General features: G+C 42.9%; 1 protein-coding gene across 3 annotated transcripts; it reads right to left on the bottom strand.

The window, feature by feature from the left end:
• Window positions 1-20,756: 20,756 nt before the first annotated feature.
• On the bottom strand, window positions 20,757-68,281 carry LOC118016732 (protocadherin alpha-C2). Of its 3 annotated transcripts, XM_035014317.1 has the most exons (5): window positions 65,465-68,281; window positions 55,565-55,623; window positions 52,445-52,533; window positions 22,511-22,612; window positions 20,757-22,071 (listed from the first exon to the last, which is right to left on the bottom strand). In XM_035014317.1, exons 1-5 carry the CDS (start codon window positions 68,018-68,020, stop codon window positions 22,001-22,003), a joined length of 2,877 nt encoding a protein of 958 aa, XP_034870208.1. In that variant the 5' UTR covers window positions 68,021-68,281; the 3' UTR covers window positions 20,757-22,000. The 3 variants fall into 3 exon arrangements, with proteins under 3 accessions (XP_034870208.1, XP_034870207.1, XP_034870209.1); XM_035014316.1 differs by having other exon boundaries at window positions 20,757-22,612; XM_035014318.1 differs by lacking the exons at window positions 20,757-22,071; window positions 22,511-22,612 and adding an exon at window positions 47,421-50,132.
• Between the last annotated feature and the right edge of the window lie 3,808 nt (window positions 68,282-72,089).

The following is a 72,089-nucleotide window of genomic DNA, read 5'->3' as shown; positions in this document are numbered from 1 at the left end:
ATATGTATAAATCTCACAAACATAATGTCCAGCAGAAAAAAATCAGAAACCAAAGAAAACATTTTACATGAGTCTATTTATATAATAACAGCTCAATAACTGAAAAAACTACTCTAAGATGATTAAAGTCAGAATAGAGGTTCCATTTGGTGGAGATAAAGACTAGCAAGGAGCTCAAGGGAGGCTTCAGGGGTATTGGTAATATTCTAGTTCTTGATCTGGATCATGGTTACAGGTGTGTTCACTCTGTAAAAATCGACTGAGCTATACACTATGATTTGTATGTGCTCATTATGTTACAAAAAAACCACAAGACAGATCATTTCATGTTTTACATTTAAAATCATTGTGTCTTCCCATTACACTAAGAGCATGATGTAAATTCCTTAATTTGCCTATGAATTAACTAATAAACTAATCTTACCTAATTTTTAATCTCTTATTAACCACTTTCTCCTTCCACTATCACACTTGAATTACTCTGACCTTTCATCAGTGTCTAGAACATACCAATCTCTTCCCAATCTTGGGGCCTTTGGGCTTGCTGTTTTCTGTCGGGAATGCATTATTGCCAGCTCTTTTTATAACATGCTCCTTCGAACCCTTCCACTCTCAGATTAATAACATCTTTTTAGAGAAGCTTTCTTTGAATCTCCTATCAAAAGTCCCTGTGGTAATTTTCTATGTGCTGCTGTAACTAATTACCACAAACTTAGTGGCTTTAAACAACACAAATCTATTATCTTAGGCTTCTGAGGGTCAGAAGTCCAAAACGGGTCTCACTGGGCTAAATTCGAGGTATCAGCAGGGGTGCTGGGTCCCCTTCCCTTTGCAGCTTTTAGAGGGTGCCTGCTTGTCTGGGCTTGTGGCCCCTTCTTCCATCCATCCTCAAAGTCAGCTGTGCAACAGCTTAAAATCTGACTTTGACACTCTCTCCTGCCTCTCTTCTCCACTCTTGTGATAATGCTGGGTCCACCCAGATACTCCAGGATGATCTCCTGACATCAAGATCAGCTGATTAGTAACACTAATTCCCACTTGTTCTGTGATATAACATATTTAAAATTCTGGGGATATCTTTTGGAGGGGCAATATTCTGCCTACCCTAGTTCCTCCCCTCTTTTTTTCTAGCACAGCATCACGTTTATTTCCTTAAAAGCACTCATCACAATTTTTAATTGTTTTATCTGTTTCCTTGTTCACTTGTCCACTCTAATGTAAATTCTATGCCAGCAGAGACCCCATCTATCTGTCTTGTTAGCTGCTGTTTCCCCAGGGCTTAGCCTAATGCCTGGAGCAACGTAGGAGTTCAAAAAGGATTAGTGGAAAGAATAAAGAAATGATTATGATTTTAGGTTTATGTTTTGACACTTAACAGCTCTGTTTGGTTTTTGTATTTCCTTCTCATATAAAAATATATATTGTATCTTGGCAGGAGGGGGATTTCTGGAGGAATTACAGCACAGATTTTTCAAACTCTCCATTATACTAATTCGCTGTAAAAAAACAATGCCCACAGATAGTGGCCCATATATGTCCCATACATATCTTCATCTCTTTATTGTACTTAAAAGGATAGTTTGTAAGCTACCTTCCCCTGGAAAATAGCATATCACAGGGGTCATCCTGCTGAAGAAAAGATCATCAAGGATGAAAAGTTGTAACTCTTTGTTATAATGTGAGGAAAATATGGTGCATAGGGCTCTAAGTCTGATCCTAGGATACAGCTATGAAGAGAGGTATCATGAGATAATCATCGTTTATCTGTTTTACCAGGTTATACTATCAGATACCAAAAGGTTTTTTTTTTTTAAAGATTTTATTTATTTATTTATTTGAGAGAGAGAGAGTGAGAGAGCACAAGAGGGGGGAGCGGGAGAGGGAGAAGCAGACTCCCCGCTGAGCAGGGAGCCCGATGTGGGACTCGATCCCGGGACTCCAGGATCATGACCTGAGCCGAAGGCAGTCGCTTAACCAACTGAGCCACCCTGGCGCCCCCCCAAAGGGTTTTTTTAATACTTGGTGATTAATTTATTTATTCAAGAAATATTTATTGATCATCTGTTAAGTGTCATGTTAATAGGCTTCTAGGCTCTGAGTACACAGTATGAATAATACAAAGTCCCTATGTTTAGGGAGCCTACAAATTGATACATAATATTATGTGAGGTATGGCAAGAGTTTTAAAGAAGAAAGGTTTTGAATGGATATTTGATTTATGTTATAAAAAAAGAAGTCTTGGGACATCTGGGTGGCTCAGTCGGTTAAGCATCTGCCTTTGGCTCAGGTCATGATCCCAGGGTCCTGGGATGGAGTCCCGCATTGGACTCCTTGCTCAGTGGGGAGTCTGTTTCTCCCTCTGCTTGCCGTTCCCCTCTGCTTGTGCACTCTCTCTCTCTCTGACAAATAAATAAAATATTTAAAAAGAGAGAGAGAAGTCTGGTTGTTGTCTGGGTGGAAGAAGGGAGACCTGTTAGAACACCACTGCAGTAAAATAGAAGATAATGGTAGTTCAAACTAGGATGATAGTACTGGAGTCAATAAAAATTGGTTGGACCTGAGACATATTTTCTTTTTTTTTTTTAAGATTTCTTTTACTTTTTTTAAAAAGATTTTTATTTATTTATTTATTTATTTGACAGAGAGAGACACAGTGAGAGAGGGAACACAAGCAGAGGGAGTGGGAGAGGGAGAAGCAGGCTCCCCACTGAGCAAGGAGCCAGATATTTTCAAGATAAAATTCACATGGTTTGATGATGGATTTGGATGTGGAATGTTAAATACTAAAGAATGGCCCTCAGGTTGTTTGGGACATCTTGGTGGTTGGTGGTACCATTTACTGATATGGGGAAAGTGGGGGTTAATTTGGGAATGTACAGAATTCTTGATTTTCCATGTTAAATTTGAGAGGTTTGTTAAAGTTATAAATTATATTGATTGGGCAACTGAATATTTGAGTCTGAGGAGTTAGGGGAGATATCACATCTAGAAATAGGAATTTTAGAGTAAAGATTAGGAAAACTGTAATTGAAGCAATGAAACTGGATAAGATCACCTAGGAAATTAGTGAGGATAGTGAAGATTGGCCAGTCCTAGGGCACTTCAACATTCAGAGGTCTAGAACATGAGGAGAAGCCAGCAAACAGGACTCAGGGGGAATAGCCAGTGTGGTAGGAGGAAATCCAGGAGAGAATGTGCCCTGAAAGTCATGTGGAGAAAGTGTTTAGAGAAGGAGGAAGGAAACACTGCTGAGAGTTTAGTAAGTTGAAACACAAGATGGAAAGATGGAGGTCCCCTGTGACCTTGGCAGAGCAGATTCAATGAAGTGATAAAATTAAAAAAAAAAAAAACAACAACCTGATCTAATGTGATAACCCATTATGAAAATATTATTCAGTTTGGATTCCTTTTAAATAACAGTACTTGAAGTAGAGATTATATGAACTGCCAAGATTGATGGTCTATATCCATGGAATAAATTAGCAAAACTTCTAAATTCACAATTTCTTGATATTAGATCAAAGTATATAGAGTGATTCACTGTAATGGTGGCTGCAGGGGGAAGACTGAGACTACTTCTTCATAGCTCTGAAGATACTACTTTATTCTCTGTCCGTAATGTACAATAATAGAAGTCATAGTTTTAAATTCTTCCCCTCTCTGAAGATGCCTACTCTGTACCTCGAAATAGAAAAATCAACTTCCTTGTGGAGAGCTTTTTGTTAAACTTCTATTTTAACTAAACCAATGCATTTTCCAAGCATTTCAAAGCATTTTCCAAGACCTCCATAGGATACACTGATGTTTGCAAACTAGTTCTTTGCATTACTTGTGTTTATACCGTGATAAGGCTGTTTCCAGTAATCACTGTCATGATCATTAGGCCTCCTAATCTCACAGGGTGTCCACTTTACAGAGCTCCCAAGTCCTTTGCATGGGCCCAGTCAAGAAGTTTAAGAATGCGATCTCTCAATAATCTCTGCCAGCTCTTTTTTTTTTTTTTAAGATTTTATTTATTTATTTGACAGAGAGAGAGAGAGAGCACAAGTAGGGGGAGTGGCAGGCAGAGGCAGAGGGAGAAGCAGACTTCCCGCTGAGCCGGGAGCCCAACACAGGGCCCCATCCCAGGACCCCGGGATCATGACCTGAGCCGAAGGCAGTTACTTAACCAACTGAGCCACCCAGGCGCCCCTCTGCCAGCTCTTTTCCACAGAAGTGTTACTTTGAGAAACTTCTAAAGATTGTTTCATTTTACCTAACAGCACTATAGTCATTCAGTTACTAAATATTATTAAGCACCTTCTATGTGTTTGGCCTCTTCTAGGATCAGAAAATATGGTATTGAATGAAATGGGTACCATTCCAGCTTCACAAAACTTGGATCCTAATAGGTAAGACAGGCAATTAAACTGTTACAGTAAACACGTTGCACACTATCAGAAGAAGACTATAGGATAGTAGAAGAACTCAAAACTGCAGGTGGGGGGTGGAAGGTTAGGAAAGAAGAAGAGTTATCCAGGAAGGAAAACAGTGACTAGTAATAGGGAAAAGTACCTACATAGGTTTAGAGTCAAGGAAAAACAGAAGGATAGTGCATTTGAAGAACTCTGCGAGCAAGGGAATAAACTGTATCATTATTTTTCTCTCCTTTAGGATGACCCGTCTTAATACTTCTTAGTGACTTTCAAACAACCTTGAAATTGATTATTCACTATTATAGATAAATGCCAAATTTTATTTTTTAACTTTAATAATTTGTCAACTTTTCAAGAGGTTTGATTTTTAAAAATAGAATAATAATTAAAATAAAATAAATCTGAGCCATTGTGACTTTCTCTTCAGGCCACAAATTTATTTGTAATATGAGTAACAATGGTTTCAAATGAAGCAATTTGAATTTATCTCCAAGTAGCTATGACTAATTCTTTTTTTTTTTTAAGATTTTATTTATTTATTTGAGAGAGAGAGGGAGACAGAGAGAGAGCAAGCGAGCATGAGCAGGAGAGCCCTAGGGAGAGGCAGTCTCCCCTGCTGAACAGGGAGCCCGATGCAGGACTGGATCCCAGGACCCTGGGATCATGACCTGAGCTGAAGGCAGACACTTAACCGACTGAGCCACCCAGGCGCCCCAATGAGTACTAATTCTTTAAATGTAACATTTATAATTTTGGGGGGGGGGAAAGATTAGGAGAGGAATTGGAGGTGGTAAGTAGAGGGAACTCTTCCGAGGAAATTTTTTTTTTTAAGATTTTATTTATTTGAGAGAGAGAGAGAATGAGAGACAGAGAGCACAAGAGGGAAGAGGGTCAGAGGGAGAAGCAGACCCCCTGCTGAGCAGGGAGCCCGATGTGGGACTCAATCCCGGGACTCCAGGACCATGACCTGAGCCGAAGGCAGTCGCTTAACCAACTGAGCCACCCAGGCGCCCAGGAAATTTTTTTTTTTTATAAAGAAGAGAGAAATGAACTGTAACTAGAAGGAAAAATGAGGTCAATAAATGATTATTTTAAGATGTGAGGAATAACATTATGCCTGTATGCTGATAGGAAAGATCCTGTAGAAAGGAGAAAATTGATAATACAGGGGTGGTAGAAAGCAATGTCTTTGAATATATAACATGGAAGGGGATCTGAATACTTGTGGAAGGGTAGCTTTAGCAAGGAGCATGGACAGTTTATCTAAGAGCCACAGAACATCAGATAGGGGAGAAGGGAACAAAGACAGGTCAGAAGGTCAATGTGGTGTGAGTTTGTGGACACAGTCTTCTGATTGCTTCATTTATCAATGAGTAAAGGAGATGCTCTACTGATACAGAAGTGGGGGCGTGCTGAAAGTTGAGAAGAGCAGAGAGTAGAAGTAGTCACAGCAAGTAGGTGTGGGTAGGAGGGCTTATGGATTAGGAAAACACAATATGATCACCAGGCAGCATTAAAGGCCATTTGAAATTTGTAATTACAAATAGAATGTGAGAACAGCCAGAAATATTGTGGTATTTTCTCCTATCACTGTTTTGGGGTTTTTTTTAGATTTTATTTTGGGGGCGCCTGGGTGGCTCAGTTGGTTAAGCATCCAACTCTTGATTTCAGCTCAGGTCATGATCTCAGGTTTGTGAGATCGAGCCCTGCTTCGGGCTCCACTGAGCATGGAGACTGTTTTAAGTTTCTCTCTCTCTCTCTCTCTCTGCCCAACTGCTCCCATCTAATATGAGAGTTTCCTTTCACTGCCTTGGATAGTATCCACAGCTGGAGGAATCAAAAGGTGCTGGCTTTCTGCCCATTTTGAGGACAAATCCATTCCTGAAACCCATGCTTCTCCGAAGACTGGAACATTGGGGGGATCATTGTGCCGCCAGTGTTGCCCGTTCTTCTCACATGGATCAATGGCCTGTGACAACCAAAGAGCAACAAGAATATCTTTTTTCTTTTTTTTAAGATTTATTTATTTATTTGATGGGGGGAGAGAGAGTACAAGCAGGGAGAGCAGCAGGTAGAGGGAGAGGGAGAATCAGGCTCCCCACTGAGCAGGGAGCCAGACGTGGGGCTCGATCCCAGGACCTTGGGATCATGACCTGAGCCAAAGGCGGACTCTTAACCGACTGAGCCACCCAGGCGTCCCAGGGCAACAAGAATACCTTAAAAGTAGCACTGAGCGGAAGAGTGCTCATGTTTTTGCTATGGCTAGAAAGGGTACTCTTGAAATAGGGGAGTTTACTTAGAGCCTCCCAGAGGAATTTTTTTTTTTTTTTTTTACTTTAAAAGTTGGCTACTTTCTATCACCAAGATCAGAAACACATTGGCCTAATCAGTAACTGTGGATATTGTGAAACATCCTAATATTTAAAAGGAAATTAAAAGTAAGTCTTGCTTGCTATCAATGCTAAAAATCACAAAGAGACACACACATTCTGAGTCACTGTAATAATTTTCTAGTCTTAGTTCCCTGAATCTCTGCAGATTCAATTTGGCATCAAATAACAGCCCATTCTTCTCTGCCACCATGGTCACTGGGAGCTGATGGGGAGACAGATAGCACCTTAGCTACAGGAAAGGAGAAAGAAGCGCTTTCAGGTGACATTTCGTTTTGGGAAAAGTCTAGAAACATACAAGTCTGTTTTTCTGAGCAACCCTAAACAATCCTGGAAAATTTCTTCATGTTACCCTTTCTTAAATCAACTTAAGTAGAAGTTAGGGTACCTTAGTTTGCCTCTGGTTCTGTCCCTGACACTTAAAAGTCACCAACTTACTCTTACAGCTTCTCCATGTATGCAAGTCAAAAATAAAACTGCCCAAAAGTGTCCAAGGGGATTTCTGAGACATGGCTGACTTGAGAGCAGGGTGTTTCAACCTCCAGGGTGGAAAGAATGTTCATATCTTCAGTTCCAGACCTTAGCTAATAGGCAAGAAATGAAAACTGCTCCTCCCAGAAGAGACCTCACTCAGGCCAGGAGGATAGCCAGAGGCAGATGCCAAATCCAAGGTGGGACCCTGTAAGTCGTGTCTACAAAATGAATCAGGTTCTTAGAAGGACATAGCACACCAAGAAAGGTAGACACCTTTTCAAAGTAGCATGCTAAGATGGCGATGAGGATTTAGTTCACCTGATACCAATTCACCTAAAGTCAATTCTCCTGATGTCAATTGACCTAATTGATTTCGCTAAAATTAGCATTTTCTAGAGCAGTGGTTCTTAATCTTGGATATGAAGTAGGTAATTCTGACCTAGGGAATTTTTTAAAAAGTAATGCCCAGGCCAAAACCCCAGAAATTCTGATTCATTCTGCCTATCGTAGAACCCAGGCATTATCAGATAAGCAAGTAATACAGATAAAAACAAATAATAGTATCTTAATATAAATATGTGCCAAATATTGCATGGGACATATTGTATGATATATATTCTTTTTTTTTTTTAAGATTTTTATTTATTTATTTATTTGACAGAGAGAGAGACACAGCGAGAGAGGGAACACAAGCAGGGGGAGTGGGAGAGGGAGAAACAGGCTCCCCGCCGAGCAGGGAGCCTGAAGCGGGGCTCAATCCTAGGACCCTGGGATCATGACCTGAGCCGAAGGCAGATGCTTAACGACTGAGCCACCCAGGCACCCCTGCACGATACATATTCTAAGAAATTATTATTTACCTAAAATTTAACTGGCTATCCTATATTTTTATTTGCTAAATCTGGCAATTCTACCTGTAACTCTAGTTTTATCCAGGATTGGCTCTAGTTATGTAGACCACACAGTTTGGACTGGGTTTATTTAATGTTTTCCGAATAAGTTTGCATCTTTTTAAAAGTATGTTTTTCCCATTTCTAGGCAGTTCAAGGTTTCATTTTTAGCCTGTTAGTTTCTAAGGAACTATTAAATATTATTTTCAAATTCTATTTTATATATTTATAATATATTAGGCTTCATTTGATTCATCCAATTTAACCCTTTTGAGTATTTGCTTTCTTTTTGCTATTGTTTTGTATTCCTTTGTGCATTTACTAGAATTTTAAAATATACCATGTCAGATCCAATTAGTGAAGCACTGAAGCTTTGAAAGTAACGGGTATTTACAGATGAAATGATAAATATTTGGCAATTGCTTTAACATTCCAGGGGGGAAAGTGAGGAGAAAAAACAGAATTGGCAAGATGATGGTAATTGTTCTAAGCTGGATGATGGGCACGTGAGGGTTTGTTGTACGATTTATCCTAATTCATGTCATTGAAACTTTTAAAAAAAAGTTTCAATTAAAAAAAGCCCCAGTGTGGGGCTCAAACTCATGACCCCGAGATCAAGAGTCACATGCTCCACTGACTGAGCCAGCCAGGTGCCCCTATATAATTGAAGCTTTTGATAGAGTTTAAAAAACGAACAAACAAAAAACAAAAGAAACAGTAAATAGATGTAATCGACATTTCAGACAGGCATCTGGACAGGGTTCAGTAGTCCAAATAGCAAAGTAATACTAAATTATGACATATTATTAGCCAAGAAAAATACAAACAAGTCTCTTTCACACTTCGTGTCTGCAGCCACAATCTCCTTAGAGACAGCCCACTAATGTCACATCTTTGTGTCTCCAGGAATATTTTAAACACACACCAGTATATACACACATGCACATATATATTACAAAATGGTAACTTATTCTATTTACTGCTCTCAGTTTTTAAAGACCTTTCCATATAAAGCTACCTCATTATCTTCCACCTGCTATTTTACCGCATGGCTACATTGGCATTTATTTAAGCAACCTCCTATTTGGGGATTCAGTGGGGTTTTTTTTTTCAGTGGGGTTTTTAAAAAAAATTCCTAGCTATTTTACAATATTGCAATGCATATTCTTTTATAACCATCACTTCACACATGCCAAAATATTAGTATCTATCTTTAAAATAAACTTCTAAAGTGGAATTTTTAGGTCAATATTTTTAAAAATTATAGTGAAAACTGTCAAATTTTTGTTTAAAAATTTTTTTTATTTATTTGAGAGAGAGAGAGCGATTGAGCACAAGGGGTGGGGAGGGGCAGAAGGACAAGCAGCCTCCCCGCTGAGCACAGAGCCCAATGTGGGGCTCAATCCCAGGACCCTGAGATCATGATCTGAGCTGAAGTCAGATGTTTAACGGACTGAGCCACCCAGGTGGCCCTGTGTTTTTGTTTTTTAAGTAGGCTCCATGCCCAGCATGGAGCCCAATGCGGGGCCTGCCCTAGAGATCAAGACCCCAGGTGATACCAAAAGTTGGAGGCTTAACCGACTAAGCTATCCAGGTGCCCCGAAACTATCAAATTACTCTTACCCATTTATATCCCATTAGCAATATGTCTGAGCTCAATTTACTCTCAAAAGCAAAGGCTGAGACAAGAGTTTGTGCACAGGTAATTGTTTGGGAGATGATCCAAAGGACCAGGAAAAGTGAGATAGAACAAAGCCAATCCAGGATGCGTTATCAAGATCGCCACTGTGAACAACTGAGGCTCCAGCCAGCCAGAACTTCAGAGTGGGGTGTAGGATGTCTCTTATAATTGTTCACCCAAGGATCAACTGGGAGAAACATTTGTTTCTCATCACTCATTGGTTGAAGGTTGACCCAGAGTTGGTAAGTCCCACACTTCTAGGTAAACCTGTACCTTCAAGCACCAGTGTCCCATAAGACTTCAGAAAAGCCCTAGGAAAGAAAGCAAAAGACATAAATGCATGCTTAAGGCAGGACTCTATCAGCCAGAAATGAGTCTAAGACCACAGAAGATTTTCTTTTAATTTTTTTATTGTTATGTTAATCCCCATACATTACATCATTAGTTTTAGATGTAGTGTTCCATGATTCATTGTTTGTGCATAACACCCAGTGCTCCATGCAGAACGTGCCCTCTTTAATACCCATTGCCAGGTTAACCCATCCTCCCCCCCTCCCCTCTAGAACCCTCAGTTTATTTTTCAGAGTCCATCATCTCTCATGGTTCGTCTACCCCTCCGATTTCCCCCCTTCATTCTTCCCCTCCTGCTATCTTCTTCTTTTTTTTTCTTAACATATATTGCATTATTTGTTTCAGAGGTACAGATCTGAGATTCAACAGTCTTTTTTTTTTTTTTTGAGATTCAACAGTCTTGCACAATTCACAGCGCTTACCAGAGCACATACCCTCCCCAATGTCTATCACCCAGCCACCCCATCCCTCCCACCCACCACCACTCCAGCAACCCTGTTTGTTTCCTGATTAAGAATTCCTCATATCAGTGAGGTCATATGATACATGTCTTTCTCTGATTGACTTATTTCGCTCAGCATAATACCCTCCAGTTCCATCCACATCGTTGCAAATGGCAAGATCTCATTCCTTTTGATGTAAGCCCACAGAAGATTTTATTTACTGCCACAACAGACAGAATCAGAGGTGAAGTTTAGAGGATACGAGAGAAGGCACAAGAAGTATCTGAAAGATGGCAAAAGAAGTACCTTGCTAACACACTGTGGCGTTAAACTGCATAACCATTTTAATCAATGGATGAAAAAGTTTATCTCAAAGGAGTTTTATTTTGAATTTGACCCACACCCAACAGGCTCCACGTCTGCTACTTGGGGAATTAGTCAAACTTCTATCAATGAGCTCAGAGAATCAGGAACAATGACATGAGGAAAATGGAAGACAAACTCTTGCATGTTCTGGTTTGGTCTCAGAGTCACTATGAAGACTGAAGGGTAGAAGTCTAGAAGAAAGGCAGGTGGCCCATTGTACTCCATAGTTTCTAAGCTCCTGATCCAGTAAGCCCCCTGGGACACAGGCCTAATGCATCCTTCTACTGAGATGTCAAGTCTGCATTTATTAGCGTAATTATCTATTGCACAAATATATGGACTGAATATTGATTCTGAGATCACACACTGTAATCTATCTCACATATCTACTGGGCCAAATAACACCATCAATTTTTCACACTGTTTTGAAGCCAAATTTGCTGTTTGGATTCTTAAAGGCATCTTGTATCCTGGTAAATATTTGACACCTGTTCTGTGCTGATTGATCTCAGCCTATCAATAACCACGGCTGTGGCTGGAGAGGCCCTTGTGGTTCTTACGATTGTAAGATGCCCCCAGCAAGAACCATAAGGAAACTCTGGGGGGGAAGCAAAAACAAAACTTTACTACTTACAGATACTGGAAATTATGTATGTGGTATAGCTGGGGCCAATGGCTAGGTCGCGGGGGTGGCGGGCAGGGGGGAAGGGAGAGGGGGAGAGAGAGGAGAGCAAACACCTGCGGTTCTGCTTTTATTGGAGGCGAGAGCCTCATGGCCTCACTCTTTATTGGTGAATTTAAAACGTAAGAATGGGAATTTAAAGTGCAGGGAGAAAAAAAAAACTAGCTACCTGAAAGGTCAGGTATGGAAATCCACCAAGATAGGGGTGGAGGGCGGTGGCTGTCTCGAGGCCTGCAGTTACTTGACATAACCATCTTTGCAGGGGGTGCCTTTCTTAAAGTGAATGCCTCAGCAATCACAACTTAATTCAGGGGGCGCCTGGGTGGCTCAGTCGTTAAGCGTCTGCCTTCGGCTCAGGTCATGATCCCAGGGTTCTGGGATCGAGCCCCACATCGGGCTCCTTGATCAGCGGTAAGCCTGCTTCTCCCTCTCCCACTCCCCCTGCTTGTGTTCCCTCTCTTGCTGTGTCTCTCTCTGTCAAATAAATAAATAAAATCTTTAAAAAAAAAACCTTAATTCAGGCAATTGCATAACAAAAAGAAAAGCCCGTTATCACTCAGCTTACACTTCAACCCTAAGTCAGATCAGTTAAATCATAATTTCTGGTAGAAAAAAATGTGCAACTCTATGGTAATCAAAGACATACAAATTAAACCACAATGCTTTGCTTATCTTCTTTTCAAAGATGAGAAGGAATGATAATATCCATTAGGCAAGAAATTCTCATAAAGGGCTGGTAGGAGTGTACTGCATTTGCAGGGGCCTAGTTTGTAATATGCATAAAAGGTTTAATGTGCATATTTTTTTGCTTCTTAGTAATTCCACTTTTTGGAACCTATCCTGCAGGAATATTGGATTAATGTGCCAAACATGGTAGAAGAGTGTTCATTGTAGCACTGTTTACAGTGGTAAAAATATGCAAAACCTTTAATATCAATTAACAGGGACTGGTTAAATAAATTGTAGTTTAACCATGTCAGGAAATATATGCAAGTAATTTAAACGATGTATATGTATGTGGGAAAAAGCAAGTTACAGAAATAAGACTAGTACACATATATACAGAAAAATGCATCTTCTCATTCCTGGTGCTCCCCTCATGCAAAGGGGACTCTGAGTCACACTCTTAGCTTTTCTGTGCCCCGTGTTCACTCTGCCTCATGGGATTGGAATGACTTATTTTGATTGGCAATGTGGGAAAGAATAAACTATTAATACTTGACTCTGCCCCTTTGCCTCTTGGAAGTAGGCTGCCTGCTGGGATTACTGGTTCCCTTCTGCTCCTCCACGCTGTCTTTCCTGCCTGATACTGGGATGGAAACCCTGACTAACGTGGGGTTCAGTTAGTCCCTAAATTTGACATTCACACTGATCTCTGTCCTATAACTAACTCATCTTTATCATTAATGAAAGTAGCACTTTTGCATTCTTATGCCATTCATTTGTTTTGTTTATCAATGTATTCATTACTCTGGACAAGGAAGAAGGCTGCTATTTATTGGGTCCCTTCAGCACCCACTTATATATGCATTGAAAAGTTCATGGAAGTGTAGCTTCCAAACTCTCAGTGGTACCTCTCTGTAGATACTGAACTTGATGCTTTCCAAATTCTAGTCTTCTGTATATTTTATTTTTAAGATATATATGTCTATATATAGAGAGAAAGATACATATATATAATTTTGTATTATTTTTACTTTCTCTTTAAAATTAATCAATATTGATATTTCCATTTAGAATAAAAAGAGAAATAACAATGATGTACTACTCTCTATATAAAATAAATATAGGGGCACCTGGGTGGCTCAGTCGGTTAAGCATCTGCCTTCGACTTAGGTCATGATCTCAGGATCATGGGATTGAGCCCCATGTCAGGCTCCCTGCTCAGTGGGGAGCCTGCTTCTCCCTCTCTGTCTGCCCCTCCCCCCTGCTCGTGTGCACACACACTCTCTCTCTCAAATAAATAAATAAAATCTTAAAAAATAAAATAAAATAAATATGGCCACCTTAAATTATACTACTTATGGCTGTGAAGGGTATCATGAAATGGGTATTGTCATTCACTGCTGGTGGCCTCTGGTCTTGCAGTCCCTGGTAATAGAAGAATGACTCTGCTTTGTCACTTACTAGCTGTGACCTTGAATGAGACATTTCCCTTCCTCGGTTTTCTTGTTAAATACGTTTCCTATAGGCCCTAACTTTCTAAGATTCTATACACTGATGTTTAGTTTACACTTGAGGAATATCAGTGGTCAGCAAGCTTTTAGAGTTGTCTCTAAATGTCTGATTTCCCCTTTTCTGGGAATTCTCTTTTTCATCTCCATCCCACTGGCCCATAGCTGATGGGACCACAGTTGACCACCAGACTCCAGGCAATCCAATCAGTTTTTCTCTCCATGAAGAATTTTAGAATGGGTATTTAGAAAAAGAAGGTAGGTTTTTGTGGACCACCAGAACTAAGGATAAATACATTTAGAAGCTGTGGAAAAGAAGAGAGAAACAATGGTCTGTAGAGATAGGGAAGAATGAAGCAGATTAAGAAAGATAATTAGAAAAGATGAAATTAAAAAAAACCAAAAAACAGTTCTGGCTTTATGGCCTCTAGGTCTCTTCTGGAGGCCCGGCTGCCTTCCCATTCTTGGTTTCAGTGAGACAACCTCTCTGTCTTTATAGTCAATTGTCCTTTTTAGCTTAATCTAGATGGATTTGGTTTAACTTGCGACCACAAATCTGTTCTACGGTGTACATCTCTGCCAACAGAATAGACCTGTCCCACAGCCCCTCTGCCCTCTCATTCCACATCTCTGCAAAGACAGTAACTGAATGCTCCTATATTTCTGATGGAAGCTCTGCCTGTAGAAACCCACCTCCCTGCCCTCCAAGCACCCCCAGGCTAGATCTAGCACTGCCTATTCCAGGTACTGCTCCCAAACCTGTGCACCACATACCTGTGTTCCCGAACTGGTTTACCAGACACCTGACTGGGCTCTGAGGTAGCTTTGCCCTTGTGAAAGGTATGAAAGGAAGTCGGAGGCTTCTAGACTCCCTTGCTCTTGGAGAATTGGCTGTAGGCCTGAGGAAGACAAAGAGGAAAGTGATCTGGAAAGTTACTGCAGTTGAGAGGAAATGTGTATTTCATCTGGATAATGAATGCCATAGAAGCTGGAATAAACCTAAGGACTTGGGAGTGTTAATTCTTTCTTGAAAGGCTGATTTGTGTCAATAATTTAATTTTTTTTTTTTAAGATTTTATTTATTTGCGAGAGAGAGAATGAGAGACAGAGAGCATGAGAGGGAGGAGGGTCAGAGGGGGAAGCAGACTCCCTGCTGAGCAGGGAGCCCGATGCGGGACTCGATCCAGGGATTCCAGGATCATGACCTGAGCCGAAGGCAGTCGCTTAACCAACTGAGCCACCCAGGCACCCTGATTCGTGTCAATAATTTAGTGAGGCAAGTCTTTCAAAGCTATGAGCCAGATGATTTTGTAACAGATTAACACATGAATGGCTACCTTGATCCTTGGCTGTCTCAGAGTCATTACTGATAAACAATTTATTTTTCTTAAAATGAAATCCGGTCCACAGGTACTAGGTTTATATGTCTACTTCTCAGCTAAGATGTAACAACCTGGAAGACAATTGAACTGTTTTCTATGCAGTATTCAACCAGATGGTATTAATATATTGTAGACCCAAGCAAGTATTTGAATTGTCTTCTTTCATGTGTGCATCTCAGTCTATGATTGGATGAAGAAAAGTCTTTGGATGAAATGGAGCTCTCAAGAAATTATTGTGGGTAAGTAAATGAAAACAAATTTTTCTCACTTCTGTCTTTCTCTCTTGTGAATGTCTCTTCTGCTTTCGTCATTCATCTATATAAATAAAGCCATAATTTATTGCTGAGTACCAATATTGAGTATGGGTTCAGATGGAGGACTGTGGTTACTATGGAGGGAATCACATTAAGTTCCTAAAGGCCTTATGAAATTCCTCTTTGGGATACACCTAGACCAGGTTTTATAAAGCTCAGGTACTGAATTTATCATTGCACACAGGCGCCACTTTTTGTTTCTAGTAGCAAAAATCTGGATTAGCCTAAATATCCATTAATAAAGGAACAGGCAAATGCATTATGACCTTGTGATCTGTCCATTATATGAAATTTGTATAGGAATTAAAAGGAGTGACTTAGAGTTAAACTGGAGAAGTCTCCATGTTACTGTAAGTGAAAAAAAAAAGCTTTAGGGTAATGAGTGTGGTATTGTCTTTTTTTTAATTTGAAAAAGAAAACAATTACACTTATGCATATGTGATACACGTGTATCACATAAGTTTAATATTCTACCTTCTACCTAACTGGTTATGACAGTAAGGTTGTTATAGACCCCTCTTAGGCATGACTTCAAAGGGAGAAGAGCACCATGATCATTGGCGGGTCTCCTTCCTAATTGTGAGTGTGTGTGCACATAGAGGAAAATGTGGAAAAACACACCTGAAAATATAGACATTGAATACCTGTGTGAGAGAGAACTGTAAGATTCTTTAATTTATAAAGAGGAACGTGTACTTTTATAATAAAAATTTAGTGTCACATAAAATTAAATCAAGTTAGGCTAGTGAAAGCCAAGCTTAAAAATGGGAGCTGTTTAATTAAGTCTCCTGTATGTTTATGCCTCAGTTGTCAATTTCTTTAGCTCTGCTTGAAGACCAGCTGCTGGCTGAGTGGTTGAATTGTTCATGTTCTTTGTGGATTGGTGATTCTCCAGTCACAGGATAATTGCATAACCTAACAAATTGCTGGGCTTTATGTTTTTCACTGCCTAATCGCCCTTATTTCTTTGTGCAGACTAGATTCCATGTTATGGAAGTAAATCTAGCAGTCAGTCTATGTCTTAACTTAAGCTCAGAGATAAACTCATAGACTTTTTTTGAAGCGAAACACTTTTTTTTAAAGATTTTATTTATTTATTTGACAAAGAGAGCGAGAGAGGGAACACAAGCAGAGGGAATGGGAGAGGGAGAAGCAGGCCTCCAGTGGAGCAGGGAGCCCGATGCGGGGCTCGATCCCAGGACCCTGGGATCATGGCCTGAGCCGAAGGCAGATGCTTAATGACTGAGCCACCGAGGCATCCGCGAAAGACTTTTAAGATTTCATGTTGCAGCAGGCATTTCCCCATGGATCAACCCCATGAGAAAATGGGAACCAAACAAACATTTTACCCAACTGGTTCTGACAATGGGGTTGTGATATACCTCTTTTAGGCACAACTTCAAAGGGAGAAGAGCACACTGCTCTATTTCCTAAAGCCCCCTGCTTCATTATAACAGAAGGGTCTGTGTGTGTACGTATGTCTGCATAAAATCAGAAGGGGCATCCCAGGTTGCAATTATATGTCCTGCTAGACAACAGCCAAGCTAATTCTGGGAGAAATTATGTGATCTGCTGCTTCTGAGGAGAGGAAACACATACAAAGAGTGACGAAACAGGGTCAAAGAGTGGCTAGCTTGCCATTTCTTAAGGAAGCTCTCGGGGCTTTCAAATCCTAAGGAAGCTTATCTGTAGTTTTTTGTGTGTTTGTTTTAGCATGCCGCTTGTTTTGGAGGTCTTAAAATCTAGATTTAACATTAGAATTGCTTTAGTGTTTGGTCAACTACGTTTGTGCTTTAGGATTGGGTTTTGAATTTATAAAACATAAAATACACTAATAGGACATTTTGGTGACTTAGAATCATACTTTAGCCTAAAAGCCAACAGTAAAGGCTCTGATACTCACTGAGGAACCTCATCCTTTCAAATCAGGTGAATTGTAATTCTTCAAAAGAGTGAATCCTGCACTCTCTTTAAGACCCACATCAGGCAGCCTGGTGCTTAAGAGAGAGAAACTTGGTTTGTTCCTGATTAGCTCTAGGACACTAGGCAAGTTTGTGGATCTTTGGTGTTTTGCCCATCTGCCAAAAGAAGTTGTTGGAGTTGACTCCAATTTCTCTCACAAGCTGTTGCACTTAGGCTCATGTGGAATTTATATGCCAAGTGATTTCTAAGCCCTTTGGTCTCTGGCTTTCAGATCACTGATCATTGATATGGAACAGCTGTAAACAGACTGGTCCCTTGACGACTTAGAGACCTGATTATTATTCATGATAGAAGTAGGTAAAATGTTATGAAACTGACTTGACTACTTTTCCTTCAGAAGTGAGCAAAAATGTGAAGGAGTAAAAATGTTTTTATTGCAAAGTTTAAGTTGACTTGTAATCCATCACTCACATTTTAATCAGTAGGAAAAGTGTCTTGAGTGTATAGCTAAATTTCTGAAAAAAGATGAGATGGGGCACCTGGGTGGCTCAGTCGGTTGAGCGTCTGACTCTTGATTTAGGCTCAGGTCATGACCTCAGGGTTGTGAGATCAAGTCTCACGTTGGGATCACTCTGGGCGTAGAGCCTGCTTAAGATTCTCTCTCATTCTCTCTGCCCCTCCCCCCCACCCTACTTCACCCCACACCCCACCTCTCGCATGCACACATGCTCTCTCTCTCTAAAATAAATAAATGAATCTTAAAAAAAAGAAGGGTGAACAGGTGGAAGAAATCGATTATTAAGAATAGCAACTCCGGGCGCCTGGGTGGCTCAGTCGTTAAGCGTCTGCTTTCAGCTCAGGTCATGATCCCAGGGTCCTGGGATCGAGCCCCGCATCGGGCTCCCTGCTCGGCGGGAAGCCTGCTTCTCCCTCTCCCACTCCCGCTGCTTGTGTTCCCTCTCTCGCTGTCAAATAAATAAAATCTTAAAAAAAAAAAAAAAAACTCTACAGGACAGGGGCGCCTGGGTGGCTCAGTCGTTAAGTGTCTGCCTTCAGCTCAGGTCATGATCCCAGGGTCCTGGGATCGAGCCCCGCATCGGGCTCCCTGCTCCGCGGGAAGCCTGCTTCTCCCTCTCCCACTCTCCCTGCTTGTGTTCCCTCTCTCGCTGTGTCTCTCTCTGTCAAAATAAATGAATAAAATCTTAAAAAAAAAAAAGAATAGCAACTCTTTATTGAGCACTGTGGTGTGCCAGACATTGTGCTAATACTTTTTGAGATTCTTTTGCTCTATCTGCCCCACAAATCTGTAAGGTCCATACTATAATTATTCCCATTTGATAGATGATTAAACTGAGGCTGAACTACTGAGAGACACAATGGTTTGCCCAAGGGTCCCCAGCTAGTGAATGACAGAGCAATACTGGTTTCTTTCTTTCTTTCTTTCTTTCTTTCTTTCTTTCTTTCTTTCTTTCTGTCTTTTTTCTTTCTTTCTCTTTCTCTTTCCTTCCTTTTCCAGGTGTTTTTTTTTTTCAAGTTTTTATTTAAATTCCAGTTAGTTAATATATAGTGTAATATTAGTTTTTCTCTCTATAAGCAGAGTCACCATACATCCCTGTTTGCCCAGGATAGTCCCAGCTTACATCTTGTATCCTGATTATTATTTCCATCTCAAAAATGGATTCAACAACAAATTATATGGTCACTCTATCTCAAGGTTTTCCCATCCTGGTACTATTGACATTTGGGGCTGGAAAACTCTTTGTTGTGGCTGGCTGTCTTGTGTATTATAGGGTGTTTAGCAGCATCCTTGGCCTCTACCCATTAGATGCCTGTAGCACGCCCATCCAAGTAACAAAACCCCAAAAATGTCCCCAGATGTTGCCAAATGTCCCCTGCAGAGCAAAACTGCTCCCAGGCGAGAACAACTGCTCATAAAATGTAACTACAGAAGGAAAAGATAATCTATTTGTTGCGGAACATAGGCTGTGAACTGAACCTACCTCATACAGTGGCTAGGCTAGCACACGGCCTGTACTCAATAAAAGTTTAATTCCTGCGGGCATTATTTGACTGCCCAATTGTAGAGAGGAGAGAAGGCTAAGCAAGTAATGAATTAAGATGAGCGGAGGGCTCTAGTGATAAAAATTGGTTTGTTGCAATTCTTAATAGAGAAGGCTGAAACCGGGTGTTGGGAAGGGACCCAGAAGCTTCCTGGTTGCCCATTCTGGTCACATGGTGGAGTCTGAGTCTTGATTCCACTGGGTGTTTGGCCTTCTGGTCTCCTCCTTTTTGCCCGGGAGGTAGCCAGAGAGTGATACCGTGGAAGTCTCATACTGCAGACTTCCTTCAGTGACAACAGCTAATGATAATCAGCGTTCTATTTTTCTCCTACTCTTATACTTAGAAATGACCACCATCTCTTTCATACCACCATTTTCCATTTATTAGCAATAACAGAATAAATACCAATAGCACCAATTAAAAATGAATCCACATGACGTGTTTTATCCTTACAGCTGTAATAACTAGTAACTAACATGGACTGGAAAGCACTTTGCAAATGTAAAAAGTGCTGTACAGATACATTATAATTATCATCATTAATAAATTAGCCCGATTCTCCTAGTATTCAAAAGGCACGTAAGGTCAGATACATGGGTTCAATGGGGCAAAATGATCACAACCTACAATGTAGCAATGGTTCACATGTGTTGGCAACAAGTTTTACCCCATGCAATCCTGCAGAGCTGAAGTTACACACCCTTCAAAATATGGGAGAATGAAGCTAAAAGTAGACAAAACAGGCTTTTTGGGGAGATTTAATGTTTTTGTTTTAATAACAGACTCCTACCTCTTTTCTGATAACTTGGAAAAGATAAACTTCTAAATTGTACATTTTAACAAAATTAAAATTTCTTATCTAAGGTGACAGTAAATTTTATTCTTCTATATGAGCTGATATTCCAGATGGCATTAGAATTTCAAAGCATTCTGCGACTTCAGCGAGGTCAGATTGGTAAATTTTGTGCTTGCGTACCCTTAGGGAATAACTACGGTATTCATTCCAGAATTGTTACTAGAAAAAAACAGCTTTATCCATTCCCTTGCCAGCAGGAGTCTTGGCAAGGGACAGCTCTTGGCTGACCATAAATAAAATTCCTTGAATCACCAGTGTCTTGATTTAAGAAAGAAATTTTACTGTGTCTTTCATACACAAAAGCTGATTAAACAATGGTTAAAAAAACACTACTCCACTTTTTCACAGGTGTACAAAAGGAAATATAATGGAATTACATTCAACAATAAAGCTTAAAGTTCACTCTAGGTAATAGTTGCATTAACATTCACATACACAAGCACAGAGTAAGTATATTTCAGGAGTCTTATAATAGCATACAGCATACATATGGGAAATTGATTTCAGGTAACATCATAGGTGTTAGCAAGATTAGCAATTCAGAGTGTTCTAAAAAAGGCAAACTAAGCCAAAGAAAAGGTGTGGGCTAGCACACCAAGACAAACCACAGAATTCGAGGGTTAAAAAGTCGGCTCACTGTGTGTATGAGAAAACAATGATTTTTCTTCAATTTTGGGGTATTGATATAGTTGGCTAGAGAAGGTTGTGTATTCAAAGTGCACAGAATTGTTTCTTAGAAAAGAGAGAGAGAGAGAGAGAGATCCTTTTATTTAGTAATTAATACATGCAAGAGGCAGCCCCAGAGTGACCTGAAAGAGTAAAGCTGTGATTGGCAGGTGTCCAGTATAATACAGATGTTTCAGGCAATTCTCTTAAAGCACTTCTGTAGCAGCAACGTCATTTAAATGGCTGTAGACTGGATTCTCTTTTGAGGAGAGTTGAGGGGAACTGTAGTCATCATATTTCTCTTTAAAGATTTATAGTTATAGATTTTTCTCTTTTTTAAATAAATCTATCAAACAACAAACAGCATAAAGTGAGGTGCTGGGGTTTTCTTTCACGTTTGCTTTTGCATATGTGTTGGAAAAGGATCTGGCCTTTTCATAAACATTGTGTGCAAAAGAATTTGTAGTAAAGTGAGCACAAGGACATCCACAGCAAACACCTCAGATCTGCTTCGGTCACCCTGGTCGGCCCCATTCATCATTGAACTGTTGGCTTGGTGTAATGCGGGTTTTAGGGACCATGACACCACAGCCGACAGATTCGAGGCCTCCTAGAGCCTCGTCAGTGGGGGAGGGTGGCCACTGCCTCTTGAGTTGTAAGATTTAGACAGCCTGGTCCCTTTTCGTTTCGCGATCCCCCCTGGATTGGCAACCCCAGCTGTTCCTTTGCCTTTCTTCCCAGCGGCCCTCCTCGTGCCAACTAAGTCTCATCTGGCCCCTCCCAGCCGATGTCCGGCGCTCACGCACCACCCGTGACCACACAAAGCCAGTGGCCACCGACACCCAAGCTGCTCAATCTCAAAGCCTGTGAGCCTGCCCTGCAAGTGTCATCAAGACAGCATCCCCGGAACACAGGGCAGAGAGTCCAACCTCTCACTGGCGGGACTGGGAAGCCTCTCCTTTTCGGCGGAGGAGAAAGGAAACTTGGGTCTGCTTTTTAGGTTCTGAAAACAAGCCAGAATGGAGAGAAAGAGTTAACACCAGACTTAGTAAAGCTTTTAAGACAAAACCTGTTCAATGTGATCTACACAGACGCAGGGCACTTTCTGCAGATTTCTGAGGTCTATAGGAGAGGGCTCATGGAGACAGGAGAAGGGAGTGGGCAGTTGCTACATGGGAGAGATTTGCCATTATTACAAAAACTGGCTAAGTGGCTTGTTTCCGTGAGGTGACCTCACTGGTCACTGTTGTCAGTCGTGCTGTTCCCTTTCTCTTTTTTTTCCTGGGTCTTGTTACCCTTCTTCTTTTTCTTCTTTTTCTTGGTCTCCTCCTTTTTGCCGAAGGTTATGAAGTCACTTTTGTCAATTTGGCTGTTAGTAGGCTCCTGCCGGATGGAGATGATTGCAGGAGATCCTGGGATAATGAATTTGTCTGGCAACTCACCGGGACCAGATTGTTTGGGGTTGCCTGGTCCGTATTTAAAGGTCCAGCTGTTGCTGTTGACACCAGCGCCGACTGGAGGGGACACCTCTCCGGCCTCCGGTTCTGAAAGACAGAGCATTGCAAGTCAGCAAGAGTCAACACACGCCTTCCAGGCCCTGCGAGTGGGCGGGAGACAGGGGAAGCTGCGCAGGCGAGCCTGGCGCCCTGAGAGAGCAGGGGTATTTTCTTCAAGCCTGAGGGCAAGGTCAGGGTTTGGAAACGATCAGGAGGGCAGATTTCCTCACCAGAGGGTCTGGAAATCTAATTTTCTAGTGACACACTTTTGGTTCCTTGGGAAGAATTTCCTAAAGAATGCGGTTGTGATTATTTGGCCTGAGAATAAGATGGGAAATGTACTAGATCAAAGCAGAATAGGCAATGAAAGAAGTAGGAATCAATTTAACCAAGGAGGTGAAAGACCTGTACTATGAACTCGAAAATATTTATGGAAGAAATGACACAAATAAATGGGAAGATATTCTCAGCTCATGGACTGGAAGAATTGATATGGTTATAGAGTCAATGTAATCCTTATCAAAATTCCAGTGGCATTTTTCACAGAAATAGAACAAACATCTCAAAATTTGTATAGAACCACAAAGGACCCTAACTAGCCAAAGTAATCATGAGAAAAAAGAACAAGCCTGGAGGCATGCTTCCTGATTTCAAGCTATATTACAAAACTATAGTCATCAAACAGTATAGTATTGGCATAAAAAAAGACACTTAGATCAATGGAACAGAATAGAGAACCCAGAAGTAAACCAACACATATATGGTCAATCAATTTACAACAAAGGAGGCAAGAATATACACTGGGGAGAGGGCAGTTTCTTCAGTAAGTGGTGTTGGGAAAACTGGACAGCTACATGCAAAAGAATGAAACTGGACCCCTGTCTTATGCCACACGCACAAATAAACTCAAAATGGATTAAAGACTCGAATGTAAGACCTGAAAGCATAAAATTCCTAAAAGAAAACATAGGCAATAAGCTCCATGACATGAGTCTTTTTTAATCTGACACTAAAAGCAAAAGCGAAAAAAGCAAAAAGAAGCTATACTACATCTAAAAAGCTGCTGTCCAACAAATTAAACCATCAACAAAATGAAAAGGCAACCTACTGTAGGGGAGAAAATATTTATAAATTGTGTATCTGTTAAGTAGTTAATATCCAAAATATATGAAGAACTCTTACAACTCCACAGCAAAAATGCCTACAATCTGATTAAAAAATAGGCAGAAGATTTGAATAGACTTTTTTCCAAAGAAGACATACACTTGGCCAACAGGTACATGGAATGGTCGTTTTCCACTTGTCAGTACGGCAGTCATCAAAAAGACAAGTGTTGGTGAGGACATGGAGAAAGGGAACCCTTATGCACTGCTGGTGGGAACACAAACTGGTGTAGCCACTATGGAAAACAGTATGGGGGCTCCTCAAAAATTTAAAAATAGAAATACCATAAATCTAGTAACTGTACTTCTGGGTATTGATCCAAAGAAAACACTAGCTTGGGGCACCTGGGTGTTTACAGCCGGTTCAGCCTCCGACTCTTAGATCATGATCTCAGGGTGGTTGAGACTGAGCCCCATGTTGGGCTCTGCAATCAGCACGGATTGTGCTTCAGACTCTCTCTCCCTCTGCTCCTCCCCCAGCTCTCTCTCTCTCTCAAATAAATAAATCATAAAAAAATAAAATTAAAACACTAGCTTGAAAAGATAGGTGCACCCTGGGCGCCTTGGTGGCTCAGTTGTTAAGCGTCTGCCTTCAGCTCAGGTCATGGTCCCAGGGTCCTGGGATCGAGCCCCCATCAGGCTCCCTGCTCTGCGGGAGCCTGCTTCTCCCTCTCCCACTCCCCCTGCTTGTGTTCCCTCTCTTGCTGTCTCTCTCTCTGTCAAATTAATAAATAAAATCTTTTTTTAAAAAAAGAAAAGATAGGTGCATCCCTATGTTCACTGCAGTGTTATTTACATAGCCAAGATATGGAAACAACCAGGGTGTCCATAGATGGATGAATGGATAAAGAAAATGTAAATATTGTAAAAATGAGTAAAGAAAATCTCATTTAAAATGGTGTCAGGAAGGGCATCTGGCTGGCTCAGTCCCTGGAGCATGAGACTCTCCATCTCCGGGTGGTGAGTTCAAGCCCCAGGTTGCAGGTAGAGCTTACGTTAAAAAAAAAGGAGTCAGGAAGCCCTAAGCGGGGAACACTCTCGCATATACCACTCCTAGCAGCCTGCACTACCCGCAGGAAAAAAGAAGGTAATTCTTAACTTGACAAAGAGAGATACTTTTCACATAGGAATTTTATCTCCTGCTTTTTTTTTTTTTTAAAAAAAGGACAATCTCTCCCTGTCCTAGCAACAACACACTAACCACCACCTGAAGCCAAAGAGAAACCACCACAATCTCAGACTCTTGTTCTTTTCCAAAGAACTTTTTTTAGAGGGGGAGAGGCAGAGGGAAAGGAAGTGAGAGAATCTCAAGCAGACTCCCCACAGAGCGTGGAACTGGATGCCGGGCTCAATCCCACAACCCTGAGATCATGACCTGAGTGGAAATCAGGAGTCATACACTTAACCGACTGAGCCACCCATGCGCCCCCCCCAAAGAACTTTTGTTCGAAACAGCCCTCCCCAATTTCCTCCTAAAACCTAATAAGAGGTGACCTTTCCTTTGTCTCTTTGGATTTGCCTGTGGTTTGTCATAACTTGCTTGTCCCAAATTGTAATTCCTCTGCTATTCCCTAATAAACTCATTTTGCTGGTAAAAGAACTGGCTCTTTTATTTTTAGGTTTGACAATCTATATAATGGAATATTATTTGGCCATAAAAAGAATGGAATCTTGCCATTTGCAACAACATGGATGAACTCTCAGGGCATTATTCTAAGCAAAATAAGTCAGAAAGAAAAAGACAAATACTGTATGATCTCACTTATATGTGGAATCTAAAAAACAACCACAGTAACAAAACCAAAACCAAAAAGCCAAGCTCACTGACAGACTGGTGGAGGCCAGAGGCAGGAAGGCGACAGGTGTGGGCAAAATGGGTAAAGGAGGGGCGCCTGGGTGGCTCAGTTGGTTAAGCAACTGCCTTCGGCTTAGGTCATGATCCTGGAGTCCTGGGATCAAGTCCCGCATCGGGCTCCCTGCTCAGCAGGGAGTCTGCTTCTCCCTCTGACTCTCCCCCCTCTCATGCTCGCTCTATCTCATTCGCTCTCTCAAATAAATAAATAAATAAAATCTTTTAAAAAAATTTTAAAAAAATGGGTAAAGGAGGTCAAAAGTACAGACTTCCAGTTATAAATTAGTAAGTCATGGTGATGATAGTTAATAATACTGTATTGCATATTTGAAAGTGACTAAGAGAGTAGATCTTCAAGTTCTCATCACACACAAAAAATTCTTTTGTAACTGTATAGTGACATGTCAACTCGACTTAATGTGATCATTTTACAACGTATACGAATATCAAATCATTATACTGTATACCTGAAACTAATATAATGTTATATGTCTATACTTCAGTAAAAAAAAAAAAATTATTAAAGAGAATCTCTTTCAAAAAAAGAAACAAAAAACCACAAGACCTGAGGTTCTAAGAGCTGTTGTAAACAGGGCATTCCCTGGAGCAATTAGTGTTGTTAACTTTTTTTAGCCTTTCTACACTGAAAGCCGCCCTGGGCATTTGTTCTTGTAAACACCACTGAAATACCTGAATCTCATTTGAAGTCAGGGACCATACGACTGTTTCTCCAGCCACTTCTCAGGGCCTCTGGGGTCTCAAGTTTGCTGTCATAATTTTCAAAATGGAGGTTTCGATAATGCTGGTAAACAGAAGAGGCAGCTGAATAAGTAGACGATGCCCCCCAAACTAAGAACTGCCAAGGGATTGCAGAACATTTGTCTGCAATTATACTCAAAGTGCTTTAATTGTCTTCAGGTGATGGGGAAAAACCTACACAAGAGGTACATGACGCAGTTTCAGATGTGAAAAGAAGAAGAATATGCTAATTCTTAGCATGTGAATTAGAGAACATTTTGGCTACACATGTATTTTGACACCTACTCTGTCCAAAACAAAGGATAAATTAGTTGAATCCTAAAAATAAATAAATTATTTGATCCTAACTGTATCACCGTAACCCTGAAGTCCCAGCACAGGAGAATATCCTGTTGTAAATATGCGTCTATTTGGGCAAAGCACTGGGAGTCAACCTTACTTTCCAAACCCAGTCTCCCCCCTCAGTGTGCTCAGCGTCTAGTTGGGACAGACATTCAAGTGATTATAAGGCAATTGGATAAATGCAATGACCAACGTACATGTGAAATGTTTTTGGGATTCCAGAGAAAATTATTAATTATACTTGAGAAAGTCAAAGGAGATTCCAGAGGAGAGATGAAATTTGGAATGAGACTGGGGGAAATTATTACGCATCCACAGGGGGTTTTGATGCAAGACTTTCCCAAGAGTCCAGCCGGAAGACGCACTGACTTCTAGAAGAGTAGAGGTCAGAGCTAGAGAGGAAGAGTAATGATCTGTCTGGGCAAAGTAATCCCAGTGGCCATGACATTGAAACCCTTTGACATCATAGTAGCGTTCTCGTATCTGACACTGCTCCTTCGGTGGAATCATGAAAAGTTCTGCCAGAGAAACTGTTAGTGTTTGATTGCAGTTTGGGATTCTCTACATCTGCTCTTTCCATCTCCTGACCTAGCACTTCCCTGCCTCTTCTAATTTGGCATCCGTAAGCACTACTTTTATAACAGTGCTCATGTCAAGCCCACTAATCATGTTATTGTCAAAGCCAGTGGTCACAATTTAGTCTGTGCTGTCGTGAACCCCTCAGCGGCATTTGTCAGTCCCTTCTGGAGACACTGGGTTTTACGAGTTCCCTGTCCTGACCTTTCTCTGTTGGCCCTAGACCTTCTTCTCTTCTTTCTCTTCACTCCTGTCGAGATCTCAGCCATGTCCATGGGCATCCGCACTGTCCAAATATGCTGATGAGACACAGATTTCTATCTATCTAGAGCCCCTCTTATCCCTCTGTGCTCCAGTCTCATGTCTCCAAATGCCTATCCCATATCTCCTCTGGAAAGCCTCATGGAGCATCTCAAGCGGAAGGAACTCCTGATTCCTCTCATCTAGTCTTTTCTACATCTCTCCAGTCTCAATAACTGGTACTCCACTCACCTTAATGCTCCAGCCAGCAACTTCAGAGCCATTCTCCATATATCATCCATCGATACCTGTCGTTCCTGCCTCCTAAATACACCTTGACTTTGTCCTCTTCTCCCCGTTTGAACTGTCACTATCTTTTTCCTAAGAACACCATTATCCCGAATGTGAATTACAGCAAGAGCCCCTCGTTCAGTCTTCCCTCCAGCCCTCCACCCAGGAGCCAGAGTTCTCTTCACTCCTTAAGTCTTTCCTCCTTTTTAAAAAACTGAAGTATAACATACATACAGTAAAATCCTTCAAAAATAGAAACCAGATTACATCACTCCCTTGCTTAAAATTATTCAGAAGCTTTCTACTGCCTTAACAACAACAAAAAAGGGCAAACTCCTTAACATGGTGTATAAAGGCCTGCAATAATCTGATCTTTTTTATTCTCCAATCTCATCTACAAGTCTCCCTCTTACCACACGGGCCTTCTTTCAGTTCCTCAAACACCCCTTGGGATTGTTTTTGCCTCAAGTTCTGTACAGTTTCCTTTTGTCTAGAATGATCTCCCCTCCATTCTTAGCGTGACTCCTCATTCTTCAAGTCCGTGCTTAACTATAACTCCGCGGCAGAGGCCTTTTCTGACCCTCCTAGCCAAGCAGCGACCCCTTCGCCTCCATCTGACACTGTAACATTCACAGAGGCAGAAAACATATCTGTTTTATTCACCACGACACAGCCAACATCTAGCACAATTCCTGGTCCCTAACAGGTGTTTAATAAATACTTGCTAGGTGGATGAATGAAAAGACTGGTATGAGAAGTGGTAGCCACCCTGGCAGATCAGCAGCTCTCTGCTTATTGCACTTCTGCTGCCCTTAAAGACAGCGAAGTCACGTGTGGAAAGTGCTAAGCCTGATCGCCCGCTCGATGTGACAGCCCAAGAAGCTGAATCACATATGGGCAACTATATATGGCGCAGCTCTTGGGACCAGGAAGGCAGGTTAAGAATATTACAAATTTAGTCCAAGCACCAGCAAGCAGGAGGGAAACAAAGCAAGAACCTTTTTTCTCTCCCCCAAATCCCCTTCCCTACACCATGCTTCCCCTGGTGGAGCTTCATCTATAGCTCTTCGGACATAGGGCCATAGATGCTTTTCCTCCAGGACTAAGACTAATTTCTTTGAGCCATCTAAGATAAATCAGCACTTGAGTTCAGCCAGAACCTACCTGTTTACCTTTAAAATGCAGGCCCTGTCCCTGAGAGAATGGAAACAAGAGCAAGACTGGTATGCAAAAGCCTGGGATTTGGCATCTAGGAGAACTGGGTTTCAGTACCACTCCACAGTCCTTGAGTTGCTCTCACATAGCCCAGGATGGAAATTCTTTCCAACCACAGCCAGGACTCTGCGTGAGGCCTCAGGACTGTCATCTGGAGATGCCGAGCTCAGAGATATCTTTATCTTGCAGAATTAAAGGACATTAATGGCCCTGCCTGTTGGCCGACTGAGTCCCTCACAGCAGGACTGCTAAGAGTTAATGAGCTGCTTTTACATGTCATTGAGCTTCTCGGCCTTTGCTGGGAGTCTTGGTTGGTCTGACTCAGCCTTAAACTCCAAGAAGCAATCAGAGAGATCCATTCCGGTGCATCTCCCTCTTATCCAGTTTCTGCAGAGCAGAACGAAATCTGATTTGTCGAGTCTCTCACAGACCATGGTGACTCACCTGTTCTGGTTGATGTGTAAGCAAACATCTCTGGGGGCTCATTCAGGTGAAATAATAGCTTCAGGATCTGACAAACAACATTTACTGACCTCCTAATCTCCAGTACTAGAGACCCTTGGCTGGCTTTGCCTATAAAATGCTGGGACTTTGGGGGCTGAAGCAAGGAGAGACTCCCCTTTCAAGAAGATGAGAAAGGAAAAGACACCAGGACTAGTACCAGCAAATAGTCCATTAAGGGAATGTTTCCTCGTTTGGTGCTGCTTTCCTTCCCCCTCCTGTGACTTCCCACAAGTCCCTCTTCTCTGGTCCCAGGGGATTTAGCTCACTGGCAAGGACAAGACTGACAGGTAGTCAAGACTCTGTTAGAGCCCAGGAAGAGGACTTCGGGTACACATCAAGAAGGCGGGGGGCTGGATTCTTAGGCAGAGCCCTTTCCTGACATTCAGATTACAACCCAGTGGGATTTAAAAGCGTTAATAGCATATAATCATAATTACAGTAAATGGCTTTGCTTTTTTTTTTTTTTTTTTTTTGGTATTGGCTGATTTCTCCACCATAGGTAGGAATACATTTAAAAATCAGAACAACATACATATTTTTAAAAATGTGTATAGATCTGCAACTTAAAAAACTGCCCTCTGGAGGTAACTGGCCACTACACTTAATCCTATAAGCCACTTCAGACACCTCCCCCCTTAGGCACTGCCCAGGGTCTTTCTGGCAACATTCCCCCACTTTCCTCTTTTCTGCTAAAGGAACTCTGGCCAGAGTTTGCTTAGGGACTGGGAATGAGTGGGCTGGAGTCTGAGCCAATGTAGATGCTGGGGAAGGTCCTGAAAATGGTGAAGCAAATGCCAGACTTGTAAACTCACCCCCAACCCCTATTCTGAACTGCTCTGGACAATCAACTAAGACCAGCACAGCGTTTTTCTGATTTACACTGATCTTCCCTGAAAGAACAACACCAAGTTATTTTGACCAAGGATAGTGTTTTCAGAAAAGCTCTTGGAGGGGGCACAGGCTGGAGGATGCAGAAGAGTAACTGAATTCTCTTTTCCTCCATTCATCTTGCTTTGCTCTTCTGAACTTAAGAGCTTGCCCTGACTCTCTCACTTAATAGTACTAAGTCCTGGGCAGTTTACATGAATATTTCTGAACTACTAGGGTTTCCTCATCCATAAAATGGAGATGATCACCTTCCTGTCACACCACAAGATTATGGTTGTATTTTACATTTACTGGGATCTTCCTATGTGCGTGGCACTGGGCTAAGCAGATCTGCATGCAATAAAATTTTTGCTCCTCACAAGAACCATAGGAAGTAAATATTGCCAATATCCGTGTCTGTTTTATAGATATATCTTTTTTTTATAAATGAAGAAACGAAGGACCAATGGTCTTGAGGTTACTAACTGGCAGAGCCTAGGACCGGATGGAATCTAGGCAGCCTCACTCCACCCCATCCTGAGCTGTATATGAAGACCCTTGGATAACCCTGAAGCATTATACAAATGTAGCAATTACTTTGATTCTATTTGTTTTGCCATCATTCGGGAGACAGAGATGCAGGCAGGAACCTCTAAGCTAGAATCAGCAGAAAGGAGTGGAGGCTGGGGGAGGGGCACGGATGCAGGAGTGACAAGCTCAGGAAAATCGCAGCCCATTCTGCAGGTTTCAGCCTTCCTCTTCCCTCCCCATTCATCCCTTTGTTGCCGTCTTTGGGATTTTGGTCCTAAAGTTAATAAAGAGCTTCCAGAAAACCCATTATTTTGATTAAAGCCCAGGCTATCTTGCCAGACAGCACTCTGGAGCCTGCCTCCCGCCCACTCTGCTAGGTCAGTGCAGCCAGCAAAGGCTATTAAATGATTCCAGCCATTTCCGGCCCAGCCAGACAGCTCCCCTGGATTGCTCGGGCTCTGGCTCGGGCGGCCGCTGCTGCCTCTGGCTGCCCAGGGGGGAAGCCAGAGCACAGATGGTTCTGCGGCTTCTGGGTTTGCAGGTGAACATCCAGGCTTTCTGTGTAGGGACACCCTGCTTCTCCCCCTCCTTGACTCCTCTCCACACCCGAGCCAGCCACTGCAGCTCAAGCAGCTCCGGATTGGTTTGTACCCTCCTGGTTTTGAGCAACCATTTCATGCGTGTCTCTCTCTCAGTCGTGTGTGTGTGTGTGTGTGTGTGTGCGCGCGTGCGTGTGTAGCAGAACTTGGCAGATTGTAGAATCATACACGCTCAGCCTGAGCAAAAGGCAAAACCCATCCACCACCAAACCTGTGGAAAGACCAGGCTGTACAGCATCCCTGCCTCCTTCCCCACCCCCATCCTACCATCTGTGGGGCTTGTGGGCTGCTTGAACAAGCTCCGCCTCCTCTTGCTCACTCAGCCTTTATGAATCAGGCAATGTTAATCTGAGTAATTACAGCCCACAAATCACAGGACAACTGCAGTCTGCAACCCAAATCCTGTCCAGGATCAGAGAGAGGGGGAGAAAGCTCAAGCCACCTGGGCTAGCATTTCCACCATTTCCTCATGCTTCTTAGATCTTCAAATGACAGTGGAGAGATTTTTCCATGGAAACAAGACAATGTACAAAGATACTGCCTGTTCTCTAAGACATTAGGCTCTGTAATCAGAATAGTAGGTTTAAATATGGCTATACCATATAAATTATGTGATGTTTAGCAAATCATTTAATATCTCAGTTTTCATGTGAAAAGGAGATAATATATCTCTTTATATATTTATATATGTATATATATGTATGTATACTTATATATGGAAACTCATATATATATATCCCTTATATACACACATACACACACACATATATGTATTTAGAAAAGGGTTTCCATATTATAGGTAAGGAAACTGAAAGCGTAATTTACAGCAAGGTGATTTGCCCTAAATCACACAGGGTTTGGTAATAAAGCTGAAAAATTCTTGCACGGATTCCCCAGCTCAGTAATCGATGTGTTATTATTATTTTAATTCTGTGAAGCCTTGACGATGAGGGAGGAGAGAGAGTTGAGCTCATTCACAGACCTAGCATTCTGACCCCTAGAGTAGCTGGGAGGGGGTGGTATGAGTGTAATGGGAGACAGGCTGATCTGAATCCACTCCCCAGGGGCTGCTACTCCCGGGTGTTCCGCCTCCTTTGGGGGTGGGGGTGGGAGGGTCTGCGTGATCTGGAAGGAGATTTTGTGGCTATTTGTTGCCTCGGGCCACAGCTGGGCTAATTTTCAGTAATCTTGGAGCGGAAGAGATAAATACAGTGGCATATTTTTAAAGCCACAGCTCTTGCTTTGTGCCCAAAATAACTCTACCATTTCTAGGTTAAGAGTATAAAGACATCATGTGCTGTGAACCCAGATTCAAAAACTGGAATGGCTGGTTTTAAATCTTCCAAGCTCTCCATAGTCAGCTACACACACACACAAAATTCTTTCCATGACCCCCTAACCCAGCAGGGCTCAAACTACAAGGTTTTCTGTACCTTATTCCTGGTTGCTAGAATCCGCCACAGTCCAAAGGGCAATTTCCCCTTATAGCCTTCTTCTTAAATTGCCCCCAGCCTCAGCAGGCTGTTAAAACCTAGAGGTAGCAGAAGGCTTAAAATGAAGGTTTGGGGGACACACACACAGATTGGAGTTGGAATCTCAGCTTTATCACTTATTTGTTGTGCAACCTTAAGCGAGTCACTTGGCCTCTCAGCCCGCATTCTTTCATATGTAAAATAGAGATAACAATATCCATCTAATGGGACTTCCACTGCCTCTACTGTGCGCTTTAAGAAGACACAATGGTCGTAAATCACACAGAACAATGCCTGGCATGCAGAAAAGGAAATAGGTATTACTACAATGTAGCATTCCTCTGAGGAACTGGACTCCCCACAGACCTCTGCACCAACAATTTATTCTTAGATGCAGTACTTCCAGGAACTCTCTTTTCCAGAGGCCCTCTTCCCATCTGGCTCTGCCCCTCCCAGGGATCATTAAAGAAGTCTAGCTGTGAAGTTTTCCAACTTAGAACTGGTTGCTGGGTAGGGAGCCATTCTCCAGAGCCCTCGGAGGCTGGCGGGAAGGAGGCAGCTTGGAGGCAGTGGACCACCCAACGGATGAGGCATCAAAAGCCTTGGGTTCAAATTGCAGCTCTACCATTCTGCTTTCCACTCTTTTCAACTATCCCAACTTGTGGTTTCTTTACCCGTAACATGGATACAGTAGCCACCTCCGAGAGGCACGGTTATGCAACTAAACATCTTTATTATGGACAATAAATAAGACATTGTGCTAGGAGGAACTAGGGACAGGGATATGAATAATATTAGGACACTGAGCCCTGCTCTCAAAGAGTTAAAGCGCAGAAAAAGGCAAATGAATAAATACAATATTGTTTTAAGTGAAAGGGGACTTCCACTGCCTCTACCGTGACCTCAGTCGGTACTTTCTGATTAAGTTCTTCCTTCCAGCTTATCTTTCCCAGTGGTCAAAGCGGCCGTGATGGAACTGTAACTGCCCCCTCAAGCATTAACTAAGGCCCTGACTCCAGTTAGACCCTGCGTGATTGACCCCAACACAGTGAGCCACCTGACCTTTATTGCCCAGCACATGTACCCACCGACCTTTGTCCCACTGGAGACGGCAGCATTTTGGAGACAGTCTTTGAGACACTAGTCCGTTGTCCTCCCGGAAATAAATTCCTTTCTGGTTTCCCCACCCCTCGTCTCTCTGCCTTTGGATTTTGTCAGCAGCGAGTGACGAACCTGGTCTGTTTGGGACCCCCAGGGCCGGGTGCTCCTGTACCCTTGGGCCCCAGGTGATAAACGAATTTTTTTTTTAAGATTTTATTTTTAAGTAATCTCTACACCCAACATGGGGCTTGAACTCATAACCCCGAGATAAGAGTTGCATGCTCTTTCAACTGGGCCAGCCAGGCACCCCTGAATGTTTTTTGCTTATTAAAAAAAAGTAGGTTTTCAAAAAGCAAAATAAGGAATAAACAAGGTAGAGAAACTTTGGCAAAGAGATGACGTTAAACTTTCTAGAGACAGTTAAGAGCACTAGCTCAGAAGTTAAAGAACCCTGTTTCAGATCTTGTCCCCACCACTTAACTAGACAGATACATCGGGACCTTACTGAACCCTAGGTACCTCAATTTCCTAGCCATTAAAATGGGTATAATAATAGACTTATCTCTGGGGGTGGTTATACAGAGTAAAGGGGATATTACATGTAAAGTACTTAGAACAGTCCCTGGCTTAAGTAAACAAAACAGCTTAAGTGATCAATATGGGTAAGCTATTACCATTTTTATTCACAAGCAAATTATCTCATATTTCTGCTCCAGTATTCTCAAGCCTGAGGGCTAAATCCCTTGCTGGTGGGATCATTAACTTAAGTGATATAGTGACATACAGTACTAGCTAGGGGTGAAGGTCAGAGGGAAGTGTAAAACAAATGCAGTCCAATCCTAGATAGGAGCATGCCAAGTAACCCAGTAACCACACTTCTGTAGTGCCTAAGATATATGTATAAGAATGTACATTGCTTTGTTTAAAAAACATGGATACCAATAAGAAACTGGATAAATAAATAATATAGGCATACAACACAGTATGTCCTTATTTAAAAAAAATGAGGTGGGTCTATACGGACTGACTCGAAAAGGTGCTTGTTAAAAAACAGCTATATATTGGTATGTGTAACATCTCATTTTGCTTTTTGAAAACCTACTTTTTTTTAATAAGCAAAAAACATTCAGGGGCGCCTGGCTGGCTCAGTTGAATTATGTGATTAAAAATTATTTTGAGGGCGGGGCGCCTGGGTTGTTAAGTTGTTAAGCGTCTGCTTTCGGCTCAGGTCATGGTCCCAGGGTCCTGGGATGGAGCCCTGCATTGGGCTACCTGCTCAGCGAGAAGCCTGCTTCTCCCTCTCCCACTCCCCCCGCTTGTGTTCCCTCTCTCGCTGTCTCTCTCTGTCAAATAAATAAATAAAATCTTAAAAAAAAAATTATTTTGAGGGTGCCTGGGTGGCTCAGTTGGTTAGGCAACTGCCTTCGGCTCAGGTCATGATCAAGTCCCGCATCAGGCTCTCTGCTGGGCAGGGCATCTGCTTCTCCCTCTGATCCTCCCCCCCTCATGCTCGCACTCTCTCCCTCTCTCTCATTCTTTCTCTCAAATAAATAAATAAATAAAATGTTTAGAAAAATTATTTTGAAAAATATTTGGAAGAGCGAATCCTAGTGTAAACGATGGACTCTGGGTGATAGTGCATGTCCTCGTAGGTTCATCGAATGTAACAAATGCACACCGTGGTGCTGGATAGCAATAGTGGGGAATGCTGTGCGGGTGTGGGGATGGGGCCGGATGGGGACTCTCTGTACTTTCCACTCAATTTTTCTGTTGAACCTAAAACTGCTCGAAAAAATTGAGTCTGTTAACTTAAAAAAATATTTTGAGGACACACACAAAACTGTTACCAGTGGCTGCCTCACTGAAGGGAAGTGGGGTTAAGGGAAATGAATCTTTTCATGCAAATGATGCTGTATTGTTTAATATTCATATCAACAATATAATTACATGTTGTTTTATTATACAGTACTTTGAATTTTATATTTATAAAAAAGCTGGGGGAGGGGCGCCTGGGTGGCTCAGTCATTGAGCATCTGCCTTCAGCTCAGGTCGTGGTCCCCGAGTCCTGGGATTGAGCCCCACATCCGGCTCCCTGCTCAGTGGGGAGCCTGCTTCTCCCTCTGCTCCTCACCCCACTCTCATCCTCTCTCTCACTCTCTCTCTCTCAAATAAATAGATAAAATCTTTAAAAAAAAAAAAAAAAAAAGCTGGGAGATACACACTAAACTATCGGTAGTGGTTATTTCCTGGGAGCATGACTAGAGATGGGAGGTAAGGTACTAGTCATTTTACTGTAGTTTTGTACAGATTTAATTTGTCACAATTTTTGGCCTTTTATAATTAAATGAGAGAGAGATTAAAAAGATGACTAGCCCAGCCCCTACTTAATCAGCTGCAAATTCAAAAACTGGCTCAAAAACTAGCTGAAACAAAACATCGATGCCCTAGACAGTCTGGACCCAGGACCCGCTACATAACTTGCAGGGCCCATAAAAAATTCCTAAGTACTCAAAGATGGCAACAACATACTATTAAACCGAAGAGGTCTTTCTAGGCCCAAGGCCCCATGAAGCAGCCCGGCTGGACCCAAGAGCCCCCTCTGGGTCCCTCCTACGACAGGGACTCTTCCTACAGCTTTCACGCTGCCTGCCCCACCTGAAACTGGGAGGCACAGTCCTTTCACCCAACAGTAAACCTGCTTCTAGGTGGGTCTGGTTGGGTTTTCAAACTTTTCATCTCTACCCTTCCCCCTCACTTGGTTGCAATCTGCGCTTCTTAAAATCTGGCAGCAATCCCAGGCCGTGTTGCTGTGTCACTTTTCAGCCTTGAGCAACCATTTCTAGCCAAGCAGTGATCTCCCTGCACGGAGGGTATAAAATGGAGGTGCCCTCAGAATGTTACAGGAGAAGGAGGGCAAGAGAAGGAGTACCATCTGGGAAAAACCCTCTCCACCATCACTACCCCCCGACCTTGCACTTCCTATCCCATTTCATTTAATTTAGCAAAACCATTTTGAATCCTGTTTACTGTGTGCCAGGCATTGTGCTAAGTGCCAGGAATATTAATTGAGTAAACATTTTTTGAATGTTTACCATGAGCTAAGGATGGCACTAAGCATTCTGCGTGCACTGTTTCATTTAATCCTTACAGCAGCAAAAGGTCTTTCCTCTTTTACACACTAATAAATCTGAGGCACAATGACTGAGCGGTACAACAGGGACCTGAGGCACTCTGCAATGTTGTGCTGCCTCCCTTAAGAAGCAAACCAAGGCAAAATTTAAACAAACCTAGCCTCCCTCTCCACATTTTCTCAGACAAGATCAGATCAAGTCCACCCGCATTAGCTCAGAACATTTCCAAGGCCAGTCCTTTTTACAAAAATGCTGTCATCACCTCCCTTTTGGTTCCACATTTCTAGACAGTTTCCAATCCTACTAGAAATGAAAAAGAAATTTAGGATACAAAATCAATATACAGAAATCTGTTGCATTTCTGTACACTAATAATGAAGTAGCAGAAAGAGAAATTAAGAAAACAGTCCCATCCCTTTTACAGTTGCACCAAAACAAAACAGAAAAACCTGCAAACCGCTAGGAATAAACTTAACCAAGGAGTCAAAAGACCTGTACTCTGAAAACTTTAAGACACTGATGAATGAAATTGAAGATGACACAAACAAATGGAAAGATATTCCATGCTCATGGATTGGGAGAAAAAATATTTTTAAAATGTCCATACTACCCAAAGCCATCTACAGATTTAATGCAATCTCTATCAAAATACCAGCAGTATTCTGTTTTTTTTGTTTGTTTGTTTTTGTTTTTAAGGTTTTCTGTATTTATTTGATAGAGAGAGAGAGCACAAGCAGGGGGAGTGGCAGGCAGAGGAGAAGGAGAAGCAGGCTCCCTGCTGAGCAGGACCCTGAGATCATGACCTGAGCCAAAGGGAGATGCTTAAGTGACAGAGTCACCCAGGTGCCCCTACCAAGCAGCATTCTTCACAGAACTAGAATAATCCTAAAATTTGGGACCACAAAGGACCCTGAATAGCCAAAGCAATCTTGAAAAAAAGAACAAAACTGGAGGCGCCATAATCACAGATTTCAAGATACACTACACAAAGATGTAGTAATCAAAACAGTATGGTATTGACACATAGACCAATGGAACACATAGATCAATGGAACAAAATAGAGAGCCCAGAAATAAACCCATGATTATATGGTCAATTAATCTTTGACAGAAGAGGTGAGATTGTGCAATGGAAAAAAGACCATCTCTTCAACAAATGGTATTGGGAAAACTGGACAGCTACATGCAAAAGAATGAAAATGGATCACTTGCTTACACCATACACAAAAATAAATTCAAAATGGATTAGGGACCTAAAGGTGAGAACTGAAACCATAAAAATCCTAGAAGAGAACACGGGCAGTAATTTCTCTGACATCAGCCATAGCAACATTTTTCTACATATGTCTCCTGAGGCAAGAAAAACAAAAGCAAAAATAAACTATTGGGACTACATCAAAATAAAAAGCTTCTGTATAGCAAAGGAAACAACCAGCAAAACTAAAAGGCAACCTACTGTATGGGAGAAGATATCTGCAAATGATAGCCGATAAAGGGTTAGTATCCAAAATATATAAAGAATTTATACAACTCAACACCCAAAACCCAAATAATCCAATTTAAAAATGGGCAGAAGACATGGACAGACATTTCTCCAAAGAAGACATTCAGATGGCTAACAGACACATGAAAAGATGCTCAACATCACTCATCATCAGGGAAATGCAAGTCAAAACGACAATGAGATATCACTTCACACCTGTCGGAATGGCTAATATCAAGAACACAAGAAATAACAAGTGTTGGCAAGGATGTGGAAAAAAAGGAAGCCTCATGCACTGTTGGTGGGAACGAAAACTGGTGTGGCCACTGTGGAAAACAGTATGGAGATTCCTCAAAAAATTAAAAATAGAATTACCATTTGATCCAGTAATTCTACTCCTAGGTATTTACCCAAATACAAAAACACTAATTCAAAAAGATATAGGTACCCCTATGTTTACTGCAGCATTATTTACAGTAGCCAAATTATGGAAGCAACCGAGTGTCCATCACCAGATGAATGGATAAAGAAGACATAAAATTTTTTTTTAAAAAGATGTGGTATATGGGGTGCCTGGCTGGCTCAGTTGGTTGAGGGTCTGCCTTTGGTTCAGGTCATGATCCCAGGGTCCTGGGATGGAGCCCCGAGTTGGGCTCCCTACTCAGCAGGGAGTCTGCTTCTCCCTCTGCCTCTCCACCCCCTGGCTTGTGCTCTCTCTCTCTCTTGCTCAAATAAAAAAAATAAAATCTTAAAAAAAAAAAAAAAGAAATGGTATATATGTACAATGGAATATTACTCCGCTATAAAAAAGAATGTCATCTTGCCATTTGCAACATGGATGGATCTAGAGGGTAATAATGCTAAGTGAAATAAGTCAGAGAAAGACAAATACCATATGCTTTCACTCATATGTGGAATTTAAGAAACAGAAAAAAGAAAAAAAGAAAAAGAGACAAAATAACAGACTCAATTATAGAGAACAAACTGATGGTTACCAGAGGGAAGGTAGGTTGGGGGATGGGAGAACTAGGTGATGGGGTATTAAGAGTATAATTATCATGATGCTAAATAATGTGTAGAATTGCTGAATCACTATATTATACACCTGGAACTAATATAACACTGTATGTTAACTATACTGGAATTTAAAGTTTCCAGTCCTTGGTTTAGGTGGGGAAAAACACTAAGTTGATAGTTCATGAGCTTGTCCTGACATATTATAGGATGATTTCTGAAGATTCAGCAGAGGTAAAGGGGCTCAGTAGAGCTTCTTTTCTTAAAAAACCAACCAACCAACCTTCTGGTGGCTCTCCACTGTCAACAGATGAAACTTCAAGATGTTTAGCAGGATTTTGAAGGCCCTACAAAATCTAATTCTTTTTTTTTTAAGATTTTTTATTTATTTATTTGAGAGAGAGCGAGCACATGAGAGGGGGGAGGGTCAGAGGGAGAAGCAGACTCCCTGCCGAGCAGGGAGCCCGATGCGGGACTCGATCCAGGGACTCCAGGATCATGACCTGAGCCGAAGGCAGTCGCTTAACCAACTGAGCCACCCAGGCGCCCCAAAATCTAATTCTTGTCTACCTTTCTGATCTCATTTCCCAACAGTCCTTTATCCCTTCCACCCACCAAGTGTACTCATTCTATTCACCTAGATTATGCATTTCTGATTTTTGTTGTTTTGTTATTGTTGTGTTGTTTTGGGGGGTTTTTTTGATTGGTTGGTTGGTTTGTTTTCTAGAGAGAGAAAGAGCGCATGCATGCAGACCCTGACATAGGGCTTGATCTCATGACCCTGAGATCATGACCTGAGCTGAAATCAAGAGTCAGATGCTAAACCGACTGAGCCACCCTGATTTTTGGTGGTTTTTTTTTTTTACAGGTATTGTTCACTTTGTCCAGAACTCTCTCTCTTCCATTCCATATCCTACATACCATCCTTCACTACCCAGTATTAAATGTCACAGTCTCTGAGATGGTCCCCTAAATCCCCAATTCCATCTTCTGGGTTTCCACAACATCCAGCATTCATGGTTGCTGAAAGAGGGTTTAGGACCCATGAAAACAATTCTGGGGGCCCTCTCAGGAAAGGTGGACCAGCTTATCACATTTACATGTAGTTTGTACTGATTACAATGTAGGTAGACTCTGGGTCCCATTCTGGACTGATAGGCCCTGGTGGTTTGTCCCGGCTTCCTTCCTCCTCATTGGCCCTGCCTGTGCATGGCACTATCATGGTCCTTATCACATGATATTGTAATATTTCTACCTTATTTCCTTACATTTCTATCTTCCCCCACTAAAGTATGAGGACAGGACTGTGTTACTAGATAGGCTAACTTTAAATAGGTGCTTAATGTTTGTTTAATGACTATACAGAGTGTTCTAACCAAATTCTGTATTAAAGCCAAGCCAAGGAAAGTACTGTTGAATAGGATACTCTAATACTTCACACGTGTGTGTGAGAGAGAGAGAGAGAGAGAGAGAGACAGACAGACAGACAGACAGAATGAATGAATGAACAGGGAATTTAAAAGAGAATGCTGGTGGTGGTGAATGGTGGAGTTCTAGGAACCTGCCTGTGAGGTGGGTTTTGTGAGGAGGATCTTTCTAGTGCTCCTCAAATTACAACCATTTAAAGGGTTAGTATCCTAAATGCAGGGTTGCAACCTTGAGTGAGAGAAGACAAAGAAGTAATTTAGATCTCTAAATCCTTAGATTTACAGAGAGCTCATTCTTACTAAAGAAATTTTCCCAAAGCAAATATTAGAATCAATTTATACTTGGTCCAACAGTGGGAAACTGACATGGTACTGATGACTGAAACACAACCCCACTCACTGCAGGCTGCACGGACAACAGCTGGATTAACATCTTGGTGATGCAATCCCCTGTAGAGGGGATGCTGGCTTCCAAGGAGGTTCTTTCATGGGTCTCATGCCTAATCACTGTCAGAGGCATGGGGAGTGATCTGATCTCCAGTCAGAGCTGCTGAGGATGCTGAGAGGCTCTAGGCTTTGGAGGTATTTAGTTTGTTTGGATCTCAAGGAGGTAGCTAGTATGAGAATAGGTCTTTTATGCAAAACGCTCCTAAAAAACACACAAACAAATCCTGTGTCCTGTGTATCCACAGACCTAACCCCTGTCCCTGAGACAGGACGTCACACTCAGGAAAAGCATGTGAATACTGGCTGAAGTATCTCCTCCTCCGAACTGCCCACAACCCCCAACACACACATGCACACCAATCAGGCTCTGTACTTTCTTCTTCAGGGAAGTCCTGAATACATGTTTCAATCTGTTTTCACCCAGACACAGATGCTAGATGCATACACAGGGCAGGCAATATGCACTGTCCCTATCTCCTGGCCTCACCCCAGGGACAGTGACTTTTCCACTGGCTACCATGCCCTTTAACTGACTCCTTCCAGATCAGGCTGTGGGTGATCTGAAGAGTTCCTGTCCTCTCCTGTCTGGTCTCTAACTCTTGGGAAAATACTCTCAGGCCTGGGGCAGAACAATATCTCTAAGCCTTTAACATAACAATGTACCATCTTCCTCCTGTCTCCCCATTTTCACCTCTGCCCATAGAAAAGAGACACCCAGCAACCAATACTTTCATCCTTAGGCAATGGGCTAGGAAGGGGGCTCTCACCTTTAGCTCCATTTCCATACTTACTCTTCCCAGGAAGAAAAAGTTATCTGTCCAGCTGGGGAGATTACCATAAATCATATTTCAAATGGATCATGCTTTTTTGATTGGGGAAAGTTAGCACTAACAGTCACTGTTTTTTCATAATATACCTCTCCTCTGACTCTTTTCCACTCTCTGCTCTAGCTCTGTTTGGTAATCAAACCAGGATAGTTTCCCCTCCTCACCAAGGGAGTGGTCTGCCATTCTTGATTTTCCTCCCTTGTATTTGGGAGGTAGAGGCCCTGCCATATTCTCCAGACCATCTTTACCAATAATAAATCTGATTCTGAACTTTGATTCCTTGGTTGGCTCCTTGTATCTATTCTTAATTAGTTAAGACTTAGAGGGAAAGAAAGGTGATTAATTAGTCTCCAGCAAAGTTCTGACAATTAATAATAGCCTTCAAAGCTGTGTAAAGTCTGGTCCACACTGGACTCTCTTTACATCTCTTCATGGTCCTAATATGCACTTTATTTTACTTTCACCTCTACTGAAGTTTACAACACACAGATGCACACAGCCACGTCTGCCTGAACATGAAAGACCCTGTGGTAGGCAGATAATGGTCCCCCAAAGACGCCAATATCCTAATTTCTGAAACCTGCGAATGTTATGTTACATGACAAAAGGGACTTTGCAGATGTGACTTAACTGAGGATGTTGAGACAGATTATCCTGGATTATCCAAGTAGGCCCAATGTAATCACCAGGGTCCTTATAAGGGGAAGAGGGAGGCAGGAAAATCACAGTCAGAGAGAGATTTGCAGATGCTATCCTGTTGGCTTGGAAGATGAAGAATCCAGGAGCCCAGAAATGCAGGCAGCCTCTAAAAGCTGGAAAGACAAGGAAAGAGACCCTCCCCTAGAACCTCCAGAAGGAATGGAACCCTGCTGACATCTTGATTTTAGTGCAGGGAAACCCGTTTTGGACTTCTGATTTCCAGAACTATGAGATAATAAAGTTGTATTGGTTTAAGCCACCTAGTTTACGGTAATTTGCTACAGCAGCCCCGGGAAACTAATACAGATTTTGGTACCTGGAGGTGGGGTCCTGCTATTAGAAATAACTAAAAATGTTGATGTGGCTTTGGAATTGGGCAATGGTCAGAGATTGAAAGAATTCTAAGAAGCATGAGATCAATTGCCTAACTTACTTTGAACAGACTCTTAGTAGAAAAGTAGCTACTAAGACTCTGCTAGAGAGGACTCAGAAAGACATGAGAAATGTTAGAGAAAACATACCATCATCTTAAGGAATACCTAAATGATCACGAACAGACTGTTAGTAGAAATAGGACATTAAAGAGCCTGTCAGTGACAGCTCTAAGGCAAATGAGAAACAGGTTATTGGAAACTGAAGGAAAGTGGATACTTGTTATATAGTAACAGGAATCCACCTTGATTTCAGCCCAGTAAAACTTCTGACCTCCAGGGGCACCTGGGTGGCTCAGTCGGTTAAGCAGCTGACTTCTGCTCAGGTCATGATCCTGGGGTCCTGGGATCAAGCCCCACGTCCGGCTCCCTGCTCAGTGGAGAGCCTGCTTCTTCCTCTCCCTCTGCCTGCCACTCTGCCTACTTGTGCTCTCTCTCTGTCTCTCTGTCAGATAAATAAATAAAATCTTTAAAAAGAAAGAAAAAACTTCTGACCTCCAGAACTGTACAATAGTAAATTTGCATTGCTTTAAGCCATGAAGTTTGTGGTAACTTGTTATAATAGTAATGAGAAACTAATACAGACCCCACAATCAGCCTGGAACTCAGACAATGAATAGTCCTCTCCAAGTTACCAAAATATTCCCTTCATCTGGCATGTAGGACAAAGTATCAGTAGTGTGTTAGTTAAGAGCACAGGGTTCACCAGCAGGCAGACATGGGTCCAAATATTGCCTTTGCCATTGTATTCATTAATGAGTCATCAGATATTAAGCATCACTGTGTGCTAGACACCTTGCTCGACATTGGGAATAAAACAGTGAGCAAAAAACACTAAATGTGTAGATGTATGGAAGTCACTTAATTCCTATGAGTCTCAATTTCCCTATCTAAAACATGGGAATAACAATGTGTTTCTCTCCTGTTTAAGTATGCAATGCATATAAAGTGTTATCATAGTTTTAATACATAGTAATTCATTAAGTCTTCCTTTCTCTTGTTCTAAAAGACTGTTTTACAACAACAGGGGGCAACAGCACAGGATTTAAAGACTCTGAAACTTCAACAACAAAGACCCTCTCATCAACATACATACTTCCTTGCTAATAGGTATGTGTATCCCATGGCTCATCATCAAACACAAAGCCAATATCATAGGCTCAAAGGTGTCCACCTCAGGGCTGTCTACGTACCTGGTGATACTCTTTTGCCCCCAAAACTCTCTGACATGCAATTTGGTGTGCATGATGTAATGTAAATCATCCATTCACACAGGCTGAGGCTTTTAGCCTTGCTACAAATTTTGAGTAATCCTAGATGATTATGGGAACAGAGATGTGACACATGTGTTTTGGGTAAGACAGCACCTATAGGGCAGAATCAAAAAACATAAAAGAGAAGACTTGGGAAGTGTCACCTCACTACTCAGCCTGGCACATGATGCTGACACGGGATTGGTCAATGTTGGAAGTAAGCACAAACTGGCAGGCTTTCTTGGACTGTCAACAACAAACTTGTTTGTTCAGACTTTCTTCATTTTTTAAGTTTGTTTGGGTTGTTTTACATTCACTGGCAGCTGTAATCTAGAGGCCCAGGTACACTGTTTGGGATTCAGCAGTCAAGAGCCACAACTCTAGTAACAATAAGCTTCTCATCATCCCTGTTTTCTTGCAGATACAAATTTAGTTCCTAAAAATTGCCTTTTTATACCCTAACCTTCTAGAGTTACACTTGTGAGTCTGACTTCTATAAAGCTCTTAATTTCCTGTTTCCATACTGATACAAACATCCTTTTAAAAATTTTATTAAGTTTTAATTTTAATTCCAGTATAGTTAACACACGGTGTTATACTAGTTTCAGGTGTAGCCCTTTCCCCCTTTATTTCTTTTGGTATTGCCATCCTCAGGACTGTCTTCTCCCATCCTTCACCTAGCCCACTCCCCTGGAGATAGACCATTCCAGGCAGGGTTACTGCTGAGGAAACTCTTAGTCTCATTGAGATAAGAGTGGAATGGCATTGATCTCTGCTTCCTCTCCTTTCTTTTTTTTTAAAGATTTTATTTATTTATTTGAGAGAGAGTGAGCAAGAGAGACAGCATGAGCAGGGGCAGAGGGGGAGGGAGAAGCAGACACACTGCTGAGCAGGGAGCCCAGTGTGGGGCTCAATCCCCAGGACCTTGGGATCATGGCCTGAGCCGAAGGCAGACGCTTAACGGAATGAGCCACCCAGGCACCCTCCCTCTCCTTTTTTGACTGTGGGTAACGAGCTCTAAGTGTAGAGACAGAAGACGCTCCTCTCCAGTCCACATGCTCAAGTCCAGGTCTCCCGGCAATGAACTCTCTTATGGCCCCTTCCCAGGGGCCCTTAGGCTCTAGCCAGTGCTTGACCTAAATATGTTTCTCCAAATTAGGTAATGACCTTTTCAACTCAAAGTTGACTGCCTCTGTGAAAATGAACATTTCAAGTTCTTTTGGAATCTGGGCTGAGTTTCTCTGAAAATATTTGTAATTAAAGACCCTTGTTGGGGTGCCTAGGTGGCTCAGTTGGTTAAGCGACTGCCTTCGGCTCAGGTCATGATCCTGGAGTCCCGGGATCGAGTCCCGCATCGGGCTCCCTGCTCAGCAGGAAGTCTGCTTCTCCCTCTGACCCTCCCCCCTCTCATGTGCTCTCTCTCTCTCATTCTCTCTCTCAAATAAATAAATAAAATCTTAAAAAAAAAAAAAAAAGACCCTTGCTATTGCTGGGGACAGGCTTTCATTTCTATTTTACTAGAATTAGTGAGGCTTCAGGAAATGCTTGCTAGAGCTGCAAGCTTAAAGTAATTATAAGCCATTACCTCTCTTCTGCCCTCAACCCAGGTTATAAGTAGGTACTTTTTGTCTAAGCACCTCTCAGGAAGGAGCTCTGAGCCCACCAATTCCAAACAATCCAAGCCATCTTTCCTCCAGAATGAAGTACAGACTCTCACTTCTACTTTGTCACAGGGCTCTCAGGCTACACAGGTAACCTGTCATCTTTGAGCCAAGTCACGTGGCAGACTTGGTAACCGCTGCCCTTCCTTGATCCTTTGAGACACTAGAATCTTCCCGGTAGAAACCTGAATTTCCCTTTTGATAAGGGGTTTAAAAATTTAGCTACAAACTATGGTGTACAGATAAAACTAGGAGAGAAGGTAATTTGGAAAATCCATTGTCCCATGCAATACTCCTAAACAAAAGAAGGATAAAAGTGTATTATTTTCCTAAGACAGTATTCAAAAGTTGTTTCTCATGATGAAGTTTTCAGGGGCCAGACTGTATACTCCAGTGACACATTAAATGGATCAATGATAACCTAAGGAACTATAATGAGTATCCATTTCCTGACCCTGCATGAGCTGCTTCTCTGCATCTGTGGGATTTGAAGGAAACTGGAGGCTAAGGGAACAATTCTTGCTACTCTTCTCCCCTCACTATACCCTCTAAAATGTATGCCCAGGAGCATACACTAGAGTGCAGATGGGACTTGATTTTCAGGAAGCATATGAACTCTGTTTTGGGCCACTTTTAAAGAAAAAAATTTATTTTATTTTGTATCATGTTTCCAACCCTGACTATATTCTGCCCAGAGCTAACCAATCCTGGAGAAAATGGTGTAGAAAAAAAATGAGAGCGGTGCAGGAAACACAGGGTGGAGGCAAAGAATGATCTCAGAATCAATTTATTAAACAAAAATGTTTAGGGATGCCTGGGTGGCGCATTTGGTTAAGTGTCTGCCTTGGGCTCGGGTCATGATCTCAGGGTCCTGGGATGGAGCCCTGCATCGGGCTCTCTGCTCAGCAGGGAGTCTGCTTCTCCCTCTCCCTCTGTGCTTGTGCTCTCTCTCTCTCGTTCTCTCTCTCTCAAATAAATAAAATAAAATAAAATAATAAATGGAAATGTTAATTTGGCGAAAACCAGAAAGTTTTCCTTCTAATTTTTTATTTACATGACCATTAAAAATAGACAGTGCAGGGTGTTCTTCTAAAGGAGGAGGCAAATGTGAATGAATAAAGCCAGCAAAGACTTTAGTTTCATTGCTTCTCCTAGGTAGAGGATTCTAATTCCCTCTTCCCACCCTGTCTTGCTCCCTCCCTTCCTCCAGGCCAGGTCAGAACACAAAACACAAGCTACACAGAGAACTCCAGCAGACATGATGAGACCCAAAGCCCCCAAAAGTAAAAGTGCACCTTACGAGGACTCACATTCCTCAGCTAGAGACCTCTCAACCAGGCTGGCACTCTGGCCCCAAGATGCAGGTGGGAGCGGAGGACGCCAAGGCCAATGTGCGAGCTGCCTCACATACACAGATCACGGATCTCATTTTTTTTCCTAATAAGGATCTGTACACACCTCCCAGGTCTGTGATTGCCATGACAACAGCCGAAGTTGAGGGTGAGCAGGTTAGTGGAACAGCAGGCTTTCTAAATTCTCAAACAAGGCCTGAGGCTGCACTCACTCAAGAAGTGGAAAAATTTGTGTTGGCAGTGCTCTTATATGGATTCCAAAAAAGACTCAAGGGTCATGGCTTCTTTCTGAGAAGAATCAGAGATGGAGACTACATGAAGCCCCTTCTTGGAAAGCTGATTTTGTCAGAGGTAGGAATCCCTAAAACAAATAAAAGCATGAATTCCCCGCCCCCATAAAACTAGGGCACATAAACTGTGTCCATCATCCACAGAATAAAGACATATGGCAAACCAGGGCAAAAAGAATCCCTCAGGGACATAAAAAAACAGGCGCGTTAAGAAAAATCTCTAGAACAGAGCCTTCCCACAGAGACTACTCAGAACAAATCAGACCTAAATTCTCAATGTGAAAGACAGACTCATACCTTGAAAAATCCCCAGAAATAGCTACCATCTACCAATCGTTATTCTCTAGGTTCTGTAACATGCGTGTATTATCTCATTTAATTCTTGTTACAACCTTACTAAGTGGACACTACTACTATCTTACAGAGAAACTAGGAATCAGAAAAGTTACATAAGGGACTTTGAACTGCACAGTGACAGAGATAGAATTCAAAGGAGGGTTACTCTGACCTGGAGCCTGAACTCTTAGTGATTCTTTCTCTGATACAGGAAAGGGTTCCTGCTTCCTGCAAGAATCATGAGTCGATGCCTTCCTCACACGACTTCTGAGCCTCCAAAGATATCGCACAACCTCAGGAATATTTACTCTTCATTCTACACCAGTTCTTAAATTTGGGGTACATTGGGATAACACGGAGGGCCTGTTAAAACACAGATTTCTGGGCCCCACTCTGAGAATTTCTGACTCAGTAGGAATTAGGGCAGCTGCTCCACGTACTATACTTTGCGAACCACTGTCTGGTCACTCTAAACTAAGGTCCCCTCCGCCTCCCTGCCTGAGTCATCCGGCCTGCCTAATTAATCTTCCATTTCCTAGGCCCCCAGCCCCTGGGGTCTTCCCTGACAAGCTACGGCGTTATCTTCGGCAGCGCGGTGTGTTTTGGAATTCCCTGAGCTCTTTTGAAAATAGTATCTCCCACTCCAAAAATAATCTGTTGCCTTAGGTAATGAAACGTAGAAAAGGGGACCCCTGGAAGAACCAGTAGGGAATAGCAAAGCAGCCTGGTGCACTGAAGCCTGACCGGCTCTCTCAAAGGCAGGGGCAGTCTTCTTATAACCTCTCAGGCTTCCCTCTAGGAACTGAGCACAAGAGGGCACTCATTAAAACCTCTTCAGAACATTCACACTGAGAAAGTGAGAGTTGCAAATGTGAATGACTGGCCCTTTAAAGCACCGCCCCCAACACATCCCTCCCTCTGAAGAAGAAGCTGTAACTGGATGCCGCGCTCTCCCTCCTCAGCCCATTTTCTTTCTCTGCTCGGTCTCATGGGAAGCTGCTCAAGAAGAAGCCCTTCGTCCGGGTCTGCTCACACAGAGGCGAGGCTGGAGAAGGGGGCCAGTAATCAGGATTAACTGATTTGATGCCTGACTTGTTTATCCTGCCAGGAACATCACCTGGTGATGTCCCCATTGATCCTTTCAGAGGGTGACATCTTATCCTAGGTTTTTGTGGACTGTGGAGAGAAATGAACAGTTTAGTGACAAAGCAAAAGAATGCATCCGTGGAGGAAAAACAACCGCAAGGGAGACATGTGAATGAGGACTGGTGCATAGCTGGGCCCTCTCTCTTCATGCCCGCCGGCTACAGCTCTTTTAAGAGTGAGAAGGTAGTGATTCATTGGGGGCGGGTCTCAGACACAAGTGTAAGGAGACCCAGGCAACAGGAGGAAGCCTTCTGGAAGCAACTGCACCTTCATCGGGAGGGAGCAACAGAATCAATGAAAGGCAGGCTCTTCTTGGGGCTGGAAACAACCAGGTTTCTTGAAGCATCTTCCTTTTCTTTGGGCAGAACGAATGAAGCCTCCTCATTCGATCCCCAGAAGGACAGCTGGGGTTGGGGGGTAGGGAGAGTGCCTGGACTGTGCAGATGTCACGATGATCCAGACAACCTTAGAGGGTGTGTCTCTGGGTCCAGAAATGAGAATTACTGAATTCTGGCCACCAGGTCATCAGCCAAGGCCACATCATAGATTGCACAAAACTCTTCCAGAAAAAAAAAAGAGTGAGAAAATTAGGCATTTATTAATATTATATGTCAAACACTATATTCAACTTTCTTTCTTCTTTAGTAATCATGGCAACTCACTAAGATGGGTGTTATCATTATACCCAGTTTATAGTTGGGGTAATTAGGAAAACAGGAATTTAAGCAATGTGCTTATTCAGCTGACTCCAAATCATAACCTTAATCCTTATGCCATATTCCCTAATGACAGCGCAGAACATATTTTGAGTCCTAAAACCTGAAAGTGTCAAAAGGACAGAGCAGAAGGCAGAGGGGCATCCTTTGAACTCTATGTCACCGGTGAGGAGGTGTGCTGAAAAGTATGGTTAGATCACCCATGGGCTACTTGCAAGATGGAAGCTCTGTCCAGCCCAGTCCGTGAGGACTGTGACTCATGCGGCAGGAACCAGGCATAGTCCTGGACAGAAGGGATTAGACAAGAGGGGTTGGGACAATAGAGGAGGGGAGCAGTGCAGACTCCTTCCTTATCTTCTGTCAAGAAGATGGGTTCCTAACATTCTTTCAAATCTGAAGCAAAGAGACCTGGGCCAGATGCAGATGAAATAATCAGCGGACAGTTGCTATTGCCCATTTGCCTAGGAATGTACACCCACCAGCATCATCAAGGAAAGGGAGAACGTATTCAGACTTAGTTCCTGGCTCTGTGAGAATAGGAAAGCCCTGAAACGAAGGCAGGTGAGCAGGACATGGGTGTAAGCTGCTTAGCTCTTACCATTCCAGATGCCTCCCAGCCTGCAATACTTGGCAGCCCAACGCCCCTTCCTCCTCCATCATTTCTTCGCTCCATCACTGGCACTGGGGCTGCAGATTTGTCAATGAACTATTTTATGTCCCTCTCCTTGCCATCTGGCAATATTACCCTCTAATGAATTGCTTTAACTTGTGCATTTGTTCGGTTTGGTTTTTTTTTTGACAAATGTGACTTTTAGTTGAATCATGCAACATTCATAAATAGCAAATGCTGGCTGATTAGAATCAACAAAAGCCCTTAGTGTTGCCAGCAAAAATGGGCCCTTAGCTGCACATGTTATTCGGATAGCCCAATCATTTGAAAGGCACCTGATTATTTTTGGAAAGAACGTTTCACATGCACACTTATGTCATCTGTAATATATGTATTTGAATTTGGATGGGTTCTTGCAAGCTAGCCATGCTAGGAATATAAGTGCTACATACACTTGGATTTGGAGCTAGACACACTTGGGTTTGAATCCTACCTCTGCCACTTACAGACTACATGAACGTGGGTATGTTTCTTACCCTCTCTGTGTCTCCACTTTCTCATATGTGTAATAGACATAATAAATCCCTTGCAAGGTTGTCATGGGGGATAAATGAGATCACATATTTAATGTGCTTGGCACAATGTCCGGGTTGATTATGGCTCAATATCAGGAACTATTATTATCATCATGATGTTCTATCAATAGAGGATTATGATACAGTCTCTGAAACCTTCCTTTATGAAAACTACCACAGGGATGGGCCTACATAGCCATATTTTTATTATATGACATTGCTTTAGTGATTAGGCAAGAGTAAGGAAACTAAGGAAATATGAGTTTAAGGAATTTTTCTATGCTCTCCCAGCCACTGGGTTCTTGATCCAATTCGGCAGGTTCTATTTCCTGAAAGTATGGATTAGGAATCAGTGCCCATTGGTCCTCTAAACTAAGAAACTGTGAGATGGTCACATGTGTAAATATACATGTCAAGGCAGTAAAAGTCAGTCTGCAGATTGATGTAGATATGCAGAAAGAAGCAGGTCTGACTTTGACCCGAAGTCAAAGAGAGGGGTGCCTCTCATAAAGTTTTCATAAAAAGTTTTCATAACTTCCCACTTCCACGAGAAACTCCATTGCATCTATGTATCTATCTCTAGATCTATGTATCTCCCTTTAGCTTACCACTTTGAATGGGTTTCCATTGTCTTCAACCAAAAGGTCTTTGCTAACAGTGTCATCTCTGTGTGTGAGGCCACCAGATCTTCTCTGTGTGGCTCAGATAGCCTAAGCATGTGAAAGATGCCTGGTTACTTTACAAAAGAACTTTACACAAACACACACACACACTCTCTCTCTCTCTCTCTCTCTCTCCTGTTTCAATTCTTGAAGGACATTAAGTTGAAAATCAAAATAATCATGTATGTATGTAAGGAAAAGAAGAAAGACTAAAAAGAGAACCATTAACATTCCTGGTCTTAAAAAAAAGCAGGTCGTCTGATTGCCTTCTAGAACCCAGCAAGAAGAGAGAGACGTTGGGTCTTTACCTGGTGTCGCGCTGGATACTGTTGGCCACTGCTGATCAGGCCCTCCTGGACCAGCCCGTAGGATGCCAGCCTCCTCTAGGTGCACAGAGCTGAGTAAACACACAGACCCAAATAATGGTTAGACCACAGACGACTTTCCAGATCTCCTTCCACCTGAGAAAGTGCATGCATCTCTGAAGGCAGGGCTGCAGCTAACACACTCTACTCCTCCTTGAACCGAAGCAATTACTGCTGAGCAGTCACCTCACACCAACTGCAAAAGCACTGCTGACTTACTGCTTGCCATACTATTCAGGCAATAAACATGTTTTATCTTTATGGCAGTTTTGCTTGTCATTAATGCCACGTGGTGTTCAGTAAATCTAACAGGAAGCCCATCAGAGGGCTAACGCCATTTTAACATCTTAATGCTGAAGCATGTGAGGTGAGCTTGTTCTCAGAAGCCCCAGGCCTCTCTTGCTGATTCTCTTGTTTCTGGGTCCTCTACAGCAAAGACGAAAACACATGAAAATTATTTGCTGACAACCGTAGCATCACTCCAATTTAGTTACCCAAGTACTTCTTAACCTTATTTTCTGTTTTATTCTTTCTGTATCTTTTACTTACAGACAACCCACCCTCCATTTCCTGTAACCCGAGGAAGCCTATCGCCACCACTCACAGATCCCAATTCAGAAGAGATTAATTCGGCATGAACTATTGCAGGGAGTGAGACACGAACTGGGACACCCTTAGAGGCAAGCAGAGATAGAACATAAACCGTTCAGGGATGGAGCAAACATCATATTCATTTATGTATGTCTAATGCTCGCATATAGGAGACCCTCCTCTATTTGTGGGATGGATGAAGGAAGGAAGGAACAAATGGGACTCTTAAGAGTAAACATCATCCAAGAAAATCCTCATCAGGATTAGAGGATTCTTTTCAAAAAGACATTGGTTCATCTTGCAAATTAAGTTATAAAACTTAATTTTATACTACTATCTGAAGGGTTATATGAGGCAGCAGAGCAGACAATCTTGAACTATTGTGGGGGAAGCCCATCTATCAGTTGAATACTCTTTCACTCTTGACTCTGAATAACATATCTAATCAAAATTCACTCATTAAGCTCTGCCCTACTGCGATTCTTCCCTTCATCTACATCCTAGAATCTTCTTTTTTTTTCAAATATTAATATCCTTCATGTGTTCCTGGATTCTACCAGCAAATTCTACGGGTTCAATCAGATTCATTCTGGAGATGTAACTACCCTGGAACCAGCTCAACTCAAAGCAGAATTTTCAAAGAAATAGTTGCATGATGTCTGAGGCTGGAACGGCCAAGAAGCCAAGCACATGTGTAAAAAGAGAAGAGTATTCTGTACGTTTACAACTCTAATATATGTTCAGTGTACTCTACTGTGAGGGATAAGTTACATTTAGCTTCAATTTTTATTTCATTCCTTATCCTACTTGTATCTCATGGTATCTTAGTTGAAATCTGAATAGAAGCACACTTGGCTTTTTTTTTTTTTCCTTTGGAAATGGAATAAGGAAGTGATATGTTTTAGCATTTTGTTTCAAACGTAGTTTTAAAGGCACATCTCACGGCTTTGATACTTCTCAAGTAAAACACTAGTTCGACTAGGACAGAAAAGGCTGGCATTATAAACCATGCTTTTTCCTGATGTATGGTTTGCAACAATAGCTCAGATGTAGGCAAAAGTATAAGCTGGTCACTAACAAAGAGAAAGAACCCTCCTGACACCTAATATTCCAGCAACTGCACAAGTGTTTCTGGGTTAAAATTATGACCCAGGTTCCAATGTGACATCTCACTATGCCAACTACGGATCTTCAGGCCTTCACTGATTGCTTCTTGTTCAGAAATAGCACCCATTATAATGATTTCTGCTCGACTTGTAATGTAATGCTTGAGAATATGTTAATTTATTTTACTTTAATGCATTTCTAAGTGGACTCAAAACTAATTTTTCATTAACTTAACACATTTTGTAACATTTTGTAAGCTCTCTTTAGAAACTGATGTAGGTTTGGTAAAGATCTACTGAAGTGTTGCCCAGACATTTCGAGGGGCTTCAGTTTAGAGTTTATTTCTTCCTTAAAACTAAATCCTTTTGCTGGTAGTGATCATGAGTTTCTTGGTTTCCAAAGATACTCAAAAATAAAGAATCTTTTATTTGGCCCTATGGCACTAAATCAGCTCTGGGAATAATGGTAGTTAATTAATTACTGTCAAAGAGACAAAGTAGAGACAGCAAAATTATATTTAATCTGAGTCTTAGAGTAATGCTATTACTCTAGGTTCATTTAAAATAAGATAGATTTGGTCTCCAGATATTCAATAAAGGCCTTTCACATGGCTCATCCTCTATTGACAGCAACGAGAGAGTAACAAGATGGAAAAGATAAGGAGATTCTAATATGGATGAACATGAACAACATGTTGCCAGTTATTGTGGTTAATGGATAAAAGAGTCGATGTGTGACAGAAAACCAAGGTAGACAACACGTGCCTATATTCAGATCTAAAAGCATCGGTATTAATTATAATTTCTAAGGGAGGGACAGAAAGTATAGCTGGGGAAGGGATAAGGGGAGTTGTAATTATTTCCTTATAGAACTTTCTTTTCTTTTTTTTTTTTTTTTTAAAGATTTTATTTATTTATTTGAGAGAGAGAGAATGGAGACAGAGAGCATGAGAGGGAAGAGGGTCAGAGGGAGAAGCAGACTCCCCGCCGAGCAGGGAGCCGATGCGGGACTCGATGCAGGACTCGATCCCGGGACTCCAGGATCATGACCTGAGCTGAAAGCAGTCGCTTAACCAACTGAGCCACCCAGGCGCCCCTCCTTATAGAACTTTCGATGAGAGAAAGTGCACAGCCGCCTGTCTCTGTAATTTTACAGGGAACTCTCGTTTGCCAGCCCCTGATAAGCCTTTGGCACTCTTTCCAATGTTCCAAGGAAGAGACATGGAGTCAAAAGGAACTACCTTCCCCTGGCAAAGTATCTGAAGCCTCTCAGTTTGACAGCAGTTTCTGGCCTCTAGACACAGCATGTGTCTGAGCCATACAAAGGTCAAGTTCTTCTGATTGAAAAGAGGAAGGAGCTACATACCTGTGCATTCCTGCTCGGAGGGAGGCGGAGTAACGCCAGTCAGGGTTGGGCTGTCGCGGCTGCAAAATCACAAAGGGAGGTTTTGTTAATAAGGCAAGGCGGTGATCTCCCCATGACTGATCAGCGGTTTCTTGAATAGTTCCGTGTATCTGAAAAAAGTTTTGAAGGAGCCATTTTATGTGCAGCTCTAAGATGATATCCATATATATAGCCCTTCAGGAGAAAATTAGCTCCTCGGGGTCCTTCCACAGACTCAATATCACGGAAAAACCAGATTTAATGATGCTGTGAGGACCAGCTGTGGCTTCGCCGTGCTCAAAACAGGTCTATGTTCCTAAAGCAGCACTAGGGGGAGGGCAGTCTATTTTGAGACCGGGAAAGCGTTCATTGTTTTTGCCTTCAAATGCTTCACACTAAAGGAACGTCTCCCATTTGGTATTCTAGCTGTAACGGCGTACAAACTACACAAGTTCTGCTGGTCTGGCCGGACTGCAGAGGACTGCAATCTGCTGCTGGCTTTGCAGAGTGCAGCATCTTCGACCCAGGATGGATGTGCCCCGTCCGCACACCAGCGACTGAGAATTGCCTCTTCTGCCGCTTGAAGGGGAATCCCCAGGAAGGAAAACAAACCGCGACAGGAGTTTGACCTTGTTTTGCTACATAATCCTTTTCATAAAATCCTACTCGCTCCCTGCTCTTCTGAGTGTTTTGCCTCTTCCCTCAATTACTGTTCGCTCGGCTCTGATTGCTTAACAGGGAGTTGCTGAAACCCAAGAAGAACCTGGCTCAGTCTGCACCACCTGCGTACCAGCACCACCTCTGTCCACAGACTGGCAATTCCAAGTGGAGGGGACAGAGAAGGAAAATATAGGCCCCTAAAGACTGCTGGAGGAGTTATGGGCTGCTTAGAAGCTACTCAGGAATTCCTGGGGACAAAATGAACCACCATCATAAATACATTTGTATTTATTAGCAAAAATTTTGTTATAAAAGAATCCTATGAGGGGCGCCTGGGTGGCTCAGTCAGTTAAGTGTCTGCCTTTGGCTCAGGTCATGATCCCGGGGTCCTGGGATCGAGTCCTGTATCAGGCTCCCTGCTCAGTGGGGAGTCTGCTTCTCCCTCTGCCCCTCCCCGTTTGTGCATGTGTGCTCTCTTTCTCTCTCAAAAATAAATATATAAAATCTTTACCAAAAAACCCACCTGTGATAGGTGTTCTTCTCAACGTGTTTTCATGGGCAGAGATTAAAGTGGTCCTGCCACTAAATACTGAAGTCTATTTGAGTGGAAAGATGAAGAGATGGAGGTTGTATTTTATAAATTGCTCTGGATTATAATGATCATATTTGGTAGACACAAAGCCATAGTAATATCAATAAACTACTTCAAAATGTCAGTAATTCTTGTTCTTATCCTTTTTATTGTTTATTCAAAGGATGCAGAGTATTTCCTAACCACGCTTTTTCACAACACCTAGGAAAGTAGTGATCAGCGTCTCAACTTGCAGACAGACTTCGGGGTGGTTGGATGGTATTCAGAGAGTTAGCCGAAGTCAAGGCCCAGAAAAAGCTACAACTCTTGGATACTTGACCTCAAATGTCCCCATACGCTAACTGCCCTTTCTGGTCCCTTCCACTCTGCTGGCAAGATATGAACATGCAAGCTGCTTCATCCTCGGTGGTTAAGTTCATAGCATGGTATGGATGCTCCATATAAAGTAGCATAAAACTCTACACATGAGATGAAAGGATTCGCATTTTCCACCAGTGGCGTTGCAGGGAACAAAAGAGAAACTATTTGCAAATCATTCTGTAAAGCTGGAAACATGGCTGAACTATTTCCTATTAATCCAATCATCACCATCTCTCCCCTTACCATCAGCAGCACTCGTGTCAACCGTAGGAACCTTCCTTTAATAAAGACTTGGACATCGGTTAGGCAAATGTGGCCAGTTTCTCTGTGATTGGCTAACATTCGTGATGAAGACTGCTGCGACTTCATCTTTGGAATGAAAGCACCCACCTCATTTTGCGGAAAGGCACAGTTCTAGGAGGACTGACCAAGGAACTCAGTTCCCTACACAACCTCACTTCCTCAATGACAATTTGTCATGCTGCTATTTTCTGTAACAGTCCATCAACAACAAGGCGCTTCTCAGATTCATTTATCAGAACTGTAGTTAGGACATGTCTTAGGGTAGTAAGATTGGGCAGGGAAAAGAAAGGAAGAATATACAGTGTTTTAAGTCTCCACACAGTATTGGGCAATAGGATAAGCACTTTAAACATATTGGTGCATTTATCCTAACACTTCTTTTATTTTTATTTATTTTTATTTATTTTTTAAAGATTTTATTTATTTATTTGACAGAGAGAGACACAGTGAGAGAGGGAACAGAAGCAGGGGGAGCAGGAGAGGGAGAAGCAGGCTTCCCGTCGAGCAGGGAGCCCAATGTGGGGCTTGATCCCAGGACCCCGGGATCATGACCTGAGCCGAAGGCAGACGCTTAACGACTGAGCCACCCAGGCGCCCCATATTCTAACACTTCTTTTCGACCATAAATTCTATAAAAGGCATATCTGTTTTGTCCACAAAACATATGAATATCCTCAGATATTCATAATACATAGCTATGTCCTCAGAGCTTCGCAGGGTTCAGGTATTTGGTACCTTTTAAAAATGTTTCTTTTTTTTTTTTTTAAGATTTTATTTATTTATTTGACAGAGAGACAGCGAGACAGGGAACACAAGGAGGGGGAGTGGGAGAGGGAGAAGCAGGCTTCCCACAGAGCAGGGAGCCCGATGCGGGGCCCGATCCCAGGACCCTGGGATCGTGACCCGAGCCGAAGGCAGACACTCAACAATTGAGCCACCCAGGTGCCCCAAAAATGTTTCTGAACAAATGAACTATCATGCAAGGGTAATATTAATGTACTTAAATTTATAGAAATAAGAAATCTGAGCTTTGGAAAGATTAAATCATTTGCCTGATTGGTGGGTTTGGCTGATAGTTATATTTAGGTCTCCCTAACACAAAAGTTTGTGCATTTTTTTAAAAAAGATTTATTTATTTATTTGAGACAGAGAACGTGAGCCAGGCTGGGGCGGGGGGAGAGGGGGGCGGGCAGCGCGTGACAGGGGCAAAGGGAGAAGGAGAAATTTTCGCAGACTCTGCACTGAGCACAGAGCCCGATGTAGGGTTTGATCCTGAGATCATGACCTGAGCCGAAACCAACAGTCAGCCGCTTAACCTGAATGAGCCACCCAGGTGCCCCACAAAAGTTTGTTTTAAACTAATCTACATGGAATGACATATATTATAGACCCTGAACAACATAGGTTTGAACAGCATTGGTCCACTTATATGTGGATTTTCTTCAATAAATACCATATATAGTATTGTAAATGTATTTTCTCTTCCTTATGATTTTCTTAATAACATTTTCTTTCCTCTAGCTTACTTAATTGTAAGAATACAGTATATAATACATACAATATATAAAATATGTGTTAACCAACTGTTTATGTTCTCGGTAAGCCTTCTGGGCAACAATAGGCTATTACTAGTTAAGTTTTTGAGGAATCAAAATTTATACTTGGATCTTCAACTGTGCGTGGGTCCGGCACCCCTAACCCTTATATTGCTCAAGGGCCAACTGTACTTTTCTTTTTTCTCTTTGTTACATCTGAGTTTCCCAGATACAAATTTATTTTTAAATGATACAGAATATAAGGTAATAAATATATGTGGGTTTCACCCAAACTTGATTAAAATCAGAAAAACTCAAGTTTAAAGGTTGACTACTGATATGCCAGATACATTGAAGACATATACTAAGGATTTGAATTAGTTTTCTAACACTTGGATGATACATTCCAGAACTATGCTTAATTCCTATTGGTGGAAAGCCCCATTATGTTCTGTTTTTTCAAAGCTTAGTCCTTCAGGAGACTAATAGCCACAAAGCTCCAGATGTGGAAAAACTGAATTAGGTAGTCCATATGGGTGATGTAGCATTAATGAAGAACAAGAAGCCGTTTAAGTTTCTATCAAAATTATAACAAAGATTTAACTTATCCTGTAACAATATTATTTATTATTTACACCATAGAATATCTGAGCTACAGAAGGGTGAGTTACTCTTTCAAGACAAATTTAAAATAAAATAGGTTTAAAATACCTTATCTCCTTCAAAAACAAATCATAGGACCACTCAGGAAATGACACTCCTTGTCATGGAAATCCATGTTGATGCTATTAGTAAATGGCCCTCTGAGACATGTAACTATATGCTGCATCTCCTTTTGCTTCCTATTAGGACTCTATTAAGGATGTATCCACTGCAGATTTTTCACACTGATATTTTGAGATCATTGATATAAACTATGAGGGGCCGAATCCTAAAATGCCCCCCAAGATCCTCACACCTTGGTGTATGTGCCTTGCATAATCTCCAAGAATAAATACGATGGCTCTTACTTTGATTAGGTTATGTTATATGACACACTTGGCTTTAAGACAGGGAAATCATTTGGGCCGGACTGACCTAATCACATGAGCCCTTTAAATCTGGGTCTAGAGATCAGAGACGGAAATTGGAGAGATTTGAAGCATGGGAGGGATTCCACATGAGAGAAGATTCTCCACTGTTAGCTCGAAAGATGGAGAGGATCATGAGGCAAGGACCTGAGCACAACCCCTAGCAGCTGAGAGTGACCTCCAGCCAGCAGTGTGTAAGTAGGTAGTCCACAAAGAAGTAAAATCTGCCAACAGCCTGAATGAACTTGAAAGCATGTTCTTCCCCAAAGCCTCCAGAAGAGAACTCAGCCAGGGTGCCATATTGATTTCAGCCCTGTGAAACCCTAAGCAGAGAACCCGCTCACATCCTGCAGGACTCTGAGAGAATAAATGAGAGTTGTTTTTAACCACTAATTTGTGGTAATTTCTTACAAAGCAATAGAAAATGAATATATAAACTGCTGGTCAATAAGGCAAGAAGGAGTATAACATTTAAAATAATCACTGTTATATTACCTATTAGTCTTCTAGTAAAGCAACTGAAAAGATGAGAAATATGAGAATTCAAAATGAAATACTTTCCTCTGAAGTCCCTTGCTAATCCATGAAGCAGGGAAGTAAAATAAACATAATATTGAAACATACTAATGGGTTCCAGCACAACAGAAAATGCTAGGTTTGCTTAATTCTGGACGCAGAGCCTGCTAGCACAGCAGTTACTCCCTCACTCACAGTTTCACTTCCCTGGAGCCCAGAGTTCTGACCCTGCAAGGCCAGAAAGGAACTGATGTTGCTTATGTGCCAAGGAACTAACATTTTTCTTCACCTTTGCAATGTCAGATATTTCTTTACATTTGTCAAGTTCATATTCCTGAAAGAAAAAGATTGTAATTTTTAGGTGAGCAGATTTGAAATACTGCCTAGGAATCCTCTTGCCCTTTGATTTTTGAAATCATGATTATAGATTATAATGCTCAAAATATGATCGTATGGATAAACTAAATTTATAGTCATACTTATTATGCACAGGAAATTTGAGCCAGGTGAATTCCTAACAAAAGTCACATTCAAAGACACCTGGAAATCTCCATTAAATTCATCTAAACCTCTGGGCTCTGTGATGGCAAGTTTTCCTCAAATATTTGTGAACTGACATCTTCCTAACCTCATTGAGAGCAAAAATTGGTGGCAAACCAAGGCAAGTATCCAGAACTGACTCTGCTCTTCTGTCAAGCAGACAGCATGCCAATAGGCAATTTATAATATGCCAGGCTGTGTCCCTGCAGTGTTTGGAGGTAGACCAGCTGCCCATGTGACAGCTCACTCCTGGGTCAGAGGAAAGGGGAAGCCAATGACATTCAAGCTACAATAAATAGATTTCTTCATCAGTCAGAATATGTGCAAGATAAAGAGACTGAGAAGAGCTCAGCCATAATTCCATCTGGCTCAGCAGATCTGCAGAAAAAGCAAGGAAGGAGGTAATTTGAAGAAATTATTATATTACCAGACCAAAGAAAATAAACCTTTTCTCAGAAGAACAGTCCTATAACCAATATAGAAATGGCAAAACAAAGGAGCCCACCCCTCAAAAGTGACCATGAGAGGGTGAAACACTGGAATGGAAGTTCACAGATAGAATTTCTTTGCCTATTCTGACCATCACACACTTTTTATGAATTCACCACCATGTCCCTTTGCACTAAGTATAAATTCTGATACAGGACAGAGTCACCAGATAGAAAAGTTAGTCCTAGGGGAAAAAATTAGGCTCCACTAAAAGAAGGGTTAGCTCTTTCCGCTCATCGCATCTGCAATTGGGGTGAATGTATATATATACACAGTGGCAGAAACACTGAAGATCTGATGGCTACAAATTGCTTGAAAAGAAATGACAGCAAACTTATTTCTGCTAGTCTTGTGATTTCCACATCTTATGCCACCTGGTCCCACGGAAGCACAGTTGGACAAATCTGCCCAGAGCACTCAGAGCGATTCATGAGGTGTCACAGGACCACACACAGAATCTACCTTAAGATTTGGTTTCCTGGGCGCCTGGGTGGCTCAGTTGGTTAGGCGACTGCCTTCGGCTCAGGTCATGATCCTGGAGTCCCAGGATCGAGTCCCACATCAGGCTCCCTGCTCGGCAGGGAGTCTGCTTCTCCCTCTGACCCTCCTCCCTCTCATGCTCTCTGTCTCTCATTCTCTCTCTCTCAAATAAATAAATAAAATCTTTAAAAAAAAAAAAAAGATTTGGTTTCCTTTTCTTGGAGGCTCTGAAAGGGGTGCCAACCACATTCAATATCAGGTTTTCAGAAATCTCAGAAGAGAAATTCTGCCCCAGTGCCAAAAAGTTACTTCAGAAACCTCATTGTACAAATGGCTCATGAAATAGGCTCACTGGGGGTGAAATCTATCAAAAGATTAGAGTCTGATGTTAAATGCTGTTTAATAAGCAACAAAAGAGAAATCAGAAAAAGAACCGAGATGAAAGATCATCACAGGCTGTGCCAAAGTGAAACAGATAAACAAATAAAAAGATATCAGCTTGATAGTAACAATTTTACTCATCGATCCTCCCGCCTGTGACCTACTTTTATGCAAGGAATTACTCTTTCTCCAAAAGCAGTCAATTTACACTAGAACCCGTAGTAGGCAAATGCCAGATTATCACATAACAAAAGGAGTATAAACATTGGGATTTCTGTCTACTCATACTATTTCAAACAGCTTAATCTTTGGAATCAGACAGGACTTAAAATAGACTAACAGAATGACTGTGTGTGTTACTTAACCTCTCTGAGCTTATTTCCTCATATGTTAGATGTTGGTAAATGTTTCTTTCATGTATGATTTACAGGGAATGAAATCACACATATATTGCAAAGCAGAACATTTTTATATAACATAGTGGTCACTGAGTGCAGATTCCCTTACTCATTCTTTATAATCTTCATCTCATTAACGTAGGCACATGGCATGAATGCACCCTAGGACTCTTCTGCCATCTGCAGTAACTAGGTAGGGAAAAGAGAAAGCCTAACGTGGAAGTTTAACAGGTTGATCTAGCAGTCATGACTTTCAGAGCTGAGTGATTTTTGTTTCCATATTGCCACGCTGACCTGACTCACTCTCTCCTCTTAACTGTAATAACTGCAGGAGCTAGAGACCTTAGGGCGCTTCACTGGATTTTTGAACGTGGCTGGCAGAAATCTGCCTTTATTAAAATCAGGCATTCATCCTCCTGGTAAAATCCCACAAGAGCAAGGACTTATCTGACATAATTTTCTCCACACAGGTCAGTGTAAGACAGAAACAGTTCATGTATCGAACTGCCCCACGCTTTGAGCCAGGAGAAGGAGGGGAAGAGTGTCTTGCAGCTGAGCTTCCTGCTCACGGCTGGTGGCAAAGCTTGCCCGGCCTGCTCTCCCAGCATCTTCACCACCTGCAGCCCACCCTAGGCCCAGAGGGGCTTCACAAGAATTTGTTAAGCAAATGTCTACAGCATCCTTATTAAGCCTTTTTACAGGCTTCCAAAAGCTATGATCTAAAGAATTCTGGAAACTCCTTGATTTTGTCTCCCTGTTTTTCTTAATCTGCCTCCGGTGGTTGCTCAATATTGACTAAAAGCAGGCTTCTCTAACACACCTACGTACAAAGTACATGGGAAATACTCTATCCATCTGGGCTTTTTTCTGTATTTTATGCATTACTTTCCTCAAGATTAGCATGAATTTAGAATGTGAAACTATGGACATTAAAAAAAAAAGAGAGACAGCAGTATGTCAATGAAAATACATCACAAAAATATAGAAGGGACAAATATTATTAATTCCTTTTGTAGTACCTCTGAAAGTCCTAGCTACAAAGTAGTTGTTTGGGAAGATAACAATTCATCACTATTGATGGGACAAAATTTTGGCTTCTGAAATACAACTTTAAAGTATCACAAAGCAGACCTCTATTTTCAAGCATGCATATGGAGACACACTACACAAAAACATCCACACATTCATGCACTGTCCAATAATTTATGTACATTCTTCATAATAATGAGCGAATTGGCCTCTGCCTACTTAAAACTTTAGGGGCGCCTGGGTGGCTCAGTCAGTTAAGTGTCCAACTCTTGGTTTTGGCTGAGGTTATGATCTCAGGGTTGTGAGATCGAGCCCCAAGTCAGACTCAGCACTCAGCATGGAGTCTACTTGGGACTCTCTCTCCCTCTGCTCCTCCCCTACCCCCCACCTCCACGCTCTTTCTCTCTCTCTCTCAAATAAATAAATCTTAAAAACAAAACAAAACTTAAAACCCATGTATTTACTAACACTTGTCTTTCATGTACAGCAAGCCATCCACTTTCCAAGGCTTTTCTAGCTATTGCAAACTAAATCCTAGATACTGAAAATAAACATGTACTTTGGAATATGTTGGAGTGTTGTTTGAAGTATTGTCATTTAACTTAAAGATATAATGGGCTTGAGAGGCTACTTCACATCTCATTAAAACCTTCGAAATTGTCAACAGGAAATCAGGAAATTACAGATTGCATTTAACCTACTGCAGGGAAATCATCTTACAATGAACTTCCCCTATGCCAAGAAAGGTGACTAATGGGAGAGTTCTTTTCTCCTCTTTCTCCCCAATCCCAGCTTGTCCTGTTATTCACCACATCCCCACATCGTTGATCCACTTGTTCTAATATCTCCTTAGTCCAACCAGACAAATTCATTCTTGGTCTCTTTGTCTTACCATCCTTCATCTCCTCAGAAAACCCCTACAGTAGAATTACCACAAAGCAAACTTTGGCTTCAAGGTGAGATCCACAGTCTATGGCTTTATCACCTCTGACATGAATTGCCAGAAGATCCTATCACATCAGTTCAGTGCAATTACTGGAAATAGTAACTGGATATATAAACAAGGAAAGCATGCAGAGTTGACCACCACAACCCCTAGAGGTCTCAGAGCTTTTTAAAAAACAACACTCCTATAGCATTTCCAAAGAGAACTTTCCCTGTAGATGATACAGCAGGACATTTCTCCTTGAATCTCAAAACATTACCCAGTACGGCATCATCTTATTCTCAAGCCTGTTCCAGCCCTCTGCAGAGCTATGTTTTAACATCAAATATTTAAGACCAATCCTTACTTCTTAACAGCGTTATGGTCAAGCCTTCATATATCTGAAAAGAAAACAAAGTAAAACAATTCTCTGATGTTACTTTCCTAGAGTGGAAACAAAGTAGGTTATAATCAAGTCACAGGTACTATATACATTCAGTTTACCAGATAACCCCTGTCACTGTTAGTAACTCAATAAAGCCAATGACACTGGCGCGGGGGAGGGGACGTGTGCAAATGCATGACCCCTTGACTGCTCTCTCACCTCGTTCTGAGAAACAGCATCATTTTTTAGAATGATCAGGTTCCCGGCACTCTGCCCACTTTGGCCTGTGAGGTGCCTGCTCTCACTCGCAGCTGCTTGGGCTCCCCCGGGCCCCAGTCCTGTCTGTGCCCCTGTGTTATAAAACATGAAAGTGTCACTCCCTGAGCCTGCTGTCAGACAGGCCTTGTAGCAGTAGGTCTTGGTGAGGGAGCCATTCCCGCGCACTTCAATGAAGTGCGGCTGCACCTTGAGGCCATGAGGTATCCTGGCCTCGATATTGTTGTTGGCCTGTTTGTTTAGTTCAGCGGGGCACCGCTCCCTCACTCCACAGAAGCCCCCGCAGCCCGCGGTCCCGAACGCGGTGTAACGGTAGCACTTGATGATGCTCAAAACAATGATTGTCAAAAGGAATATAAAAGACACTGTGCTTAATGCTATGATTAGATAGAGTGTAATTTCAGAGTATGTCCGAGGACTCTTAACATGTCTCTGAGTATCAGGGAGGATTCTGGAGACTCTCTCCACCACAGCCACTGTAATGGCCACGGAGGACGACAGTGACGGCTCGCCATTGTCGCGGACCACCACCGTCAGGTTGAAAGTCGTCCCACTCTCATCTCCCATCTTCCTGGTAGTCCTAATTTCTCCTGTGTGTAGCTCTACTTTAAAGAGGTCCAGCTCAGACGTCTGGGCCAGATGGTAAAAGAGCCAAGCATTCTGGCCAGAGTCTGAGTCCATGGCTATGACTTTGGTGACCAGATAACCAGCAGGGGCAGTTCGAGGCACCATCTCCATGGCTGCTGACGCATTAGTTGAGGTAGGGTACAGGATGTGAGGGGCGTGGTCATTCATGTCCACCACGTACACGTTGGCGGTCACAGTGCTGCTCAGTGGTGGACTCCCCTTGTCCTGGGCCTCCACAGTCACAAAGAACTCCCGGAACTTCTCATAGTCAAAGGAGTTGACAGCATAAAGGCTGCCACTGGCACTGTTAACGGAGACGTAGGCAGTGACCGGGAGCCCTTGAACCTCCCTCTCCAGGAGGGAGTAGGTCACCTCCGCATTCTCCTTTTCATCCGGGTCTGTGGCTTGCACAGTGCAGAGCAACACCCCTGGCAAATTGTTCTCCTCGATGTAGATGGAGTAGGAGTCCTGTTGGAAGCTGGGTGGGTTGTCATTGATGTCAGAGATCTCAACCTGCAGCGTCCGCTGGGATGTGAGCTGTGGTACTCCCCCATCCGCGGCTGTCACCGTGATGTTGTAGGCAGCCACCCGCTCCCGGTCCAGAGGACCGCTCACCACCAGCGTGTAGGAGCTTCCAAAGCCATTCAGTCGGAAGGGCAGTGAGGCCTGCAGGCCCAGGCTCACCTTCCTGTTGAGGCCCGAGTCCTGGTCGTTGACACTGAGGAGGGCCACAACGGTGTTGGAGGCAGCGTCCTCAGGCACTGGGCTGTACAGGTCCGTGAGCACCACCTCTGGTGCATTATCATTCACATCCACGATGTCCACCAACACCTTGCAGTGACCCACCATGGGCACGGGCCCCTGGTCGGTCGCCTGCACATAGATCTGGTAGGAAGAGGCCTCCTCGTAATCCAGTGCTCCACTTACCCGCACTTCGCCAGTGCTGGCATCGATGCTGAAGAGCTGCCTCTCCCGGTCCGACGTGTAGCTGCTCAAGGAGTACCTGAGCTCGCCGTTGGAGCCCTCATCCGGGTCCGAGGCATTCAGCTTCACCACCAGCGTGCCTGGGGGGGCGTCCTCCCGGAGCTGGACGCGGTAAGTGGACTGGTCGAAGGTGGGAGAATTGTCGTTAGTGTCCAGGACGCGCACAGAGATCTGTGCCGTGCCCGAGCGGGCTGGACTGCCCCCGTCCACAGCTGTGAGAACCAGGTGGTGCAGCGCTGCCTGCTCGCGGTCTAGGCCCTTCCGCAGCACCAGCTCCAGCACCTTACTGTTCTCCTGCAGGGGTTTAAGGTCCAGCTCGAAGTGCTCGCTGGGGCTGAGCTCGTAGGTCTGCACCGAGTTGGCGCCCACGTCGGGGTCCTGCGCGCTCTCTATGTGAAAGCGCGCTCCAGGGGCCACCGATTCGCTTACCTGCAGCTGGTAGTCGGGCCGCGGGAAGCGCGGCGAGTTGTCGTTGATGTCCAGGACCTCCACCTCCACGGCGCTCACCGCCACGGGGCTGTGCGCCAGCACTTCCAAGCTGAGCAGGCAGCGAGGCCGCTGCTCGCACAGCGCCTCCCGGTCAATGCGCTCGTTGACGAAGAGCGCGCCGCTCGTCAGGTCCAGCTCCAGGTAGCGCGGACTGGGCGCACCCAGATGGTTGATGCGCAGGCAGCCGGGCCCCAGGCGCCGCAGCTCCAGCCCCAGCGCGCTAGCCACGTTGCCCACAGGCGCGCCGGGTGCCTGCTCCTCCGGCACCGAGTATCGCAGCTGGGAGGCCGCTGGGCCCAGCAGCAGCAGCAGGAGGGGCAGCGGCGGCAGCAGCCAGGACATGGGCGGCCGGAGTCGCGGATGCTCTGTCGCCCCAGGTCTGGGGCCCGCCAGCTCCATAGCCACCGGCCGCGGCGGAGGCAGGAGCCGGGCAGGGCCGGAGGCAGCAGTTTTCCCAGCCGTGCTCCACGCCCGGGCCCCGCCTCCGCCTCCGCTAGTGCCACCGCGCGCCCGCTCCCCCACGGCTCACGCGCTAGCAAACGCCGGGGGCCGCTCCGCTCGTCGGCCCCCCGGAGGGCTCCTGGCCCCGCCGCCCCCGCCGACTCGCCATATCCCAGCTCCTCCGCTCGCCGCACAGTCGCTCCGCCTGGCCCCGCTGCCTGCCCGCCGCCGCCGCCGCCGCTCCAGGGGGAGGGAAAAGGAAGCAGAAGGGGAGGGGGAGGAGTGCTCAGCAAGTCCGGCTCCGGTTCCGCACCGAGGTGGCAGACGGCGACCCGGAGTGATCGGTCGCTCCAGCCACTCCAGCTCCGGCTCCTTCGCCCTGGACCCGCGGGATCCCGGCGGACCGCGGGAACGCGGCCACTCCCTTTCTCCCTGCCCCCATCTCCCTGTTCAGCCAGTCTCCACCGTCCCTCGGCCGTTGAACGGGTTTCGTAAGGAGATTATTCTAGGACAAGCAGTCATGTCTCTAGGACTTGGGCTATCACCTTCCCAGGAAAAGATTTCCGAGCGCGATTCAGGAAAATAAACTGGGGGCCTTAGCTAAGTATGGGCACCTGGGCGGCGGCTACACATTCAAAAGAAACAAACGCAAGGAAGGCGCTCTGGGGTTGCTGATGACGGGAATTGTTCACCTGACCCCAGCCTTTTCCCTACGATGCTCCTAAATAGTGCAGAAAGTGTTCAACTCCTGGGGCAAAGGGAGGGGGATGGCAAGTGCGGTTCTCTTCTGCGGAGCAAGCCTAAAACTAACATCCTGGGATCCCAGTACTCCGTTCTGCTGGTAGCCAGGGGCTTGCTTTCAGGGTGTACCTTGGCAAATAACCAATATTTCAAGTTTTAAATTTTTCTTTCAAAAATGGCTCCATGAAACTGCAGGCTAAGGTCTTATTTGACCCCTTTATATCAGAGTGGGGAAATCTGGCAAAATTTTAAAGAAATTCTTTCCTCAAGCTTTTCCTTCTTTTACTCCAAATCTTTTAAATTTATCATCCAAGACATTTTCTTTGTTCTTTCAAGAGTGTTTTTAAAATTTTTCTTTAACAGATGACAATGTCATCAAGAGCCTGCAAAACCATTACATCAAGAGGGTTACTCTTGATCTCCCAAGCCAGGCTGGAATTTGGACTCCACTGAATGCTTTGCAGTGAAAAATCTGCTGTTATTTATTTATTTATTTTTAAAATCTGCTGTTATTAAGCAAACTGTGGGAGGCTGGGATTTCTCTTACAACAGCCAGCAAGTTTCAATGGCTACGGCTCCCCTTCCATAAATATGAGGCTCCTTTACACCTCTGGCCCTCCTTTCTTCTAAGACTCAACCTTGTATTGCTACAGAGACAACAAAAAGACAACCAGTTTTCTCTTCAGTGAACAAGAAAGCAAAAGGATCCGAGGAAGTGTCTCTGTGCTGTGTCACGGCCGCGGCTCTGCTCCAGACACCCACTCTTCCCAGGCCTTCTCCTCTCTTCCACAGGAATTTAAAATCCATTGCCCCACATGCAAAAAGCACTCACCGAAAAGTCCTTTCCCTTTCTCATCTCCCAGCATCCTCTCACTGCTAAGATCTCCCTCTGTGGGTCATTTTCTAGCTCTGGGCTGGAATAAAGCCAGAATGAGAGCTGACATTTGGCATTCTTCCCTCCTTGAGGGGACAGGCGAAGGGGCCAAAGCAATGATCCTGACACCCAGATTTCAAAGGCCTCAACTAGCACATCCCTTCCTTCCCACCCACTAAGTTCACTTGCTGACAACACTCCACAACCTAACCAGTTTTATTCCAGAGATGCTCCCAGATTCCTCCTATCACTGCTGCTTCTTATTTGTCCTCTTTGTTCCTTCAAGGGTGCAGAGTGGGAAGCAATTTCCATCACATTCTATTCCTGTCTCCTTTCTTAGGTCTCTGGCTTCTCCCCCTCTGTCTGCTTCCTCCCCAAAAGTCCCTACAATAACTCTGTCTCTGTTTGCTATGGTAATTTGATCTCAGAAAGCCTTAAACTCTCAAGTGCATGAATCGTAGGCCTGGCCTGTGTCTTCACCCATTACTTATTTCTGAAAATAAATGGCTTATAAGTGGAATAAGTTATAAGTTGTCAGGAAGAGTGACCTTTTCTTCTCTCATCTCCTCCCAGGCCCTGACAGTCACTGCCACCTCTGCCCACAGCTCAGAAACCTGGCCACTGGGTATTGACCATGCATGGATCTGTGCCCCTGAAAAGATCATAGGCGCTTAAGAAAGAGATTAAAGTGACAGAGGTTTGGTGAAGTTTTTAATGGAAGCCCCCAAGTGTCACATCTCTAGAGAAAAAACAAGGTTTGTCTTTTAGCAATTTTGTCATCTTTCAGCAAGGACACCTGCCAGGTTGTCCATTTTGATGCGTCAGGATCCTAAGTTTCAACTAGTATTTACTCCCTCAGTGACTGAAAAGGCAAACAGGAAGCGGACACAAATCAGCCGTCTTTTCCAAGACATCCCACTAAAGAGATTGTCCTGTATTTGGCAGTACAATGACTTTGTTCCTCACACTATTGTACTTAGCCTCTTGCCAACCTTGCTAGTTGGTGGAATGAGGTTGCTTAGATTGCTGGCAAGTGCGCTGTCGACCATATGAATGTTAATGCCTTGACCACTTCTTCCCTCGTTATGTACTCCTTCCCTTGGACCTTCAAGAACCCCTATTAAAAAGCAGAATAGCACAGTGTTTAGGAACACAGACTGTGGAGTCAGTCGTACACTCGCCAGTGACTAACCGTGTGGCCTTGGACATGCACTGAAACCTAAGCTTCAGTTTACTCATTTTAATCAGGGAAGACAGACAATATTAGGTAAAACTCATAGGGTAGTTATGATCATACGAGATGATGTATTTAAAGCAATTTGCTGGGGCGCCTGGGTGGCTCAGTTGGTTAAGCGACTGCCTTCGGCTCAGGTCATGGTCCTGGAGTCCCGGGATCGAGTCCCGCATCGGGCTCCCTGTTCGGCGGGGAGTCTGCTTCTCCCTCTGACCCTCCCCCCTATCATGTGCTCTCTCTCATTCTCTCTCTCTCAAATAAATAAATAAAATCTTTAAAAAAAAAAAAAGCAATTTGCATAGTGATTGACAAGTATGTTTTAACTATTATTATTACTAAAATGCAACCATTTATCACCAAATAATACCTTAGTTGATAGTCTCTATATAGCATGGAGGAAGTCGATGATGAGAGGAAGCGGAGTGTGCAGCAAAGTTAAGCTTTCCCAATTGCTTCTAGAGCTTATCCTATATTTTGAAAACAAAAACCAGTCCCTTTCTAGATCACTAAGGAAAAGGGACTTCTGTCATGAGGATTCCTTCAAGGGATTTGCTTCCTCACAAGAGATTCACCTTTTTTTATTTTTTATTTTTTTTTTAAGATTTTATTTATTTGAGAGAGAGAGAATGAGAGAGAGCGAGTACATGAGAGGGGGGAGGGTCAGAGGGAGAAGCAGACTCCCCGCTGAGCAGGGAGCCCAATGCGGGACTCGATCCAGGGACTCCAGGATCATGACCTGAGCCGAAGGCAGTTGCTTAACCAACTGAGCCACCCAGGCGCCCCGAGATTCACCTTTTTTTAAAAAAAGATTGTATTTATTAATTTGAGAGGGAGAGCGTGCGCACAAGTGGGGATGAGAGGCAGAGGGAGGGGGAACAAGGAGACTTCCCCCTGAATGCAGAGCCCCATGCGGGGCTTGATGAAGGGCTTGATGCAGCGCCTCAATCCCAGGACCTGAGATCATGACCGGAGCCGAAGTCAGATGCTTAACCAACTGAGCCACCCAGGTGCCCCCAGAGATTCACCTTTTTAGGATATATGAAAATACTTTAGCAACAGAGCACAGCAGAGTTCCCAAACATGCTGTAATCTCCAGCACATAATACAGTGCTTGGCACTGGATCCCACTAATAAAGTTGTTGGACTTTAAAAAAGGCTCTGCCCAAAAGTATTATGTG

The sequence above is a fragment of the Mirounga leonina genome, unplaced genomic scaffold (assembly GCF_011800145.1).
Source record: "Mirounga leonina isolate KUSES-001 unplaced genomic scaffold, KU_Mleo_1.0 Mir_168, whole genome shotgun sequence".
Lineage (NCBI taxonomy): Eukaryota > Metazoa > Chordata > Mammalia > Carnivora > Phocidae > Mirounga > Mirounga leonina.
The sequence above is the reverse complement of the archived record's forward strand: the minus strand, read 5'-3'. Positions and strand labels throughout refer to the sequence as shown.

Bases quoted from the DNA above. Each gene is read 5' to 3' on its own strand.
- LOC118016732 (XM_035014316.1), bottom strand. From the start codon at position 68,020: ATGGAGCTGGCGGGCCCCAGACCTGGGGCGACAGAGCATCCGCGACTC. The intron at 55,624-65,464 runs GTGAGAGAGCAG...GTGATTTTGCAG, and splicing joins ATGCTGTTTCTCAGAACGAG to CCGCGACAGCCCAACCCTGA. The intron at 52,534-55,564 runs GTATGTAGCTCC...GTGTTTACTCAG, and splicing joins CTCCGAGCAGGAATGCACAG to CTCTGTGCACCTAGAGGAGG.